Below are 72089 nucleotides of genomic sequence, written 5' to 3' on the forward strand. Positions count from 1 at the left end.
AGCTTATAGAACATAACAGCGCAGTACATGCCCTTCGGTCCTTGATGTTGCGCTGACCTGTGAAACCACTCTAAAGCCCATCTACACTATTCCCTTATCGTCCATATGTTTATCGAATGACCATTTGAATGCCCTTAGTGTTGGTAAGTCCACTACCGTTGCAGGCAGGGCATTCCACACCCTTACTATTGAGTAAAGAACCTACCTCTGACATCTATCCTATATCTATCTCCCCTCAATTTAAAGCTATGTCCCCTCATGCTAGACATCACCATCCGAGGAAAAAGGCTCTCTGACCATCCACTTATGGAAGGGCCTACTCATGTTCCTACAATCATTTCCCAACCAAGCATACAACCTTGGAATTAAGTCCTGGAATTAAGTCCGTCAGGTCTCTCAGCTATTCACTTCCCCCAAAACTTCCAAACATTTATCCATCTTGTATTGGCCTTTGGAGTTTTTCTTCCCGCCAACAATTAAAACTTCAATCACCTCTTAGACTAACTTTGTTCAAATGCAAGCAATTTCCACATTGGGTGCAAATGGTAATCCAGACACAAATTGCATCTTTTGAGAAGTAGTTTTCCGATTCATATTTCTGCTCAAACCCTATGCTAAATACAATCTGCAATGAACTATTAGTCAGTGCATTTTAAAACATTTACGTTTGGGAACATTTTGTATTAAGAATGTAATACAGCTGAACAGATAAACAAATGCCTAGTTCACATACAAGGGCAGCACGGTAGCATTGTGGATAGCACAATCGCTTCACAGCTCCAGGGTCCCAGGTTCGATTCCGGCTGGGGCTACTGTGTGTGGAGTCTGCACATCCTCCCCGTGTGCGCGTGGGTTTCCTCCGGGTGCTCCGGTTTCCTCCCACAGTCCAAAGATGTGCAGGTCAGGTGGATTGGACATGATAAATTGCCCTTAGTGTCCAAAATTGCCCTTAATGTTGGGTGGGGTTACTGGGTTATGGGGATAGGGTGGAGGTGTTAACCTTGGGTATGGTGTTCTTTCCAGGAGCCGGTGCAGACTCGATGGGCCGAATGGCCTCCTTCTGCACTGTAAATTCTATGATATAATTCTAAATAACTAAGGCGCAACAAACAATCCCAGCCTCAAAAGCAGAGCCAGTCATTTGTGCAAAAGGCTTTGCAACCATCATCAGACAGCATTGCAAAAAGAGATGGACGAAGATTCCCACCATAGAAGGGCCAGTACTGTTCTATTACAATCAGCCTTCAGACAATTTGGTTCACTCCAAAGTAGTATAACAGTCTGGATACAGCAAAGGCTTCAACTATACTTCCCGAGTCAAGCTATTCTAGTATAACTGCAACACTGGAATCTACCCAACTGGAAAATTGGCCAGATATGCCCTGCCACAAAAAGGACAAATCTCATCCTTCCCCCAGTCTACTCCAAGTATTACCAGCACCACTAAACAGCAACTCAAAATATTCAGTTTGGGTTCCACAGCTCTAAAGAGACCTTCACCCAAATACAGACAGATGCGAGGCAAGAAACTACCCTGAACATCATTGCAACATTTGACCAAATGCAGCCCTGGCAAAACAGAAGACAATGGGAATCAGGGAAAGGAAAGCTCCCCAATGGGTCGAGTCTGGCACAGCTGCCAGGTGCCAATCATATCCATCCAAGATATTGCTAATGTACTTCAGGGCAGTACCCTAGGCCCAACTAGTGTCAGCTGTTTCTAAATGACTTTCTCTCCAAGGTTAGAAGTGGAGATGTTGCTTGATCAGTGTTCAGTTTCATTTGCAGCTCCATAAAGGGCAGCACGGTAGCATAGTGGTTAGCTCCACAGCACCAGGGTCCCAGGTTCGATTCCCGGCATGAGTCACAGTCTGCATGTTCACCCCATGTCTGTGGGGCTTTCCTCCGGTCCCACAGTCCAAAGATGTGCAGGTTAGGTGGATTGGCCATGCTAAATTGTCCCTTAGTGTCCAAAAAAGGTGAGGTTGAGTTACAGGGATAGGATGGAGGCATGGGCTTAAGTAGGGTGCTCTTTCCAAGAGCCGGTGCAGTCTCGATGGGCCGAATGGCCTCATTCTGCACTGTGAATTCTATGAAGTGATCTATGCCGCCATGCAATAACTGGACAAACGATACAGTTCCAACACTCCTACTATTCAGGACGAAGTGTAATTGGTGTCTCATACACTCCCTACACCAGTGCACCATAGCTGCTATGTGTAGCACCTACAAGATGCGTTGCAGTAATTTGTCACAGTATTATCTACAGCATCTTCCAAATTACCATTGACAATGGCGATAATGCATAGGAACATGACCTATTAGTTCAAGTCATGCACTACCCTCATCTGGAAACCTATTGCTGTTTTGCTGCTCTGTCCCAAGAGTTGTGGGCTTATGCATAATACAGGAACTGAAGGAATTCAAGGCGGTTACTCCCCCAACCCAACCCCCCCCCCCCCCCCAAAACACACAAAAAGGCAATTAGGAATGGGCAATAAATGTTTGCCATACCAACAGTCACATTCATAATAATGCTATAAAGTGATAGACTAAGGCTAAGATCCATTTGTAACACTCTGGCCCATTCAGTAAAAATACAAAAGTTACCTCCAAGTTACGGATAGCTGTAATTTTCTAATGTCTATGAAGTTTTTAAAACTTGCCACGTCGAGATTTTTGACAAGATAGAAACTTAATTTTTCCCCATTCCTACAAGTCAGCACAAAAACCATTAGTTGATGCAGCTCAAACCTTTTATTGATAAAATCATACAAGTAATGCACAGCTGTTGTCTCGTGCAATGTAGAGCATAGCATCTAAACTAGAGAAAGCAAATTCTAGATCTACAGTGACTAAAAGGTATTCAATACACTGAGCAAGACTGGACACATTCATGCACTGCAATAGTTATGTTTTGCAAGTTATAGCATGAAGAGTATTTCTACAATTTATGAATGTTAGGTCTAAAAACTACCACTTGCTTACAAGTGTCAAATTGAATACCCAAGTCACTTAATACACAAATGCAACTAAATGCAACAATAAATTGATAACCACATGTATTAAATTTGCTCTTTGCCAGACATTCACTAACATAAAAAAACAAATTGGAGTACCTCAACATTTTGCCATTTTCTAAACATTTTCCTCTAGAATTTAAGAAACTCTGTCCAAACCTTGGCATATTTTATTTCAGTTTTGATCAAATTACCCACACGAATAAATTTGATAGGACAATGGGAATTAGCGGCAATCAAGGCCGGCAGTGGGTTGTGGTTCAGTTTCTGACTCTGGGTCCAATATGACCTTAACAATAAGAGCTCACGCTACCCCGAAATATATGTATATATATTCACGCATACGTTGACATTCAACATTCAAGTGCCAGTGTTTTTGGACTGTCTTTTGGTCAAGTTACTTTTTCGGGTTTTCTATGAACTTTCAAAGAATCACTTTTAGGCTTACAAAACAAAAACACAAAAATTAAATATTTGTCAAATGAATAAATATTACACAAAACTAGCAGCAAAAATACCTAGATCTGTTGTGTGCAAATAGTTAATTCCCAACTGTTAGACCCCCATGGTCCCAAAATAGTCCTGGTTTGGTATCTAGCCTCTTTCCCACCCCCTCCCCTTCTAACTAAGCTGCGTTTGACAATCACTGCAAAAAAAGACTTGGAGGTTCAAGAAAATGCATGCAAGACAAGACATCTGTATATAAAATATTCTTTCTGAATGTGCATTAAAATAAATTTGTTAAAGGTATTTAGATCTCTTATATAAAACCTGATGGGCACAATGTATAAGGGCCTAAACCTACCTGTATAGCACCATTCATCACAAGAGATTAGCTCAATACTGTCAGTGCATCTACTTTCCATTGATGAGAATTTCAGTACAAGAAGGCACAACACACTTGGATGTATTGCACTTGATAAGTTCTTTTGCTACTTTTCAGTTCGGTCTCCACCACCTAAGATTTCCAGTAGTTTTTATACTGGTAGTCTGGCCACTTAAGCTAAGGAAAAAAAACTACCCTATCTTGGCAGTTTGAAGTTAAACTCACCTGACTGCAGCATTGCGCAGCTTGACATTTAAACAGGTGAGAAAACTAATCTTTGGCCAGATTTAGCGGATTAAACTGACAATTCGTCCACATAATGGACAGTGCAAAAGGAAACCCACACGACAATGCTGTAGTGGATATGCGATAGATTGCCAGCGTTGGCACCTTGTGCAGTAATGTGTACATTTCCATTCTCTGTGATCTCCAAGCATCAAACTTCAGACCCTAGTGGAGCAACTTTACAGAATCTACAGTAAACAGTTAAATGCGGCTTTTCTGAACTTTGTAACGCAGCTTGAATATACACAAATGTAATTTTTTTTTCAGTAAAGAAGCCTGCTGCAGAGATCTTTCTGTTCGTTCCCCTTGACCAAAAAACAACACTAGCATGCGTATCAGACCAAAATCAGCCGAGTCTGCCTGTACAGTCGCTCGGTGCAGTGGTCCATTTAGCCATTCTGAAATTTCAAATTTCCTTTTATATACGGCAGGCATTTTAAGATTTCTAATGGATGGGATTTTCATCCATATCTAAAAACTTCAAGTTTTCAAAATCCCCTAAAAAAATACATTCCTAGCTACTTTCTGCCCACTCCAGGCAAGCCTGAATTAGTTAACTAGCTGCCTTTAAATGTTGTCAAGTTACTAGATGTCAAGTTTTCTGAACTTTGCATTTGCTTCGTTGTATTAATCTGAAACAGCAGTGTTAAAACTTGACACTGTACACATTGTTGGAATGGCTTATAAAACGACCATGTCCCCAACAGGTATCTATCCAGGATAGAGTGAGCAACATCGGTTCCCTACATTAGGGATCAGAATGCTGCAAATGCCCCAAAGTTGTCTTTACAGGTCACGCATGTCAAGGCCGTAATGGAGGTTGCTGCTTATTTTCAGCCTTGTAACAATGTTAAGTGCAACTGGGTAAATGACTGAAAGCCATTTCACCCTGCTTCTGCCAAGGTTTGTTTTGCCCAAGTCTCTCTCAGATTGTGCTAGAGAATGATTGTGAGAACTCAGGCCCAATGAACCAGTAGGACATCAAAAATAAAAGTTCCTCTATAAAGGCACAGTACATTAACATACAAATGATCCTCAGTTACAGAGAAATAAACTTAAACACAGCACACAGTTTAAACATCTATAGCCAATATTCTAGTGCTGTTTATGGCCACATTTTCTCCATGGTCTAGGGTTTGTGTTCCTCTGCTACTGTTTTCTCTTTGCATTTGAGCTCCCTTTAAAAAATCCAGAGAATCACAGCTGGTAATGTACTGTGAGTTCTTGAAGCTACACAAGGTATAGTCTGGCTCAGTTACATGTGGTTTCCATTTAGCTTGTTTGGCAAGGTGGCATCCACTGCAATATATTCTTCAGTTTCCCCACCAATCCACCTGGGAGTTGTAAGCTCCACCATATCCATCAGCATTGTAATAGTTTCCATAGCCACCTGGAAAACAAAAATGCTCAGTTAAAAGATTTAAACTTTCTACTACGTGTATGAAAGTGATCAGTGTCATTTGCTGTTTGGTGAAGTAGCAATTGGCCGTGACACCCAGATTCTTACTCAAGTCAATATTGAAACAGATGAATTCAAGGCATGGGCTGGCCACTATTTTTGTTTTCTTTTTAAAAAAGTTTAGTGTATCCAATTCAGTTTTTCCAATTAAGGGGTAATTTAGCATGGCCAATCCACCTACCCTGCATGTCTTTGGGTTTTGGGGACAAAATCCACGCAAACACGTGCAGAATGTGCAAACTCCACACTGACAGTAACCCAGAGCCGGGATCGAACCTGGGACCTCAGCGCCATGAGGGATGACCACTATTTTAATAGCCTGCTGACACTTACTGGCTCAAAGAAATAACCGCAGTACCACACAAAATGCACTTGTGGAACTGAACAATAATCCATGGTGGCAAATGCCTTTAGGAGAGGGGAGACAATCATGCAAGACAACCTCAAATAGGAGTGCAGCATAAGTTAACTCGTGCAGAATCAAAACAGTTGTCGCCCCATCTACAAATTTAGGGATATCATATGGCGATTTTGAGACAGCTCCAATCTAAGGTAGCCCTTAACCATTTTCAATATTCAACTGGTTAAGTTTTTAAACTTTGCAATTGAGGGTTTTAAATTCTATTCAGCAAATACCTAATGTTAAGTTAACATTAGTACAAGTAATCAGTAATCTCAAACCAAAGCTTTTCCCAGTCAAGACAAAAACTTAATTGCTAATGACTACATTAACTGCATGCACATTAAGAATTTACTGAACACAAGTACTAAACGCAACAGACAACTTGCCTCCTCCAAATCCTCTAGGCCCACCAGTGCTGCGGCTTCCACGGGTATTAAAGCTGCTGCTGCTGCTGCCGCTGCTGCTGGTCCTGTAGTCTCTGGCACCAAATCCTGCTCCAAACCGGCTGAAATACAAAATTCCACACTTTTACCAAGAAATCAACATTGCTTCGCTCAGCTCTACTATTCCAATATTCTTTGTAACTTGCATGGCACAAATGGAGGGTTTCAAACGTCAGCAGCCAAAACTGGAGGCTGGAAGCACGTGGTTAAATAACCATAAATAAATACATCATAAGTAGCTCACATCTGGAGGGAGAAAGAGGCAAACAGAAACTACTTTTGGTATTCAGCCAATGCCAGTTTAAGCCCATCACAAATTCTATAATTAGACCTGGCACTTTATTATAAGAAGTAGAGGGTATCTGAGCTATTACAGTAGTCCCCCGTTATACCGCGCTCCGCGATATACGGCGGGGGGGGGGGGGGGGCTTATGGACCCCAACTGTCAGCTTCCCTCTCCGGATCACAGTGAGCCGGCCGCTGAAATTGACACTGCCGGCTGAAATTGACACTGCCGGCTGCTCCTCTCTCACTGAGATTCAGTGAGTCTACGGGGGTCTGACCTCTCCCCCGCCGACTCACAATGGGAAGCGCATGCATAGATTTTTAAATAAATTTAAAACCCCCATCGTGGATATCCGCGGCTCAGATGCAATGCGGGTGGCTGTCTTGGACCCCAACACCCGCTTAATAAAGGGGGACTACTGTAGAACATAAACTGAAATTAATTATAGACTCTTTTCCCATTGCAGTGTATCAAGAATATTTTGGTATGACAAATTAAAACGTTGATATGTTTACATCAACGCTAATTACATTACAGCAATTCTATCCCAATGTAGTCATTGAATGGGGTCACCAAATTTATTTCACTTTTTAACCCGAAAGCAGAAATCAACATGAAGCGGTCAATTAAAATTCAGAGAATGCAAGTACTGCATCACAACAGATGGTCAATCCATAAAAATATGGAACGGCAGTAATATCCAATTCAGGAGTATAAATGCAATACAAGTCTCTAGATTAAACAAATCTAACAGGAACACATTGAAAGTGCTCAATTTTCAAAAACCTGCCACTATACAGCATGAGATGCTTTGAAATGAACTGGACTCAAGATGGTGAACATGTCCTGGTCAAGTGGTACGACTGCTACAAATTGAATTCCTTACTCAGGAGCAGAGCAAAGTTTCTAGAGTTAGTTGTTATAATCAAGTTAGCAAATTAAATGAAACAGGTAATTACAGGATTTGCATGGAGTGCAAAGACAGAAAGGACCTTGCCTTGCAAGAAACTTGTTCCAATTGTAAATTGTAATAATCCCCATAGCGTTTAATGCAGTTAGTATGGACTTCATCCCGTGTAATAGGGGCTGTATGGTGGCAATGTCACTGGACTAGTGATCCAGAGGCCCAGGCTAACACTCTGGGGATAGGCTCAAATCGCACCAAATTCAATTAATAACTCTGGAATTAAAAGTTACTCTAATGGTGACCGCAAAACCCATCTGGCCTACTAATGTCCTTATGGGAAGGATATCTGCTACCCTCATCTGGTTTGATCTCCATGCAACTCCAGACGCACAGAAATGTGGCTGATGTTTAACCTAGCAACCACTCAGTTTTACCAAAGCACAACAAAGCTTAAAAAGGAACAAAACAAACATTTGTCTGGGCACCGGAAATGACGAAAGTACATCTGACCTGTCAATTTGCAACATCCTCCTTACTAACATCTGGGGTCTATGCCAAAATTGGAAGCACTTTCCCACAAATAAGTCAACCCTGACAAATTCACTGAATCAGACCTAACTGGTGGAATCATGCCATTACTGTGTACGTCCTGTCCCATCAACAGGACAGACCGGAGAGGACCCATAACATCTCATGACATCAGGTAAGGGGAAGGAAACCTTATGCTGGTTACCACCTGATCAATCACTATTTCACGCTGAACACCATTTGGAGCAAGCACTGAGGGTGTCATGGGCAAAGAATGTACTCTGGGTGGAGGACTTCCCCAAGGGTGCCTACTGACTGAACCCACTACTGACCAAGCCCTAAATGATATAGCTGCTGAGGAAATACAAGAGGGGAAAACGTACTTTCCTTCATCTTAATCAATCCACCTGTCACAGGCAGATGTATCCATGACAGTACTGGCAGGAGTAACCAGAGAGTTCTTGTGGAATCCTGAGGCTACCCTCCATCGTGTTGTGCGGCACTTCCAGTTCAAATTTTGAACAGATCCAGCAACTCTAAACTGGGCATCCGAGGGACTGTGGTACATAATCCAAAATCCTGGAACTCCATCCCAACAGCACCGTGGGTGCCCTATGACACATGGACTGCAGGAGCTCAAGACAGCAGTACACCACCACCTTCTCAAGAAAAATTAGGATGGGGTAATAAAGTTGTTCCAGCCAGCAACATCCCATGAACAATACAAATGCAGCAACAGAAAATGGCCGAGCTGGGTTATGTGAAGCAAAGCACTGCTGTGCTTCACAAACCATTTTCTAATATAACTGCTTCTTAACTCACTGCCACCCTCAAGTACAATTTTGAGATAGGCAATTGCTGGCTTTTGAGTGAAGCCCTTTTTCACTCCCATCCCCACTGACCACCCTCAGTCCCCATCCAACTGCACAACACCCCTCCTCCCCTTCTTGCAAAACACCTCTCCCTTCCCCTTCTAAGCATGCAAGTTAAAGGTTTCACTTGAATACTTTTCTGGATTTAAATTACTTTTTTTGTAAATTTAGAGTACCCAATTCATTTTTTCCAATTAAGGGACAATTTAGCATGGCCAATCCACCTACCCCGCACATCTTTGGGTTGTGGGTTGAACGCAAACACAGGGAGAATGTGCAAAGTCCACACGGACAGTGACCCAGAGCTGGGATCGAACCTGGGACCTCGGTGCCATGAGGCAGCAGTGCTACCCACTGTGCCGCCCCTTTAAATTACTATCTTACATTATTGGATCCTTAATTTTGACCACCCCCACAAGTAGAAACAAATTTTTTTGACTTACTCATCAAACTCCCAAAATTTAAAGGCTTGTCAGGTCATGTACTTCGGTACATGCAACAATAAATAAACAAATTTCATACTGTCATTTTGTCCGAAACTTACCTCTTTGATCGCCCACGGCCAGTGCTCCTATGCTGCTGCTCATAAGACAGGTTTTCTAGCCAGGATGGTACTTCTTGCTTAGCCTCCACAAGCAGATCCAGAAGATCTTTTGTAATATTGCTGTTCTTCTCATTAAAGAATGAAGTGGCAAGACCTAAGAAACAAAGTAACAACTTAAATGCATGCAGAAATACTGCACTTTAAAAGACAACAGCATGATTAGTGGTACACTAACAGATTTATTAAAAACGGCATTTAAATACATTCCAATCTGGCACCTAGTTCAATTGATGTAACATACCAAGATTTCCAACACGACCAGTTCGTCCAATACGATGCACGTACTCCTCAATGTCACTAGGTAGGTCAAAATTGATAACATGTTTGACATTAGAAATGTCAAGTCCACGGGCTGCAACCTGTGAATTATAAAATATTTTATCCAAATTAATACCAATTACAATGAATTGAGCTCATTATCTGGCTGACACTAATGAAACTACCTTTAGTTTGGGCATTAAACTGGGAGTATGCTATCAGAAGAATGTATAAAGCAAAAATCTAAACGAGCACAATGGCAACTGGTTACACTAGTTTACTCAATTTGAGAATTGAGACATACCGCAGTGGCAACCAGGATAGGGCACCGCCCGGAGCGGAACTGATGCAGAGCCTCTTCTCTATCCCTCTGAGAACGGTCACCGTGGATACTTGTACAAGCATAACCTTCACGGTAAAGGAAATCCTCCAATGAATCGGCACCCTTCTTAGTTTCCACAAAGACCAGCGTAAGAGAGTCTTTCCCTAAAAGAGAAAGAGTACCAATTGGTTGGACACCTTACAATGAAGGATAGAATCCTAGTCTGAAGGCAAACCAAAAAAAGTTAATGAAAAATAGTTAAACAAAAGCCTGCCTTGAATTGAAACATTATATGTCTGTGTGGTGAGTGGGGGAGGAAAGATTGATACTAATACCCAAAATGTTCATATGTAAAAGAACAAAAATCATGTCACAAAAAGAAGAATAGACCATCCAGTGAGATCATGGCTGATCTTCTACTTCAACGACATTTTCTTGCACTATTCCCATATCCCTCTATGTTTTTACTATGTAGAAGGTTCTTGGTCTTGAACAAACCAACAGCCTCCACAGGCCTCTGGGGCAGAGCATTAATGATTCATATCGACTCTGCCCAATCCTATCATTATGTTTCAAGTATCCAGTTATCACATTCTTTAGGTTCTAGCTTTGTCTCTACTATGGAGGTCAGGCTCTCAGTCTGTTGTTCCCAGTCTCTTTTCTTAAAATAGTAAACATTGGCTACCTTCCAATCTGCAGTAATCAAAAGCATTTTGTTTGGGGGGGGGGGGGGGGGGGGGGAGAAAGAGAGAGAGACAGAGAGAGAGAGAATGGGATGAAGCTGAATAATACTTATGCTATCAGAAATAGTTTTTTTTATATTTACCCGTTGCATTCAAGAGGTCCAACAGGAATGAGCGCTTATCTTGTTCCTCCACCCACACTACTTTTTGTGTTATGTTTTCAGAGGTGGAACCCACACGACCAACTGCCAAGAATATGTATTCATCAAGAAAGTCACGAGCAAGTATCTGAGGGTGAATTTGCACAAGGAAAAGTTAAAAAAAAAAGTCGGATTATAAAAATGGTGCAAAATTACATCTTAATTCTCTACACCACTATTTATTCAAAATTACAAGTCAAAAGTCATTTCTATGGTTTATTAAGTCACCAGCAATTGCTATTTTACCAGGTACAATAATATAGGTAGATCATTACAGTAGCGAGTGAAACTATTGCATGTTACTTCAGTATTTAGTAACCACAATGAATCACAATGCTGCAGCTTTAAATGTCTTGCCAAACTATATTGACTATTAAGTCTGGCCACCTCTACAGAATACAGAATGTAAGCAGCCTGCTTCTTTGGTAAGAGTAATTGCTTGCGCAATCACATTATTTTCCACTGCACTGGGCACGCCATCTGTTTTGTTTAAGGACACAGTCACATCCAAGCACAGCAAAGATGTCAAAGCAGGAAGTCACAACAGGCACTGCAGGAAGGACGTTGAACAAGAGAAAGGGGAAAGCGTGCTTTTTTTCTCAGCACTAGGTTAGGTTTTTTTTAAAAATCAAGTAATTTTCTCAGCATTCGTAGATGGGCAGCATAACAAGATAAAATTAGTAATGTTTGTGGAGGAGGCTAGCTTGAGGGCTGGCTACCAAAATACTTGCTGAGTAGATGTTTCCTCATCCTACCTTTCAAATACCATTGCTGCTCCTGCTAACCCTGGTCACAAGCAAGCTACAACTTACTCAAGGTCTTCTTTGCAGTTAAAGAACAAAGTCATTTTAACCAGTAATGCATTAATCACCTTCAAGGGAGATTCATTTTTCAATACAAGTTAAAACTCAATTGTACCAAGCAATGAGATTTTACTCGCAATGACTACACAATCAGATGAACATAGAACATAGTGCAGAAGGAGGCCATTCAGCCCATCGAGTCTGCACCAACCCACTTAAGCCCTCACTTCCACCCTATCCTCGTAACCCAATAACCCCTCCTAACCTTTTTGGACACTAAGGGCAATTTAGCATGGCCAATCTAACCTGCACATCTTTGGACTGTGGGAGGAAACCCACGCAGACACGGGGTGAACATGCAGACTCCACACAGACAGTGACCCAACAGGGAAACGAACCTGGGACCCTGGCGCTATGAAGTCACAGTGCTATCCATTGTGCTACCATGCTGTTCTGATCTTAAATAATTCATTTAAATGCAGAAAATACATTTACAAGGTCCCACAGTCTAGGTATCTTTCCAAAGACATTTTGGGTGATACCATTCTCAGCACTGTAGACAGATAATCTTCAGTGGGGCAACCGCAAAATTCGAATGCAGATGCACAAAACAGAAACCATATCTTCAGCTCCAGAATGACAAAACCCTCGTGTTCTCCGGATGAAACAGTTCACAGCAGGGCAAAATCATCAAAATCCCAATGCCACTTAAAAAATAAAATGGTCACGCAACCAACACTTCCAACAGTCTCGCTCTAACATTGTCACTAACCTGGATCTCTTTCGGAAATGTTGCACTGAACATTAGAGTTTGCCGCACATCTTTTGGTGGCATTGCATCCTGCTCAACAATGCGGCGAATCTGTGGTTCAAATCCCATGTCAAGCATCCTGTCAGCTTCATCCAGCACCAAATACCTTAAGGAGAAGGACAAATATATTCAATTCTAGAATGAAGCATGGAGAAAATGGTAACCGTTTAAAACTATGAAGCTGTACAAAATCCCTCCCATACCAAACACTGAAGTGGTCTGAATGACAAGTGACTTGCAAGCCTTTAAGCAAGTTTTTTTTTTAAAAAACAAGTTGGACCCCTTAAGAATTTTGTTGCTATTAGACATCAGACAGCACTCATCTCAGTAACATTCACGAATGAATTGCCAAGAATCATTGCTAATTTGTTCCTTGCCTGACTCAGCATGCACCAGCAGTTGGCATTCTTCCATCCAAGAGAGACTGGACACAATCTGGTGGAGAATCTTCATTTAGCGCAATTTTGCTAAAAGGCCCATCCTTGAGGCAGGTTCTGTCACAAGTGCTGCACGTGAAGCTAGCAAGTGATGCTGCCTCTGGCACTTGCTGCCAAGCTGTATCCACATTATTTTCCCTTTTTCCAGTTAGTAACTCCCAGTCAAGTCAGTCAGTGGCTTCTCAAATCACTTGCAAGCATCGTTTAAGCACAGCCATGGGCACGCCACTAGTCACCAGCCACCTCATCATACAGAATGGTCCTTGAACATAGAACATACAGTGCAGGAGGCCATTTGGCCCATCGAGTCTACACCAACCCATTTAAGCCCTCACTTCCACCCTATCCCCTTAACCCCAACTAACCTTTTTGGACACTTAAGGCCAATTTAGCATGGCCAATCCACCTAAACTGCAAGTCTTTGGACTGTGGGAGGAAACCAGAGCACCCAGAGAAAACCCATGTAGACACAAGGAGAATGTGCAGACTCCACACAGACAGTGACCCAGTGGGGAAATCGAACCTGGGACCCTGGCGCTCTGAAGCCACTGTGCTATCAACTTGTTCTACCGTGCTGCCCCATGTGACCACTTTTCAACATATGGATATGCCCAATCCAGAAGTTGCCAGGTACACTAATGTTTGATCAGTGGCACAGTGGGTGTGGGTGTGTTTGGGGGGGGGGGGGGGGGGAGAGAGGAGAGGGAGAGAGAAAGAGGAAGTGATATAGTGGAAGAGGGAGGAGGGGGGGGGGGGGAGAAGAACGAGAGAGAGAGAGAGAGAGAGAGAGAGAGAGAGAGAGAGAGAGAGAGAGAGAGAGAGGAGAGAGAGAGGAGAGAGAGAGAGAGAGAGAGAGGAGGAGAGAGAGAGAGAGAGAGAGAGAGGAGGAGAGAGAGAGAGAGAGAGAGAGAGAGGAGGAGAGAGAGAGGGAGAGAGAGGGAGAGAGAGGGAGAGAGAGAGAGAGGGAAGGAGAGAGAAAGGAGAGAAGGAGAGAGAGAAAGGAGAGAGAGAAAGGAGAGAGAGAGAGAAAGGAGAGAGAGAGAGAAAGGAGAGAGAGAGAGAGAGTGAGCTGTACTGCTGAGATGGTCTTCATCTGAACCATGCCGGGACCAGTGTTGTTGAGTTGTTCAAACTAGCATGGTAAGAGTACTTTAAATTAGTGGCGGGTGGAATTGTGCAAGAGAGTGTAGTAAATCAAAGGGCAACAACACAGTACAGGACCAGGGTAGCAATTTCACTGATGATAACTAGTGCGACATGGGTGTAGCGTATATCTGCACGGTCAGACAGGGTATACAGGAAAAAATAAATAGGCATGTAACAAAGGTACCACAATAACCATGAGTGACTTTATTCACATGTAGATTGGGTAAATCAGATTGACAACGGTAACCTGATGGCAACAGTAATCTGAAAGAGGAGTTTGTAGAGTGCACTCAATAATTTCTTACAGCAGTACATTCTGAAGTCAACCAGTTACTATCAACTTTGGCCTCTTTTCAGCAATCTAGGATACATTTCAACTGGTAACCCATCAGATTTTATTCATGCTGTCATCCTTCAGGCCACCCACTGATATCTAAAAGAGAATACTGACATGACCATGAAATTGAGAGGAAATGGTTTGATTTGATTAAGGGATTACATTTTGTCATGTCAACTATGACTTTGTTGGTAGCACTCCCACCAGAATTAGAAGGTTGAGAGTTCAACTCCAACTCCAGGACTTGCACACTAGTCTGGGCCAACATTCCTGAATAGTACTGATGAAGTGCACTGCTGAAAGGATCTTCTTTCAAATGACATATTAAACTGATGCACCATCTGCTCTCAGGTGGATGCAAAAAGTATGGACTGGCAAACAAAAAGTCATCCAAATTCGAAAGATGACTAGGCTTTGACTTTATTTTTAAAATAGTGAATATGATCCAAACTCATTGGGCACAGTATCAATATACTAACAGAAGTCAGAAGAGGAGAACATCTTGCTGCCCAATGGGAAAACAGGCAAATACATTATTTGTTGATTAAAGTGCATAACTGGAGTATTAAATTTGGTTTTCTACTAAGTTAGACCAAACACAATCCATTTTATATTAAGACTTCAACATACTTGCAATATTCTAATCCAATCTTGCCCCGCTCAATCATATCAACTAAACGTCCAGGAGTGGCGACAAGTAGATGGCATCCACGCTCCAAATCTCTGATTTGTTGCCCAATATCAGCTCCTCCATAAACTACAGAAGGACGAACTTTAGAACGATATGCAAACTGCAAATAAAAATGTGAAATTGTAAATCAGCTTCTGGTGAAATTATAAATAGCAAGGGCTATTTTAAAACCTCACCTTCCTGGATTCATCATATATCTGTACTGCAAGTTCTCTGGTAGGTGCCAAAACCAAAGCAATTGGATATTGCTTACGACGACCATATTTAGAGGAATCCTATTGGAATAGACATGCACTAATAAGGGTACAGAAATATTGAAAATGAATACCATTTCAGAATCTGAAAAATATTAAGATCACTTACTTGAGCTTTTGCATTCTTTAAAGCTTCACCAGGACCTTCTGCATAGATCTGACTAAGAATGGGAAGCAGAAATGCTGCCGTTTTCCCAGAGCCTGGAGAGGTAATAAAAATCTTTGTCTTAAATTTGGAAAAATTACACTAACCCTCTACTTGACCTTCATTGGACTTCTACAGATTCAACTTCAATAGGAAGTCCAAAGTGCATGAATTGGAGGTAATCTATTTGATGGAATTGGTTACAAAGCAATAATGGGCATGTATTCCACTTGGCACGGTGCAACAACGGTGTATCTAGGAACTGTGCTGGGACCTCGAATGGAATGCACAATTGTATACCCAAGTTTTCTAACATTAGGTTAGGTTGTACAGATAAGTGCAGGAGGTTCCAAAGGGTAGAGAGAACGGAGTCAAACTCTGGCAGATGGAATTCAATGAAGATTTTGTACCCTAGACAGCCATTAGTACTTTCTACACCAACAAGCCAGCAATTGTGAAAGCAGAGATTTTAAAAGGGGCCATGTACAGAAGTCAGAAAATGAGGACAGCTGCCAAAAAAAAAGCGACATGAGCTTAAGGTTTTGTTTCAATGGAGTGAAGCCCGAGTACAAGTAATACTGCTGTTATATGAAGCTCAGTGATATTTGCCTTGGAGTGGACCTTGTGCAGAATCACCTTCAGGCTAGGTCAATTGAAAATTTAAAGATTTGTTATGCAATGGTCGCTGGGATATGGAATCAAGGGAGGCAAGATACAGGTCATAATTTAAGGAGACAGATTTTGATGGGGTGAATAACCTTCACCTGTTCTCAATAGCAACTAAACAAGCTGCTTCGACATTCCAAAAGTAAAATTGCAGAATTAATTAAAGCACAAGTCTAGGCAAATCTTCTGACCAAGCATCAATTTTAAAGCAGCTCAGCATGAGTTTACAGATTAATACAAGTGTGGCCACAAAGGGTCATCTATACACATGGGATAGCAAGGAATGAAGAATTAACATGCCAAATTAGTATTGTGGTGGCCACAAATTACACCATGAAATTAAGCACGCTGCATTTGCTACTGCATGTTCTGACAACTTGAGTTATACTTGCCTGTTTGAGCACAAGCCATCAAATCCCGCTTCGATATAATGATGGGAATCGCATGTTTCTGTACAGGGGTTGGACGATCGTAACGACTCAGTTCAATGTTACCCATTATTATTTCTCCCATGTTTACATCCTGGAACTAAAATAACAATTCAAGCTGAAAGCTGGATAAATGTATACATCTCCATCCACTGTTTTGAACCCAATTTTGTTGGGAGCTGAACTTATGGCGAATGAAGGCAATACCTCCAATGCTACTTTGATGCAGCCATTATAGAAAAACCTGGCTAGAATTAATTTCCCCTGTAGTCAACAATTCTTCAACATTCTGGTTCTCCTTGGGTGCTGACATTGCACTATAATCCTGCAACATTTAATCTCAATGGAATTTTTTAGACAACAATTAAGCACCAGCCTGTCCAAGGACTACTTACAGTTTCAATATGAGGAGGCGAGTTTGCACCAGTTGCTTCAACAGGAATGTCATCATATTTCTCAAAGTTGATTCCGGTGTTGCTTGCAGAAAACAACTCCCTAAAAGTAGAAAAAATGCTTCAACAATATTGGCTTTGAAAGCAGACCCAGGCAGGCCAGCAGCACTGTTCAATTCCCGTACCAGCCTTCCTGAACAGGTGCCAGTATGTGGCAACTCGACTTTTCACAGTAACGTCATTCGAAGCCCACTTGTGACAATAAGCGATTTTCATTTTTAAAATGAAATTTTCACGTGGTTCACGCCCCGGGTGCTTTGATTTCGGCCCTTTTTGCCCAGTTATTGGCAGTTTTTTTTTTGGTTGGGGGGGGGGGGGGGGGGGGGTGGAGAGGAGAGAGAGGAGCAGAGAGAGGCGAGGAGAGAAGAGAGAGGAGATAGAGACAGAGGGAAGGAGAGAGAGAGACGGAGAGGGCGAGGCAGAGACAGAGGGAGAGAGAGAGGAGAGGTAGAGAGGAGCGAGAGGAGAGAGAGAGAGAGGGACGAGATAGGAGAGAGAGGAGGAGAGAGAGAGAGAGGAGAGGAGAGGAGAGAGAGGATAGAGAGGCGAGAGGCGACCGGATTGAGGAGCCCCCCCCCCCCCCAGGAGGAGAGAGGAGAAGAGAGGAGAGAGAGGAGAGCGAGGAGAGAGAGAGGAGAGATGAGGAGAGAGGAGCAGAGAGAGGAGAGAGAGGAGAGAGAGGAGGGGGCGAGAGAGGAGGAGAGAGAGAGGAGAGGAGAGCGAGGAGAAGGAGAGAAGAGAGAGAAGAGAGAGAAGAGGAGAGAAGAGAGAGAGAGAGAGAGGAGAGAGAGAGAGAGAGGAGAGAGAGGAGAGAGAGAGGAGAGAGAGGAGAGAGAGAGAGATAATTTGTTCAGTTTGATGGGATTGTGTTCCCTCACAAAAAGTAATGTCCACAGAAACTGTTCTTCTGTGGGTTGTTTGTCAATCGGGCAGGGTAGCTGCTGATTGTTTCTTTGTGCTGGCTCACTGGGAAAATGGCAGCCATCTTGGGTGGACCTGGAGACGGTCGAGACAGTGTTGGATTGCCTCAGGGTGGATACAGCTGATCCTGGGGTTGGGTTGGGGTGGGTGCGTGCATGGGCCACATTTGCACAGCTATCAATTTCCTCAAGAAGGACAACAGTCCCACGGAATGTGGGTCTATCAACAGAGGGCAGTAGAGCGGAGCTGCTGATTGGCTGTTATGGGGGAAATTTGCATACATCCATTGCGGTCAGCGGAACCTGAAGGTGGTTTGTGGAGCTGTTGTCAAGTGACAGTTGAACCCAAAACACTTCTTCAGTGTTTCCCTCCCTACCGAGGGGGTAGGGCTGCAGCTCTAACCAAAAAAAAAAACAACCGCTGTAAGGATCCCAGCCGAATAAAGATCAAGAAGAAGGCACGAGGGCAGGTAGAAGTAGAAAGAAGTTGAACCGTGATGTCACAGCCTGCAGGAGAAGCGGCCTTCAGATTTTCGGCGGGAGCAGTGGCGAGGGGTCATCGGGAAGGTACGTTTACCTCTTTAAAAACCTACCTTGAAGAGTGACATCACAGCAAAGCAGTGACCTGATTGGCCGGTAAGGAAAGTGCTCCAATTAGCAGTAGCTGGGAGAAATTTAACTCTTCGTGTGTGGGTAAGTATTGTGATTGGTAAGTAGAATCCTTATTCCTTTCACTTATTCATTATTTGATATTATATTTGTAATCGGTTACAGTAAATTGTAAAAATGGCAGGAGATCCCAGACCCTTCTTATGCTCCTCGTACTCAATGTGGGAGTTCAGGGACGCGGCCGATGCCCCCGACTCCTTCATGTGCAGGAAGTGTGTCCAGCTGCAGCTCCTGTTAGACCGCATGACGGCTCTGGAGCTGCGGATGGACTCACTTTGGAGCATCCGCAATGCTGAGGTCGTGGATAGCACGTTCAGTGAGCTGGTCACACCGCAGATTAGGATTGGTGAGGGAGACAGGGAATGGGTGACCAAAAGGCAGAGAAAGAGCAGGAAGGCAGTGCAGGTGTCCCCAACGGTCATCTCCCTCCAAAACAGGTATACCGTTTTGGATACTGTTGGGAGAGATGACTCACCAGGGGAAGGCAGTAGTAGCCAGGCTCATGGCACCGTGGCTGGCTCTGCTGCACAGAAGGGTGGGAAAAAGACTGGCAGGGCTATAGTCATAGGGGATTCAATCTTAAGGGGAGTAGACAGGCGTTTCTGTGGTCGAAAACAAGACTCCCTGAATGGTATATTGCCTCCCGGGTGCACGGGTCAGGGATGTCTCAGATCGGCTGCAGGACCTACTGAAGGGGCAGGGTGAACAGCCAGTTGTCATAGTACATATAGGCACCAACGATATAGGTAAAAAACAGGATGAGGTCCTACAATCAGAATTTAGGGAGTTAGGAGACAAGTTAAAAAGTAGGACGTCAAAGGTAGTAATCTCAGGATTGCTACCAGTGCCACGAGTAGAAATTAAAGAATAGTCAGAATGAATACGTGGCTTGAGAGATGGTGCAGGAGGGAGGGGTTCAGATTTTTGGGACTTTGGAACCGGTTCTGGGGGGCGGTGGGACCATTACAAATCGGATGGTCTACACCTGGGCAGGGCTGGAACCAATGTCCTAGGGGGTGCTTTTGCTAACACTGTTGAGGAGGTTTTAAACTAATGTGGCTGGGGGATGGGAACCAGATTAGGAAGTTAGAGGTCAGTAAAGAGGCAGCAACTAAAGCCAGGAAGGTACTAGATAATAAACTCAATGTGACTAAGGGGAAGAGTAGACAGGGAAGAGATGATGAACGCAAAGGGACAGGTGGCTTGAAGTGAATTTGTTTTAATGCAAGAAGTGTAACAGGTAAGGCAGATAAATTTAGGGCTTGGATTAGTACCTGGGAATATGATGTTATTGGTATTACTGAGACTTGGTTGAGGGAAGGGCAAGACTGGCAACTAAATATCCCAGGGTATAGATGCTTCAGGAGAGATAGAGGGAGGTAAAAGGGGTGGAGGAGTTGCATTACTAGTCACATGATATCACAGCTGTGATTAAGGAGGGCACGATGGAGGATTTCAGCACTGAGGCAATATGGATAGAGCTAAGAAATAGGAAGGGTGCAGTAACATTGTTGGGACTTTACTACAGGCCTCCCAAAAGCGAGCGTGAAGTAGAGGTACAAATATGTAGACATATTATAGAACAATGTAGGAGCAATAGGGTGGTTGTGATGGGAGATTTTAACTTCCCAACATTGAATGGGACTCGTGTAGTGCTGGAGGTGTAGATGGAGCAGAATTTGTAAGGAGCATCCAGGAGAGTTTTTTTAGAGCAGTATGTCCAACTCGGGAAGGGGCCATACTGGACCTGGTATTGGGGAATGATTCCGGCCAGGAGTTTGAAGTTTCAGTCGGTGATTACTTTGGGAATAGCGATCACAATTCCCCAAGTTATAGAATACACATGGACAAAGATGAGAGTGGTCCTAAAGGAAGAGTGCTAAATTGGGGAAAGGCCGAATATAACAAAATTCGGCAGGAGCTAGGGAATGTGGATTGGGAGCAGCTGTTTAAGGGTAAATCCACATTTGAAATGTGGGAGTCTTTTATGGAAAGGTTGACTAGAGTGCAGGACAGATATGTCCCTGTGAAAATGAGAGTTAGAAATGGCAGGATTAGGGAACCATGGATGACTGGTGGAATTGAGAGACTAGCTAAGATGAAAAAGGAAGCATACATAAGATCGAGGCGACTCAAAACTGAAGCTTTGGAGGAATATCGGGAAAGTAGGATAAATCTCCAACGTGCAATAAAGAGGGCAAAAAGGGGTCATGAAATATCTTTGGCTAACAGGATTAAGGAAAATCCCAAAGCCTTTTATTCGTATACAAGGAGCAAGAGGGTAACTAGAGAAAGGATTGGCCCACTCGAAGACAAAAGAGGGAATTTATGCGTGGTGTCAGAGGAAATGAGTGAGATTCTTAATGAGTACTTTGCATCGGTATTCACCAAGGAGAGGGACATGACGGATGTTGAGGCTGGGGATGGATGTTTAAATACTCTAGGTCAAGTCGGCATAAGGGGGAAGTTTTGGGTATGCTAAAAGGCATTAAGGTGGACAAGTCCCCAGGTCCGGGTGGGATCTATCCCAGGTTACTGAGGGAAACGAGGGACGAAATAGCAGGGGCCTGAACAGATATCTTTGCAGCATCCTTGAGCACGGGTGAGGTCCTGGAGGACTGGAGAATTGCTAATGTTGTCCCTTTGTTTAAGGGGGGGGGGGGGTAGCTGGGATAATCCAGGGAATTATAGACCTGTGAACTTGACGTCAGTGGTAGGCAAACGTGGAGAAGATACTAAGGGATAGGATCTCTTCACATTTGGAAGAAAATAGACTTATCAGTGATAGGCAGCATGTGCAGGGAAGGTCATGTCTTACAAACCTAATAGAATTCTTTGAGGAAGTAACAAAGTTAATTGATGAGGGAAGGGCTGTAGATCTCATATACATGGACTTCAGTAAGGCGTTTGATAAAGTTTCCCATAGCAGGTTGATGGAAAAAGTGAAGTCGTATGGAGTTCAGGGTGTACTAGCTAGATGGACAAAGAACTGACTGGGCAACAGGAGACAGAGTAGTGGTGGAAGGGAGTGTCTCAAAATGGAGAACGGTGACTAGTGGTGTTCCACAGGGATCCGTGCTCGGACCACTGTTGTTTGTGATATACATAAATGATCTGGACGAAGGTATAGGTGGTCTGATGAGCAAGTTTGCAGATGATACGAAGATTGGTGGAGTTGCAGATAGTGAGGAGGACTGTCAGAGAATACAGCAAAATATAGATAGATTGGAGAGTTGGGCAGATAGAGTTCAATCCAGGCAAATGCAAAGTGAAGCATTTTGGAAGATCTAATTCAAGAGCGGACTATATGGTCAATGGAAGAGTCCTGGGGAAAATTGATGTATAGAGAGATCTGGGAGTTCAGGTCCACTGTACCCTGAAGGTGGCAACGCAGGTCGATAGAGTGGTCAAGAAGGCATACAGCATGCTTGCCTTCATCGGACAGGGTATTGAGTACAAGAGTCGGCAGGTCATGTTACAGTTGTATAGGACTTTGGTTAGGCCACATTTGGAATACTGCGTGCAGTTCTGGTCACCACATTACCAGAAGGATGTGGATGCTTTAGAGAGGGTGCAGAGGAGGTTCACCAGGATGTTACCTGGTATGGAGGGTGCTAGCTATGAAGAAAGGTTGAGTAGATTAGGATCGTTTTCGTTGAAAAGACAGGAGGTTGAGGGGGGACCTGATCGAGGTCTACAAAATTATGAGGGGTATGGACAGGGTGGATAGCAACAAGCTTTTTCCAAGAGTGGGGGTGTCAATTACAAGGGGTCACGATTTCAAGGTGAGAGGGGGAAAGTTTAAGGGAGATGTGCGTGGAAAGTTTTTTATGCAGAGGGTGGTGGGTGCCTGGAATGCTTTGCCAGCAGAGGTGGGCACGATAGCATAATTCAAGATGCATCTGGACAGATATATGAACGGGCAGGGAACAGAGGGAAGTGGATCCTTGGAAAATAGGCAACAGGTTTAGATAAAGGATTTGGATCGGCGCAGGCTGGGAGGGCCGAAGGGCCTGTTCCTGTGCTGTAATTTTCTTTGATCTATTTTATTGTAAAACGCTGATGCTAAGTTGCTGGTTACCGTGCCGATAACACGCTGGACGACCCGCTTCCAGAGGGGCAGACCGATTTTGTTAAGGGCCAGCAATTTTTGGCTGATCTGGCGAGGTTGCTGTTTCATCTGGCCCGCACTAGCTTCCGTTATCTGGGAATCCAGGTGGCCCACAATTGGGCATTGCTCCATAAACATAACCTGGTGGATGGGGTGAGGGCCAACTTGAAACAGTGAGATGCACTCGCTCAGCCCTGCTAAATTCACTTTGAGCCCTGGGGTGATGGCTACTTTGAGGATCAGTTTAGGCAGCATTTTAAATTGGGCTCCATGTCACTGTTGCCTCCGATTCGCAGGAACCATAGGCTTGTGCTGTTTGGCTTGAATTTATCATTTAGAACATTGCGGGGGGCCTGTTTTTGGACGGTAGATTCACCGGTTTGGATGAGCTTTTAGAGATGCCCCAACTCCCGACAGTGAACATATTCAGCAGTTGCAGGTTCGCAAAGAGCTTCCTTCATTTCCCTAGGCACTATCGCCCTCACTCATGGAAGTGTCCTGCCCATGGCAGTTTGGGGAGGCTACTATTTTGGATATTTATGGGTAGGGTGTTGTTGACAAGAGCAGGCTTCAAACAAAGGGGAAATGGGAGGATGAACTGAGTTTGGGTTTGGGGGGGGTGGGTGGTTGGAATGAGGTTCTTCACGGAGTCAACTTCACTTCCCCATGTGGGAGGTTAAGGTGATGCGCAGGGCACACCGGACCAGGGCATGTATCAGTGGGTTCTTCTCAGGGGTGGAGGATAGGCGTTAACAGTACTCTCGGGGGCCAGAGAATCTTAATTTGGTCTTGCCCCAAGCTTGTAAGTGCCTGGGTCTCATTTTTTGATACCAAGGACCAAGTCAGGGTTTTTGGGTATCAGCTGAAACACAGTGTCCACTGGTTGCCATTTTTCGAGCATCAGCCTTGCTGGTTCTGCAGGCAGGGACAAAGGCAGATGCCCTAGCCTTTGCCTCGTTAATAACTGGGAGAAGAGTTCTGCTTGGGTTGGGGTCCCCAGTGCCACCGAGGGCCTCAGCTGGGGGACTAGAGGTAATTTATGTATCTTGAGAACATAAAGTACATGGTGAACATTGTTCAATCATCCGCAATCATTCCCACTTCTGACCTTCCTGATGATGGAAGGGAGGTCGTTGATGAAGCAGCTGAAGACCGGATGGGCCTAGGACACTACCCTGAGGAACTCCACAAGTGATGTCCTGGAGTTGAGAGAATTGACCTCCAACCACCACAACCATCTTCCTTTGTCCCAGGTATGATTCCAAGCAGCACATTTATCTAGATATTGCACAAAAGGCAAGAGCTCATGGTGTTGGCAATAGTATATTAGCACAGATGGAGGATTGAACTGGTAGAAGAGAGTTGGGAGAAGAGGCATTTTCAGGATGGCAACCTGGAACTAGTGGACTACTACAGGGATCAGTGCTGGGGCCACAAGTATTTACAATATATATTAGTGACTTGGGTAAGGGAAATGAACGTACTATTGGCAAGTTTGCTATTGTCACAAAAATAATAGGTGAAGAGGATGACAGTCTACAGAGGGATATAGACAGGTTAAGCACGTGGGCAAAAACTTGGCAGATGGAATATAATGTAGGAAAACATGAAGTTAGGTAGGAAGAATAAAAGGAGCTGAATATTATTTAAATAGAGAAAGACTGCAGAATACTGCAGAGAGGAATTTGGGGATCCTAGTGCATAAATCATGAAAAGCTAGCGTGCAAATTCAGCAGGTAATTGGGTAGGCATGGAATATTGGTCCTTATTTCAAAGGGAAGGTAGTATAAAAATAGGAATGCCTCGCTAAAACTATACAAGACAGCCATAATACCATGAACAGTTTTGGTCTCTTTTTCAAAGGAAAGATAGGTTGGCATTGGAAGCAGTCGAGAGACATTTACTAGGTTCATTCCCAGGTATGGAGGGATTTTCTTATGAGTAGAAAGGTTGTGTAGGTTGGGCCTGTACTCATTGCAGTAAAGAATTAGGGGGCAACCTTAGAGACATCTCGGATTCTCAGGGTAGATGCCAAGTGGTTGTTTCCCCTTATGGGAGTCTGGGGCATAATAGAGTATAGGGTCACCTGTGGGCTGGTTTAGCTCAGTGGGCTAGGCAGCTGGTTTTTAATGCAGAACAAGGCCAGCAGCTCGGGTTCAATTCCCGAACCAGCTTATCCGAACAGGCACCGGAATGTGGGGCTTTTCACAGTAACTTCATATTTGTGACTATCATTATGAGGGGGAAATTTCTTCTGAGGATAGTGAATCTGTTACATTCTTCATCACAGAGGGTTGCAAGGCTTGCTCGAGGTTGAGATAGACAGATTTTTAATCAGTAAGGGAATCAAGGGCTTTGGGCTAAGGCAGAAAGATAGAGTTCAAGATTATACCAGATCAGTCATGATCTCATTGAATGGCAGCGCAGACTCAAATGAGGCAAATGGCCCACTTCTTTGCCTCTGTTGGCCCATCCATTGCTTGTGCTATCTAACTGCCAGCCAGACACTAGTCCTGGACGGTCACAATTGTGTCTATTTAAGAGATTAGAAAAACTGAAGACATTTCCCCCCCCCCATGACTACTGCTACCTCTACCCTATGCTCACCAAATACTGATCACTCATGATCTCAATCATTCATCTCCATCAATTCTCAATTCACAACATCTCCAATATAAAATTTATATTGCTTAAATCCCCTTACCGCTTCACCTAGCCCAGTAGTGTACCTACTCCAGTTCTTCAAAGTGCCCCAAAATTGGGAGGGCACAGTAGTTAGCAATCCTGCCTCACAGAACGCAGGTTCAATTCCAGCCTTGGGTGGCTGTGTGGAGCTTGTACATTCTCCCAGTGACTGTTTCCTCCAGGTGCTCCGGTTTCCTCCCAGTCCAAAAACATATAGGTTCGGTGGATTGGTCATGCTAATTGTCAAGTGTCTAAAGGGTTAGGTGGGGTTATGGGGATAGGGTGAGTGTGTGCTCTTTGAGGATCAGTGCAGGCTCAATGGGCTAAGTAGCCTCCTTCTGCACTGTTCATAAATTCTGCATGATTCTCTCAAACATTTGCCCTTTTTGAGTAGGCAAGAACTCAACACCTACTGTTCCATACGTTCATTTGCTGGTAGCTGTTTTGACCAATCATCATCATCCCGTTTGTCTTCCACCCAACGGCTATTTCCACCACCTTCACGAGATCCAAATCCACCACGATCCATCCGGCCATATCCTCCACGGTCACTGCGGCTTCCAAAGTGATCATAAGCACTATCACTAGCATTTCCTCTGCCGCGATCCTCATACCTGATGGAAAGAAGAATCTAGCAAACAATGTTGCATAACAGCAAAGATACAAAGAAAACGATCAAGCATAACCTATGCAGCACCGTTACAAGTCTACATTTAGAAAAGCCATTCTACTCAACCTTGGGGGAATAACAAGTCAAATAACGACAATTAAAATTATGCTTGAAATTGGTGAATTTGGATAGCGCCAACGGTCACTTGAATCAAATTCAGCTTACCTTCCTCTGCCTCGATCATTGAAGAAGCTTGACTTTCCCCGATCAGCACGTGATCCAAAACTGCTGTATGGATCCCTGACATCCTTGTTATTCCATCCTCCATCTTTCTCATAGCCAAAGCCTGTCATTTTAGAGAAGTTCACAATTATATCACTGCTGAGTTGATTTTTAAAGCAAGTTCCAAATTTTGTAACCAAAAGCAGGGGGCAATAAAGTAAAGGAAGGTCCAAAAAAAAGACAGGCCACCAAACTCTGATGAGCCAGTGATTTAGGTGCCCAAACTCAAAACCTTATGAAAATGTTACAAATTGCCACAAGTAACAAAATGTCATACTTTCATTGTTCTATTGAGTTTCAGGTGTCTTGCTATTGTACCAGTGTAACAAGATACATTCCACCAGTGCCTTCAAATCTATTCCAGAACACAAACTCTGTCTACTCGGTATTCAGTTCACAAAGACAAGTACAATTTTCACAATCAGAACTGCACAGGTTCTCCAACTGAGAACCAACAGCCAATATCCCAAATACAGACGTTCCATTTGTACCTCCAAAAGCAAGACGGTTCCAATTTATGGCCAGTTGTGTATCAGGAAATATGCATCAAGAAATGTATAAAACCTCTCAACACTCCTAAAAATGTGACGTTGAAGGCAGGCACGCCCATGTACAAGATTGTCAGAAGTACAAAGATTACTGGAAAAATCAGTTCAAAGTTTAGATCATGGTCAGTTTGCAAGGGGATAACTTTCTGAAGTAGATTAGAATTATGCCCATGTCTCAAGCTCTAGATCTGGGCGTGCAGGTCCATAGTTCCCCAAAAGAGGCAACACCGGTGGCCAAGGTGATTAAGGAAGCATCTGGCATGCTTGCCTTCATCAGCTGGGACACAGAGTACAGAAGTTGGGAAATCACATTGCAGCTATATAAAACCTTAGTTAAGGCCGCATTTGGAGTATTGCGGGCAGTTCTGATCACCATATTATCATTCATGTCCTTCTGATAAGAGTGCAAAGGTGGTTCACTAGGACATTTCCTGGTCGAGGGTGTTGGCTATGAGGAGAGGTTGAATAAACTAGGATTGCTTTCACTGGAAATACAGAGGCTGAGAGGAGACCTGATGGAGGTCTACAAAATTGAGAGGCATGACAGGGTGGATAGTCAGAGGCTTTTTCCAAAAGTGGAAGTGTCAATTACAACGGAGCACAGATTCAAGGCGAGAAGTGTTTAATGGAGATGTGTGGGTAAGTTTTTCCACACAGAGTGGTGGGTGTCTGGAACGCGCTGCGCTGCCCGAGGATGTGGTGGAAGCAGGCAACATTTAAGAGGCATCTGGATGGGTACATCTTCAGTTCAGTGGGTTGCACCTTTACTTATCCAATCTTTACCAGCAATCCTTTTGCTGCTCCTGCAGTTATATGCCACCTCTTCAACCACCTTTTCTTCGCACTTTCATTCTCTCTCTCTCTCTATACATTGTCCATTACAGAGTCAGTTAACAGCATACCTGTGTAAACAATCCAACTCAATCAACCCCTGCACTTCCCATCTGGTGGACAGTCCTGCAGACAATTTGAGTAACAGCACCATTAAAAGAGATGGTTACAAGTTGTTAATGTAAAGCTAAAATTAAATTGTAGGTGGACAGCAGCCAATATGCTCAGTGCAGAAGTCGCATGGGCTTTATAACACCACCCAACATGTCCTGGAACTTTACCTGGTCAACTAAAAATTAGTCCAGGATTAAGCTGATCAATTCTGACAGTCCTTCTAGTGAAAATGCTCTTAGACCGTGCCTCGTTTTACTTGCACTTTTGAGACCAAATCGTGCAAATTTTGAAACAGTACCAGTGGTACCCTACAAGACCCAGTGTTTTAAAATCAAAAAGTTCTGAAATACTGCACAAAGTCCTGCTTACCCAAATGCTTGCTGGTCTCATCGGCTCCTAATTTAGCAATGCCTTGATGTTGATTAGTCAATCATTCCTACATCTCCACCCATTATTTCAACACTTCAATTTTGGGATCTCTTGTACATCAGATCCCATTCAGCTGCCCATGTCTCAAGCTCTAGTATTCTCGCCAAATCTCTCACTAAGCTTCAATCACCTGCCCTAATCTCATGGGCTGGTGCCAAATAATTGCATGACTGTGCTGTGAAATACCCTGCGATCTTGTGACTCAATGCAAATCATTACTGCAACAAATTACATGATACCCAAAATCCAGGCTACAGCTGTACACAAAAGCCATCAGTAAGGAGACCACAACAGGTGGGGAAAACTAGGTTGGCGTGACAGTAGCACAGTTGCTTCACAGCTCCAGGGTCCCAGGTTTGATTCCCAGCGTGCGTCACTGTCTGCACGTTCTCCCCGTGTCTGCGTGGGTTTCTTCCAGGCCGTCTGATTTTCTCCTACAGTCCGAAGATGTGCAGGTTGGGTGGATTGGCCATGCCAAATTGCCCTTAGTATCCATAAAGTTTAGAGGAGGTTACTTGGTTACGGGGATAGGGGTGCAGGTGAGGTGTGGGCTTAGATAGGGTGATCTTTCCACAGGCCAGTGTAGACTTGATGGGCTGAATGGCCTCCTTCTGCACTGTAAATTCTATGATCTAAGTCTTCAGCATGATGACTTTTGAAACTTCAGAATCCCATTTCGCCTCATTAAGAATTCCATAGTCAATCTGATCTAGCATAGTAAGAAGTCTTACAACACCAGGTTAAAGTCCAACAGGTTTGTTTCAAACACGAGCTTTCGGAGCACGGCTCCTTCTTCAGGTGAATGAGGAAGAAATTCACCTGAAGAAGGAGCCGTGCTCCGAAAGCTCGTGTTTGAAACAAACCTGTTGGACTTTAACCTGGTGTTGTAAGACTTCTTACTGTGCTCACCCCAGTCCAACGCCGGCATCTCCACATCATGATCTAGCATAGGTATAGGTTTGCACACCTTAACTGGCATTTTGCAGGGCACTGGGTTAGATTGCGACAACAGAAACACAAGTGGCTCCCCCACAACCCAAAAGGATGTGCAGTGCGGGTGAATTGGCCACCTAAATTTCCCCTTAAATGGAAAAAAGAATTAAGTAGCCATGGCGGTTAAGCACACAATCATGGTCATAACCATTTACATGACTGTCTCTTCTATTGTGGCACTCATTCATTGAGCAATTCTGTGTTCAGAATCCAGTCTGGTAAATCTTGGTTTGCACGAGGAGAGAGTTAGCTTTCAATATTTAACTGTCATCAATTGAGATTGCATCTTATCTTGACAAACTGCAATGTTGCACATTTGATAGTGTACAACCAAGATGCTAATTTTGCTTCAATTTCCCATGAAGTTGAAACAAAATAGCTGACAACTTCTGTAACCAAGATGGCTGCCATTAGCAAAAATAGAAATAATTGTCAGATAACAGCAAATTATATGTGTTGCACCCACTTTGCTGGTAGCAATTTAATCAAATCTGGACTCAAAACGTTAGCTCTTTTCTCTCCCTACAGATGCTGCCAGACTTGCTGAGATTTTCTGGCATTTTCTTTTGGTTTTAGATTCCAGCATCTGCAGTTAATTTGTTTTTATCCTTAGCTATCTGTACCAGTTGATTTGGATCTCAATACTTGCCAAAAGCGGCACTGAAAACAATTTTAAAAGCACTCAATCTGGCCAAATGTAAACTGCCACAACCTATTACTACATTGAAGTTTGCATTTTCAAAATAACACATTTCACCAAGTAGGTCGTAGTAATAAATCTACCCCAAGCAGAGAGCAATATAGATGCAGCTTACACGCAGTCATATTCATAGAATCCCTACATTCATAGGATCCCTGAAGTGCAGCAGGAGGCTCGCCAATCCAGTCGGAACCAACCTTCTAGACCCACTCCTCCACCCCATCCCTGTAACCCCACCTAACCGGCACTGGACGGTGGGAGGAAACCAGGACACCTGGGAGGAAACCCACGTAGACACAGGGAAAACGTGCAAACTCCAGTCACCCAAGCCCGGTTTGAATGTGGGTCCCAGGTCCTATGAGGCAGCAATTCCACTGTGTCAAAAGCAGTTTTCAGACAACTTGCAAACATCCAAATATCACTAGCTAGCTGCCATCCAGCAGAACATACATTAAATTTTATTGTACTTGAAAACGCCCAAGTAATGCTGCTCATGGTAAAGGAAAAACATAAAAGCAGACAAATTAACTATGATGTGAGCACTCAGTATAGAAGAAACATCATACCAAACAGTTTATTGTTTAGTTCCAACTCAATCATGCACATCTGCAAAGGGAGATCACCATATGGTAAATGGGACCTTCAAGTGGGCAAATCTCAGCTGATACAAGCAACCTAGCAAGTACATTTACAGTTGGGTCCTAATTCAGCTCTAAAACAAAGGTTTTTCAAAAAGCACATGACATGCCAGTGAATCTACACCTTGGCCTGAAACAATAACATGCGAAAATGGATTCCTCATTTGTTTTGAGTTAACTGATCTCAATCAGGCAGTGAATGGGTTACAATGACTCAGGGTCCTTAGACATAATCTAAAATTAATACTCAAAATGAAAAGTATTTAAGGAATTGAGGCTGATCAGAACAAGAGGAATACAAATTTACATTTGTGGTTGACAAAATGCATGGGCTGGAGGGTCAATACAGAAGACAATACATTAGACAAACTGGCAAAATGGACAAAAAACAGTAAAAAATATATACATGGCCAAACGGTACAAACACTAATTTTGTGTTGATGAAACAGGGTACCCTCCCCTCAGGGGATACTCTGATTATTAAAACAGTTCACAACACAATTCTACAAAAACCAAATGATACAAGCACTAAACTTTGCGCTGGAGAGACCAGATACCCTTGTCACTGTACCAACAGAAGGGAGTCGGGGTGTTGGTGGAGGGGGGCCCAATAGGGCACTGCCTGAACTCTACAGTGGCAGAAAAATAAAAAGAACCTTCAATTATGTGCCAGATTCCAGGAGCCCCTCAGAGGGGGCGACAGTGTCAGGCATGAGTGAACCCCACACCCTGCTACAGAGCGCCTCATGTGCACCCTCTGCTCACTACACTGGGCGGCTGACAGCCTTCGGACAGTCGCCCTCCGGGCCTGAATCCTCCACCACACCAGAGTGCAGCGGGCGACACGGGCCCACCAACCAACTCTTGAATCTGCCACCAGGATCAATCGACAGGCGGGATCTCCTCGGGCTCCTCCCGGAGTCCCGTGCCAGCAGGAGGTGGTGGTGCAGGTGCCATAAAAAAATTAATTGCCCCTTAATTGGGTACTTTAAATAGAAGGACATAACTTATTTGGACGTATCTATAATGAAATCAGGGTGCAAAGGAATCTGGCAGTACAAATTATATGGCCAAAGGTTAACAAGGCTACTAAAAGACCAATTGCTAGCTCAGCTCTAGAGGGAGAACGAAACTTGCATCAAACCTGGTTTACAATTCCTGTCACCATATCATAAGGATGTAGTGTGCAATAAAAATATAAAGGATAACACCAGAGAGTCACAAGGTTATAAGAGGCTGAGCCGGTTCCCTTGAAAAAGGGTGGGGTGACCCAAGAGACCTTTAAAATTTAGATAGATTTAATGATCAAAAGCTAGCTTAACTGCATTCAGATAGATTAAATTTACATGCCAATGGGTAACATTAAATCTAGCTGCAGATGAGTTTCAAAATAAATTGTGCCCAGCATACTTGTGTAATCAAGGAACCTAGATGTTAATTAACAGAAGGTGTTCCAAAATCACTGTTATGGCCTTCAAAGTCCATATGGGTACATGGAAAAATAGAGATAAACCAACTGCAGCAAGTGGTGTACAAAACTAGTTCATGAAAGCTAAAATGTTAGTTGAAGGCTCATGATACAAGTAAGAAGAAGCCTGGAATACAAAGTAGATGACAGATTCTACAGCAAGCAGGTAGGTTGGAGGCAAAGAAAATTCCAGCTGTTGTGTTGTGCCAGTATAACTTGGAATCGAATATGAATTTCAAGGTAGTTATTGTTGAGCAAGAACTCAAACATGCACACAAGAAAAGCTTTAAAAACACCAATTAAGCAGTTTCCATCCAGGTTCCAGAAGTTTGGAGGTATGGCAGTAAAATATCTGCAATTTTAAGAACCGCCAAATTTGATGTATTTTTGCCAAAGGAACTTGCTATGTATCCCACTTGATTGGCTCAAAGCCCCAAGTTACGGCATTAACCTTTTGTCACCAAGTATATTGCTGCCCCACACTACTTCTTGAATCACTGATTTATTTGTAAGCTCCAATGAAGTTATGCAGGGAAGTGTGCAGTTACTAACCACAAACACCAAAGTTATTAAATTGAATATACATCTATCAAAGACTGCAGAATGCAGTGGTGCATGCAATTGTTAGTACAAAACTGCATTTGATCATGCACCAATACACCAAATGTCGTACCAGATCGGTCCAGCCAGACATCATTGCAGCTTTGATGTACGTCCAACTCTTGCCAGGGACATCTTGGGAAAGCTGGGCAACGGTATAAGCCATTATTCAGAAACTATTCACAGCAAAAATGAGGGATTGTGTGCCTTCAAACGTTACTGGCTCTATAGCGCTCTTCCAACAACTGGCTGTGGGTTTCCTAAAAGTTGTTAGGTGACAGCGCAATTTGCAGAAAGCTTGAAATGTGTGACATAAGGATCATCTTTTTATTGGGCAGTGTCAAGTTACTAAGCAGCTGGTTACTGCCGTTAATGTTGTCATTTGTGTCGAAGGAAATCCCAAGATTCTGCTTGCAGATCAACCGTACAAACCATATTCATTAGAACAGTGTCATCATTTAAGCAAAGTTCAATTTTCACATGATGGGCGTGAGTTAGCAGCTTTTAAGTGGAATGTAGGGATATTTTGTTCCAAACTGGCAGCTGATGTTACTTAATACAGAACCAAAAATGTCAGGCCAGCTCGGTGAAAAATCCTATAATATTCAAAGCCAAACTTCATGCCTTTTCACACATACTTAAGTGCAAAAAAGTGCAGACTTACAAATCCTCAACATTGGAAAATTAATAGAGCGATTTGTTCCAAGTGGATTAGAAGCTGTAAGAGAAATGGGAACTGTCAATTCACCAGATGCAGCCATACTATATTTTAGCCAATTGCGAAAGTTAAAAATTGCATTGCAAATTGGGTGATCAACTTTGTACCACTTTTGCTAAGAATTTATTTTTGTTAACGGACAGCTTTTAAAATCAGCTCACTAATCGAAGAGCACAGACCAAGGGAAGCATACTTTGTCCTCATCATGGAGAATTCCAAAGTGCAAGGAGCGTGCTTGGAGAGAATGAAAATATTCTACCCATGCTTAAGCTTTTGTACATGTATGACCAAGTACATTTCTACAACCTATCCATGGAACTGAAGTGCTTAACTGAACTACTCTTTAAATTACACAATCGGATTTAAAGTCAAGTGACTATTTATAGAAGAGCAAGTTCTGTATTATGGAATATACCCCAACAGCCCGGCAGCATCTGGGGTGTGAACATTTAATATTGTTATGACAAAGGGGCATAGAGTTCGTTCTAAGGTCAATGACAGGAAACAATTAACTTTCTCTTCAGATTCTACAGACTGGAGTATTGCCAGCATTATTTTTCAGAGCACCACTAGACATCGCCTTCTAAACCTCCCTCAGTTCAAGTCTGTCTTGGTATTAATCTCTCTGCCAAAGAAAATTTTACACCAATTAAATCCACCCCTAGTCTCCACTGTTCCACAGAAAATAATTTCAGCTATGGATCTCCAGTCCTGACAGCATCCTTGCAAATCTTCCCTGTATTTGTTTCAATATGAGCGCATCCTTGTTGTAACACAGTGAACAGTACTTTGGTAATGGTTTCAGAACTAGTTTTTCAAAAACATACAAGTGCCACATTAGGCTGCTTAACACAACGAAGCCTTGCAGAAGAGGGGCAGCATCAACTTGGATTAGTCATAGCAAATGCTCATTTTTCGACTGAAAGATGATAGATAGCAGTGTTTCCAAGCGCAAGTGACAGGACTACTGCTTTTTTGATAATATTGTACAATTGACTTGGATATCAGAACACAGCAAGCTTTCAATAGCAAACCTGGGAGGTTTGATAAATACAAGGATGATACCAATTAACTACAACAAGACAGATGGGCTAGCAGCAGATGCAATGTCATACAGAGGTGGTGTTGCATTGAGTAGGAGATAGGGAGAGGCAGGATAAACTCAATGGAACAGTTCTGAAGCACGCAAGGACAAGAGACCTGGAGGTTCATGAGCACAGAACGCATGTTTGAAAGACAAGAGTAGCCAAGCACATGGGATCATGGGCTTCATAAGTAGACACCAAATGCTCACAGGTATCCCTTCCACTGGTTTATTTCCTAAAATGAAGTCCAGAATGGCTCCTTTTCTTGATGGCATGAGCCAAGTGCCTGGAGTGGAGATGCAAAAGGTGGCAATTTTAAATTGTCGCCTGGGGCAAGGAGCCATGTATATCACAAGACAGATTAGAGGAGCAATACAGCATTGCAATAACCAAGTGACTTCAAGATAAGTGGGTAAACAAAACAGAGACCACGCCCCTTCAAAAAGGTACCATTACAAATTAGTGGGACCCACAAGCACCACTGGAATACTCAACTGATGCAATCCCTTCAAAGAACTTTAGAATTATGTTTTCGGCAGTCTTCAAGTCCCAATTAAGAAGGATGAGGAGCAGATGAAAGCAACTGATTACTTTGATCATAAAACTGTAGATATGCATTTAGTCCTAGCACAGGAGGAAAAGTGAGAATGGTAACTTGAAAAAGTTAGCATCTAGAGATTTAGAATAGTCAAATGGGTAATCAACTATTCCAAGACTAACTGTACTACTAAACACAATCAACAGTGATGGGCAATCTAGGCTAGTGAGTGAGCCTCCTCAGTGGGCCGCAAGATTGAGATCGGGCATGTGCGCTATGACCCTTGAATCCCAGGTTCGACCCCGGCTCAGGGTCACTGTCCGTGTGGAGTTAGCACATTCTCCCCGTGTCTGCATGGGTTTCGCCCCCACAACCCAAAAGAAAATGTGCACAGTAGGTGGATTGGCCACACTAATTGCCCCTTAATTGGAAAAAATGGGGTAATCTAAATTTATTTTAAAAAGCTTCAAGTGGTTAAAAACAAAATAAATATTTTTGATTGGATGCAGAGCCCAGTGCTCCGTTAACGGTGTGCAATTAGCACCTCACTTTAGTCATACCAGTTAGGGAAAAAAATTACATGGATGAAAGCTGAACATGGCAACTCTGCAATGGGCAACTGTCAACATCATGTCTCATGGGCCAAACAATCTTGATGGGCTGCCTGCGGCCCACCACTAATCTCCATGAGAAATTTCACACTTAAGACTTCTGTCAAGCTATGAACTGGCATGGAACATTGCTCAAGCACCTTGACCTGAACCATGGTCAAATAATACCAAGTATCATCCATCAGGAACCAGTTTATTAGTCTTGAACACCTGCCAATCTCATTGCTAACAGCAGCACCCTTTCAGTATCACGTCTCTTCTCCTGATCACATTGAAACTAGAGAACCTTAAGCTACAACCATCTCTATTGCAACATTAATTTTCAGGGTTCACCAAATAAACCGATTCCACTCTCCCAAACATCTCTGGGCTGCACTACCCCTCACCCTCAAGCAGAGTAGACATCCAGCCAAGTAAGCCCAACTGCTGTTTTATGGCTGCATTTCTTCTACTCTGGCTCAAGCAAACATGAACTTGTATTCTGGCAATCTGCCTGCCATTTTAGGTACCTTCCTCGCAACAAAAACTTCCCAGAACTAAACGTCATCTCTAAAATATTAACAGGTAAACTGCCGGATGTTTTAGATGATTCTTTGCACACCTCTCCGAACAAGGATCAAAGCAGCTCAGTTTTATATTACTCTTGATCCTTATACAAGAACCAGCTGAAATGCAATTTTAGAAGTTTCCCCTTCCACATCACATGTATCTAACATATCAACGTCAATTTAAATTCAGAGAAAAGATTTAAATTTATTCACGTTATTCAAATGTACAACCTTCACTTCAAAAGGATGTCAATCCTGTCAAGTTTACAGCACAACAATAAATAGTCATGTGTGCATATTCGTCAAGAGAGAGAGAGATAAAGACTGCCTCCTGGAACAAATGCCCAATGAATCTTCCCCCTCCCTACATTGTAATGGCCAAAGTTCAGACTCCACCTTCAACTCCATGAGACTAATGTTCCTTGTGCCACAAGTGTCTGAAGCTCATGTGGCTGCTGTGGACACCAGCTCCCTGGTTACAGGGATGGCACCAGAGAATTGGAAGGATAAATGCAGCCATGGTTCAAATTAGCAAATAACTATGTCTTGTTACTTGCTACTGCTACAGTCTTTATTCAGTTATCAACTTTTTCTACTGAACTGCCCCCGATCTTCATTATCAAATTGATTAAATTTAAGCATAGCAGAGAGGCCTGGGTCACTGTTCAAAGATGAGCAGGTTAGGTGGACTTCTCATGTTAAATGGCCATTAGTGTCAAAAAAAAAGTTAGGTGGGGTTACTGGGATGGGTGAAAGTGTGGGGTGTTCTTTCAAAGGGCCAGTGCAGGCTCGATGGGCCACATGGCCCCCTTCTGCACTGTAAATTCTGATTTTATGATGATTTTACACCATACAATCAGTGTCAAGAGACTTGGGTGGCGAATACCAAGTATATGAATTCCGGAAAGTTTAAATGCCTATTCATGAACATTAGGTGCAAACGGAATAGATTTTAGACTGAGCCGAAAAAGCATATCACGTACAGTGCCTTGTTATACTTAAAGGCATCTTTGTAAAGATGTACTATGTTTAAGCTCTCAGAATGTTGTTGGTTTTATTTGAAAATACTCACCCTCAAATTGCTGTCCTTTCCACAAAAGGTGAACGAACCAACTACTGTAAATATGTAGCTTTCATATTCAAAATACATCGCTTTCATGCTACATACCTGAAATCATTGACCCGAAGATCAATTTGCCATTTACTTGTTGCTAAATCAGACAAAATGCAATTTCAAACTATATTAACAGCATGGTTACAAAGGTCCAGTATTTTAGTTACACCAGCTGCCATGGTTTGAATAACATTTGCACTGGGAATAGTCTTGAAACAGTTTGGTGTGCGCTATAAATCTATAGTAATACAAATAACTTCACATGAAGTACGAGTATTGGTCATCATCATTGCTCTGAACCAGCAGCACCACCTGAAAAGGTGCAAGTACAAACACTTCATCCTTCCTCTATCCTCTTATGGATCAATAACATTCAAATTACATACAACTCCATGGGGTCGTTAGTTTTAAACTTGCAACACCTAAACAGATAACCAACATGTCTGATGACTTTTGCATACCAATTACGATGCATATTGTTCTGCAACTTGGGGGAGGCAGCTACTAATAAACTGCAACCAGACCTCGTGGAAGGCAGCTAGCTGTAACCAGGCAGCAGCTTAAATGCAAAAGTTGCCATCTACAAATAAAATACATGTAGTAATTGGGGAAGAAAACATCATGACAGTAAAACAGTACCATAACCTAAATTGAGAATGTTTAATTTCAAACATCTGGATCTCTCCCAACTGAGAAAGCATTTTAACAGACATGACATGTTGCAAGTCTTTTCTGCAGTTCAAGTACACATAACCCTGTAGGGAACCTGGAGAAGAATCAGGATTGCTCATTTGTCTCAACAGGGCTTTTCAAAAACTCAAAATAACACCCCCCCCCCCAAAAAAACCACTAACAGCTGTTAAAAATGAACCATATGAATTTGTGTTAGAATTCACACCAAGGGCAGCAACTTTGCCATTTAGCCATGTTTTCCAGATCAACATACTGACACAGGCTTGATCAACATATGCCCAAATATCACAATCTGTTTGGCATAAAACCTGCTGCAATACAGTTCTGCAAGTTTACTTTGTAAATTCTAACTTACCATACCTAGTGGATGAGGATAACATCCATCCCATTTAAACACTACCTTGAACCAACTACCTGGAAACAAATTCAGCCATCAGAAATGGTTGTGGAAATCTTGCTTATTATAGGAAAACATGGACTGTGCTAGTCAGGATTGATGAACGTATCACAATTCTCCACCCATCTACAAAAGATTTTGAATCTAGTTTGACCTGCAAGTTTGCCAACACTGCAACTTATGTCCCCAATTCGAAGAAATGCTTCACCAGACTCACCCACCGACAGATTTATGGGGTGGGGTGGGGAATGCCTCCTTCTGCTCAATTCCATCTGTCAGACAGGCCTTGTATGAGAACCCATAATGGAAAATAACTAATGTGCATCATTGCTAAATTGACCAAAAAAAAATATTTCCAGTATTAACTAGCAGCTGCAAGACATCAGTGGAACTTCTGTTGAATGGTTAATGATAAATAAGCTCCAGACTATATTAAATACAAGAAACTGAAGCTTCCACTAAAAGCGAAAAGGCTAACCCAATAAAATTAAGATGAGGGGCATCTCATTCCAGAGGAAGAAAAGGACCCTTGCAGTCAAAGACAAAATATGATTTAGCAGAGGGAAAATCCAAGCTGCAGGATTTACAATTATCAGCTGTATGCCCCCTACTTACCTGATCATTTACTCAATTAAATTTCAAGCAGGGTACCTAAAATGTTAACTCAATGTATTTCAACCGTCAGTTCTCATTCCAGATCCTAAGGAAGTCATATCAACTTACCATTCTTGGATGCCTCTTTATTTCTTAGGTGAGGAGGGATATAACGCCCTTCTATTAAAAAAAGAAAATTCAAACTTTTAGTGAACCTTTTTAATGACTAAAATGTCCATTTACAAATTCACGCCATTTGGGGGGGGGGGGGGGGGGGGGGCAAAGGCTACTGGCCATGTGCCTTTGATTTTGTACTTAGAGGCACCCAATGAGAATTAGCCTGGGCACCATTATGTTTTCCACACAGACCAAATTGACATTGTGGATGGGACAGTAAAACTATGCAACTCCTTCAATAAAGAGTAGCAATGACCCACTACAGCACTGTCAGTAACATGAAGATTTAGAATTACAATGAGGATTTTAAAATTCAATGAGGGATATATTACCCATAAACATCACATCAGCAGGGGTGTTTTTAGAGATTGCATTACTCCCAATGGCTTAAACGAATCTTTGAGGGAAATCAAATGACCTTCAAATGCTCATTTCCAGCTGCAGGGCAAGAACAATGGAATTTTATTCCTTTCAAAAAACATGGAACAATCAAAATAATTTGCGTCATTTGACAAATAATGCCCACATTAGAATTGTCAATGGGAACAGGCAGCACTTTGGCGGGCACTGCTGCCCGTGGCACTAAGGAACCCAGGTTTGTTCCCTGCCCCGTATCAGTATTTGTGGAGTTACCCCCCCTGTGTCTGCGTGGGTTTCACTCCCACAACCCAAAGATGTGCAGGTAAGTGGATTGGCCACACTAAATTGCCCCTTAATTACTCTTACATTTTTTAAAAAAGAAATGACAATGGGAATAAACTTAGCAAAAGAAAAATTGATCTTAATTTTAGTAGCAATTAAATTTTCAAAAGCAGAAAGTCCCATTCCCACAAAAAAGTGGTCAGCACACACACAATCACCAGATTTTCAGAAAATATAATCCAATTACATCCATAGAGAACATCATGAACGAGGGCATTAAATGAAAACAGGTAGAACATCTATGCACTGCCTCCAGAAGATTATAAAAGGAGTGCTAACTAGTATTCTTTCACTGAAAATGCCAAATTATACTAATTTAGCATACAGCCTCTAGTACAGCTAGTAAGGCAACAAATCCTCTAGTACTTTGTCTAGATATGCTCTTACATGTTCATAAAATTGAAGCAAGGCCTACTACTGGACTGTTTAGTGCAGTGCATGTGCCCACATTACCATTGTGGAGCTAATTTAGACTGAGCATACACAATTTAATCCCTTAAACCTAAATATCTTTAATGCAATTCTGTTCTCCGTACCCAATGGCAGTGGCGTATTTTCCAAGATGGTGCCCAAAACGGAACGCACTAATATTGGTATCTGAACACAGCTCATCTGAACAATTCTTCCTCATTTCTAAAACCCTGTCCCCTAGAGATAACACTCCTTTCTGGTTACTTTGTGTGCCTGTACCCGAGTTCAATAATATGTGCACATGGGACCCTTTTCTTCTCCACAGCTTCTGTTAGTCTAAAGATCAGAAGTCAGATTTATCCCTCTGATTCAAACATGGATGATATTACCCCACATCAGGTAACTGGAAGTTCATTCCTTGCTTACTGACAGCAACACGACATATTAACATCTGTCAATCTGCAAAATTTGATGTACAATTCTATTCCTCCAAAGCATTAACTAGTTGAACTGAGACCCAATTACACAACCAAAGATCTTGCCTTTCATCATTCTAATTTTACTTTTACTCACTAAATCTGATATGGTTGGTTTTCTTCACTACTACCCACCCACCCCCCCGCCAAATTATTACTTCTGCCCCAGTCAGTACAAGAAAGGAACATTTAAAATGCAGGCTTATATTCAAGACACTTTGCATGCCATTACATCATTCTACCACATTATAGTTTAGTTACAGCATGGCTGTAGCTCATGCAATGGCAGTATCTGCAACAAAAAAATCTACTTACTGCCTGCCCCACCAGCACTCTGGGCATCACCTGCTGACGATGTCAAGTCTAGGCCAGCAAGCTGAAATAGAACAAACGCAAGTCAGTGGACACAATGTTCAATTAAGCAGTTACTAGATCATTCTCTTTAGTAATTAAAATTTCATTGTTAATTATTCTAGGTATCAATTTATGGCAAGATTAAGATCAATACATAAGACTGCAGTTATGTCATACCAGATTTGTTCCCTAGTACTTTTAACATGCTGCACCAATATTAAAGTGGATAATATGGCACTGTTTCATTGGTGGAGATGTGATTACTGATCACAAACTTGCAAGTCAAAGTCATCTGGACTTGTTTCCAAGTTCTTATTCAGACACCATTGGAGCTCAACATCCCAGGCCAGTCATTACACTTGTCCATGGCCAACAGGACTTGGCACTACAGTATACTCGCATATCCAGACATAGGACCAGCTTCTTCCCCACAGCTACAAGACTCCTCAACTACTCCCCCTCAAACTGATCTGTTCCCTGTAACACTATTCACGATGCCCTATGCTGTTCTTGCTCATATTTGCTTTACTTGGCCCCTTGTTCCGCACTGTAACCAATCGCTGTTTGTCGGTGTGCCATTTGTCAATGTTCTCGGTTGATTATTCTTTTTGTCTACTATGTGCATACTGTGTATGTTCCCTCAGCCACAGAAAAATACTTTTCACTGTACTTCAGTATGCGACTATAAATCAAATACTGCAATTAATGAAATTCTGTTGCACATTACAGATTCATTCATGATATTACTCAACAAGTTAAAATTGTCAGGAGGGTGGGCAGCAGTCATATGTACTCTGCCTGAAGGCAGGTTCTTGGTTCAGTCTTCTCCAAATATCAGTCTTGTGGCAGTCGTTTCATTTCCCTCTAGGAGTTAAAATACATTGGGGCAGAAGGCAAATCTGCTCTCCAAATGACACACCTATGGATATATATTTCGACGTTACTTCGAGGGCTACAGAGATAGGGCTGGGGAATGGAACTAGCTAGGTAGCTCATTGGGCCAAATGGCCTCTATGCTATAAAATTCCATGATCCGAAGTAGCAAGCAGAAATAAAAATGTGGGGAAAACATTTTTAAAGGTTGGCCCCACACAATATCATGTTATAGCTCCATGGTCCCAACATCCACCTGAGCCTGGTTTTGAAGTTTACAATCTACAGCTGGAACAGCAATCAAAGAAAAGTAAATCTTTTCTAATGGCTTGTTCTATTATTTCACCGGGCGTGGACACCACTGGCAAGGCCAGCATGTATATTCAGTCTCCAACTGCCATTCAGAGGGTAGTGAGTCGCGTTCTAGAACCACTGCAGTTTGTTGGTGTAGGTACACCCTCAAGTGCTGTTCAGGAGGGAGTTCCAGGATTTTGGTCGAGCAGCAAAGGATTAGCAATGTAGTTCCAAGCCAGGATGATGTGGGCTTGGAGGGAATTTGCAGGTTATGTGATTCCCATGCATCTGCTGTCCTTGTCTTTCGAGATGGGATAGATCACAGGTTTGAAATCGCTGCAGTGCATTTAGAAACTGGTACAAACTACTGTCACTCTGCATCAGTGATGCAGGAAGTGAATATTTAGGTAGTGGATGAGATGCCAACCAGGTGGGTTACTTTGTCCTGAGTGGTGAATGGTACTGAACCGCATGCAGTGAAACACCCCTACTTCTAATCTTACGATTGAAGGTCATAAAGCAGCTGCAGTTGGTTGGGCCTAGATTACCACGAGGAACTTCTGCAATGATGTCTGGGGATGGAGATAATTGACCAATCATGACCATCTTCCTTTGTGCCAGGTATGATGCCAACCATTGGGAGTGAACAGGTTATTGCTGAGGGAGCTGCTTGACAGCACTAAAAATCCCTTCTATCAACTTGCTAAAGAGAGTAGACTGATGGGCACTCCAAGTAGTCAGTTTGGATTGGTCCTGCTTTGTGTACAGGGCCCATCGGGGCAATTTTCCACATTGCCAGGTAGATGCTACTTGCCTGACATGGACTGGCCAGAGAATAAATATGGGGGAAACCAGTGGGAAGCAATAAAAAGCAACTTTCTAAGATCTAAGGGATCAGACATGACCCCTTCAAAAATGTGTAGTACTGTCAAATCTAGTCTCTCCAGTTGTCTTGAGGAATGCAATGGAAGAAGAAAAAGTAAACATACGATCGACAAAGAATTAAGCACTGTAGATACAGGCGCTTTGGAAAGTGGTTTAAATGAATATTTTGTTCCCATGTTCACAAAGGAAATGGATGATGCAGATATAGTAGTATAATATTGGATGGGAGAGGAAGTACTCAAAGGTTTGGAATCCTTGAAAGTTGGTAGGTTACCAGGGCCAGATGGATCATTTCTGAGGCTACTGGAGGTGGTCAGAGAGGAGACAGCAGATACTCGAAAGATGATTTTCCAGTCCTGACTAGACACGGGGGATACCAGAGGTCTGGAGAAATGCAAACGTGTCCCACTGTTTAAAAAGGACCGCCGGAAACACCAAACTATAGGGTAGTTCGTCTTGCGTTGATGGTGGACAAATTAGTAGAATCAATCCTGAGATAGGATTAACTGTGAAAGGCACGGACCATGTCAGGGATAGTCAGCAAGAATTTGTAAAAGGACGGTCTTGTCTCTCAAATTCGATCGATTCTTTGAGGAAGTAACAAGGGTAGATGAAGGAGTTTGACAAGGTCCCATATGGCAGATTGATCAAAAAAGAAAAATCCGTGGGAAACGTGGCAAACTGGATAAAAGTTGGCTCAGCAACATGCAACACAGAGTAATAACGATCGTTGGTTACACTTGCAAATGGAGTTACTTTTTTAAAAATATATAAAGGTAGAGTACCCGATTAATTTATTTTCCCCAATTGAGGGGCAATTTAGCATGGCTGATCCATCTGCCCTGCACATATTCGGGCTGTGGGGGTGAGACCCACGCAACACGGAGAATGTGCAAACCCCACAGTGACCCAGGATCGAACCAGTGTCCTCAGCACAGCAATGCTAACCACTGCGCCACCATGGAACATTGTTTTTAATTTAGAGTACCCAATTCGTTGTTTCAATTAAGGGGCACTTTAGCGTGGTCAATCCACTTAGCACAACCGCAGGGCAAGAGTTATAGCTGGGGGAAAGGCAATTATGATGCAATTAGGCAAGACATAGGATGAGGAAGGAAACTGCAGGGGATGGGCACAATTGAAATGTGGAGCTCTTTCAAGGAACAGCAACTGCATGTCCTTGATAAGTATGTACCTCTCAGGCAGGGAGGAAGTGATCGAGCGAGAGAACCATGGTTTACTAAAGTAGTTGAATCACTTGTCAAGAGGAAGGAGGCGGCTTATGTAAAGATGAGACGTGATGGTTCAGTTAGGGTGCTCTAGAGTTACAAGTTAGCTAGGAAGGACCTAAAGAGAGAGAGCTAAGAAGAGCCAGGCGGGGACATGAGAAATCTTTGGCAGGTAGGATCAAGGATAACCCTAAAGCTTTCTATAGATATGTCAGGAATAAAAGAATGACTAGGGTAAGAGTAGGGCCAGCCAAGGACAGTAGTGGGAAGTTGTGCGTGGAGTCCGAGGAGATAGGAGGTGCTAAATATTTTTTGTCAGTATTCACGCAAGAAAAAGACAATGTTGTCGAGGAGAATACTGAGGTACAGGCTACTAAACTGGTAGGGCTTGAGGTTCATAAGGAGGAGGTCTTAGCAATTCTGGAAAGTGTGTAAGCCCTGGGCCGGATGAGATTTATTCTAGGATTCTCTGGAAATCTAGGGAGGAGTTTGCTGAGCCTTTGGCTTTAATCTTTGTCGTCATTGTCTACAGGAATAGTGCCAGAAGACTGGAGGATAGCAAATGTTGTCCCGATGTTCAAGAAGGGGAGTAGAGACAATCCCGGTAACTATAGACCAGTGAGCCTTACTTCTGTTGTGGGCAAAGTCTTGGAAAGGTTTATAAGAGATAGGATTTATAATGATCTAGAAAGGAATAATTTGATTAGGGATAGTCAACACTGATTTGTGAAGGGTAGGTTGTGCCTCACAAACCTTATTGGGTTCTTTGAGAAGGTGACCAAACAGGTGGACGAGGGTAAAGCAGTTGATGTGGTGTATATGGATTTCAGTAAAGCATTTGATAAGCTTCCCCACGGTAGGCTATTGCAGAAAATACGGAGGCATGGGATTCAGGGCGATTTAGCAGTTTGGATCAGAAATTGGCTTGCTGTAAGAAGACAGAGGGTGGTGGTTGATGGGAAATGTTCAGCCTGGAATTCAGTAACTAGCGGTGTACCACAAGGATCTGTTTTGGGGCCACTGACCTGGCCACAATAACCTGGAGGAGGGCGTAGATTAGAAGGATGGGCGAGTAAAATTGCAGATGACACTAAAGTCGGTGGAGTTGTGGACAGTCCAGAAGGATGTTGCAGGTTACAGAGAGACATAGATAAGCTGCAGAGCTGGGCCGAGAGGTGGCAAATGGAGTTTAATGCAGAAAAGTGTGAGGTGATTCATTTTGGAAGGAGTAACAGGAAGACAGTACTGGGCTAATGGTAGGATTCTTGGTAGTGTGGATGAGCAGAGATCTCGGTGTCCACGTACAAAGATCCCTGAAAGTTGCCACCCAGGTTGATAAGGTTGTTAAGGCGTACGGATTAGATAGGGTGGACAGTGAGAGAGAGCCTTTTTCCTCGGATGGTGATGGCTAGCACGAGGGGGCATAGCTTTAAATTGAGGGGATATAGATATAGGACAGAAGTCAGAGGTAGGTTCTTTACTCAAGAGTAGTAAGGGCATGGAATAACCTGCCTGCAACAGTAGTGGACTCGCCAACATTGTTCTATGAGACAGAGACCCTACACTCTTTTACAAAGTACCTGGATCTGCAGCGCAAGAACTGTAAGCTACTAGGTTATGGACTGGATGCAGGAAGGTGCAATTAAAAAGGACATCTTGGGCTGGCATGCCTTGGCTTAACATTATGGTTTTATTACATCCTTCTACCTAATGATGGTGTTAACACCCTAGTTTCACATGAGTCCCTCAGCTTGTCTATGCTGCAGATAAATCAATGAACTTCAGGCTTCCAGATTGCACACATTTATAACAGAAGTCATGAAAATTGAGATGCGTGCATCCTTCCAACTGTTCCAAACCAGCACTGCTCCTCCATCCTCAATGAACATTAATTGATAACTGAGGAAACAAGACAAGACATTTACTAGGAAGCACTCTTCCCAAAGGTATCACTATGATGTTGTTCCTAATACTTTTCTAACTCCTTGAACCACAGGCTCAGCTGCAAACAACCAAATCGAACGGACAAGAAACCAGACCCACCCAATATGCCTTAGGTGAGAAACTTACATGGCTGTTACCATATGAGGTGATGAAGAATGTTTATTGGATTCTTCATTTTATTATTTGCGGCAGTGAAAAAAAGAGAAGGAAGACTATGCTGGAGCTGGTTAGGCCCCAGCTCGAGTACTGCGTGCAGTTCCGGTCACCGTGGGTGTCTACATCAGGAAAGGGCCAGGCTGGGTCGAAATTCTCTTTTTTGTAAGCTAGAGTATCCAATTATTTTTTTTCCAATTAAGGGGTAAAGTAGTGCGGCCAATCAACCTCAGCCATACATCTTTGGGATGTGGGGATGAAACCCACACAGACATGGACAGGACATGCAAACTCCAGACAGTGACCCAAGGCCGAACCCAGGTCCTCACGCCGCAGTGCGAACCACTAGGCCATCATGCCGCCCGCTGGTCTAAACTCTCAAAGAATTAAGAAACTACTTATCCAAAGCGTTAATAATATGGAACGCACTGCTACAGGGAGTGCTTAACACCAACAATCTGGATGCATTTGGGAGGAAACTAGACAAGCAGAGGGAGATGGGATTAGATGGTCGGGGAGAAACAGTGCATAGGCTAGTCGGGCCAAATAGTCTGTTTTGTATATCCCAAGTCTGCTTACAAGTTATAAAGAGTTTTACAGCACAGCCATCAACACCTCTAATCAGATTTTCCAGCACTTGGTCCATAGCCTTGTATGCAATGGCATTTCAAATGCTGATCTAAATACCTAAAGCTATGAGGGTTCCCATCTTTAACACCCGACAGAGTTCCAGCATCTGGGTGAAAAGGTTTTGCCTCACGACTCCTCTGAACCTTCTGTCCATTACCATAAATCCATGTCTCCTGCTCTTGACCACTCTGCTAAGGGGGAAAAACTACCTTCCTGTCCACCCTATGGCCTTCTCTGCTCCAGGGAAAACAACCCCAGCCTATCCAGTCTCTCTTGATAGCAGAAATGATCCAGTCCAGACAACATCCTGGTGAATTTCCTCTGCACCCTCTCCGGTACAATCACTTCCTTTCGATAGTATGGTGACTGGAACCTTGAGGGTAGTGTGGTGGATGCCTTTTATTTGGACTGATGTTCTACAAAAATCCCTCCCTATCCATGGAATTAAAGGCACGAATACAAAATTGGCTTCTCTTTTCAATGCCGCAGATAATAAAATGAAGAATCCCATGAGTCTTAGTCCTTCCAAAATACTGTAACCCACACTTTATGGTTTAATGCCATGTCGCCGCTCTTCTACCCAGCTAGCTCCTCACTATTTACCATACCACCAATTTGTGTCATCTGCGAACTTAAATCACAAACTGATCATTAGCGTATACCAAACAAGGAACCCAGCAACGATCCCAGCGGAACTCCACTGGACAGGTTTTTAGTCACACAAAACCTTCAAACATCATCCTCTGCCTCCTACCACTCAGCCAGTTCAGGATCCAGTTTGCCAAATTTCCCTGGATCTCATGGGTACTAGCCCTCTTCAGACTCCCAACTAAAGTGCACGTCACGTACAAACTTTGATATTATTTGTAGAATGCTTAGGTTCAGATCATCGGCACAGTGGCACGAATACTACAGAAGCAACATTCCTGAATACTTTGCTCTAGTGCAAAAAGTTCTGCTTTACCTTCAGCCAATTTTGTATTCATGCCTTTAATTCCATGGATAGGGAGGGATTTTTGTAGAACATCAGTCCAAATAAAAGGCATCCACCACACTATCCTCAAACCCAGTCAATTCCAACACCTGATGGAAGGTCAGACCCGAAACACTTCTCTCACCAAAGATGCAGCCCAACTGGTTTGAAAATGTAGATCGTTGCGAATTATGCTAAAATACTCATTTAGTACACAAGTCATGCCCTCTGCCCTTGAACAGTTCCTTTTTCTAATGGGCAATTTAGCACTGTCAATCTACCTAACCTGCACATCTTTGGGCTGTGGGGGCAAGATCCACGCAGACATGGGGAGAACACACAAACTCCACATGGACAGCGGTGCAAACCATTGCACCACCAGACCGCCCTTACTTTTCGATCCCTAATCAATTAGCAGTATGCGTCTACTGACTGTTTCAGGGGCTTTTTTCTCATTGTGGTCTCAATTCCAATTTCACCGCCGTCCAGGGAAGAGAATTCCACTGATTAACAATCTTCAGGTAGGGGGAAAAATATTTTAAATCTGTATCCTTGTGCTAGTCTTCCCCACAAGACTGCATTCTGAACCATACAATTTATGGACAGCCCAGTGGCTAGCACAGCTGCTTCACAGCTCCAGGGTCCTAGGTTCGATTCCCAGATTGGGCCACTGTCTGTGCGGAGTCTGCACCTTCTCCCAGTGTCTTTGTGGGTTTCCTCCAGGTGCTCTGGTTTCCTCCCACAGTTCAAAGACGTGCAAGTTAGCTGGACTGGCCATGCTAAATTGCCGTGAGTCTCCAAAAAAGCTGGGTGGGGTTACTGAGAGAGAGTAATGGGCCTGGGTAGTGTGCTCTTTCCAAAGGCCAGTGCAGACTTGATGTGCCGAATGGCCTCCTTCTGCACTGTAAATTCCATGATTATGCACTGTAAATCATGACAATCGTCAAATTTGATCTTTAGCCATTCAAAGTTACTTTGTGTCCGAACCAACTATTTGAAATAACTTCCTATCCAGACCACCCTCAACTTTGTACATGTCCATATTTGCCTAAGCAACCAACTATGCTTTTGACCCCAAAAGGAAAGTATATACCCTATTATGAGCAAGGCTACTTTACTACTCAGAAAAGGCTGGGGCATGTTCATTTCAGTAGGAGGGAAGTGTTAATTACTGCAATATTGTATGCATGGGTCTCATTCCTTCAGATATTGTAGACAGCACTTTTTAAATGAATAATCCCATTCAACAATGCCATCTTCCTCCGCCTCGTGTAGAATTAAACAAAATGACTTCCTGGTTCACACTCACTCATCAACCTGGTTAGGCAGATAGGAGATCATGTTACCGGTGTTTTTCAATTCTATGTCTTAATGAGTGAATTGAAATAAAACAAAATCTGACCCATTATTAATTTAGCACGTCCTGGTGAACCAATGGAGGGAAAAGCAATTAGTAGAACACAGTATAGAAAAATGCTTCTGCCTTTGTGCAGAGATTAAACCATCCTCGCACAAAATTACCTGAACTAGTCAAGTTACATTTTGTTTAAGATGTTTACATCGGTTCTTCCCGCGAATCGGGACATTTAAGCCAAAAATACTGTTGGTTACTTGAGATCACGCGGTACTGGAAGCCAGCCTGACCTACTTCTGCAATTCAAAGCCTAACGCCGGAAATTAAGACCAGCAATTCACAAAAATTTGTATAATAAGACGGTCCTTTTCTTTAAAAATCGAGACATGGTGGCGTATGACTGCGACAATATCCGCGCTGTGAAATGATCTCGTTTAGCAAACTGGTCACACGTTGCTGAGCCAGCGCTTTCTGCATCACATCTTAGTATTGGTAAAAAGAAATACCGCACGACAGGAGAAAATGGCACCGCACGTTCGTTACGTTTACAGGAAACTTAAACCTTTGTGACGAACCTTCTCCACCCTTGCCACAATCGCCCGTCAGTCTCCAACATGTACACGCCCAGTCTTCGTCAGAGAAATTAATCACTGACAGCTCCATTTTAATTTTATTTAGCCACCTCCACCCATCGTACATTCCCTATCCGTCTGGCATTTATTTAAAGCAGCTCTGCAATCCTTCATGGGCGAACTACTTTAACTTTCAACAAAAGTGTAAGGACCTTCCCCGAAACGGTTTCCTAATCTGCCCGCAGGAAGACGTCTCCTGCTCCAGCTAATAAGGTGCTGCGCCAGACACAATGATGGCGCAGTTTCCTAGTACACTGATACCGACAGAGTAAACAAGGCAGGCCAACAGCAATCGGCACTGGAGCCGAATTTCCGGCTCCAACCTGCACTCGAGCAACTGAAACACCCGGCAATGGAGCCAATTCTTGGCAAGCATGCACAGTCTCACCAAAAATCCCGAAAACATCTAAAAGTACCAGTTCAGTGTTAGTCTAGCCGTCTGGGATCAACTCGGGCTCACAAAACTTGCACAAATATCGTAAATCGGGTTGGGGGCGGTAAATACGAGGAAGTTACATAATTCCCTCAACTGTCGGCATTTCGATGGACAAACAATGAAGACCAAAGGAGACACTGGTACGAAAACGTACAAAACCGAAAAAACGCGACAATTAATCTGTTAATGACTCAACGCGGAATTTTGCTCCGCTGTCGTGACGGATCATTTAAAATTATAAATTGAGTTGCAAAAGGGACGAACTGAGTTGATGGAATTTTGATACAAAAAAAAAACAGGCCATCGCTTAAACTCCTGGTATTTCCCCCTCCTAATAACACTAATAAGGGGTGAGGAAGGCGAGAAGAATGTAGTCCTGTGAATGACGCCGAGATTGGAGCATCAAATGACAGCCGATGGCCTCCGAACCGACAGGAAATGCTTTGGGGGTGGGTGGGGGGGTAAGAGAGGTGGGGAGAAAGGCCTCCCAGTTCACCACAAAAGGCCGCCATTACACATTTCGTTGATTTTTCCTGCGCGCATTAAAAAGGAAACCCAACCCTAGGATAAATCCGTCGAAAAAGCAGAGTTACACAGTCGAAAACAAAAATCAAGGGATCCCGGAGGCAGTGGGGGGTTTCCCCTCCGCCAGGAGCAGAGGTCGATGTAGACAAAGACCGCCGCTCGGGTTATTTCCAGCCACATTTTCTACGCCACCACCAGGGCCCAGGGCCGTCGAAAGAAACCAGAGTTGATCAAACTCTGGCCGGGGGGTGGTGGGGTTATTTAAAGGGGCATCGGATAGCTCGGGATCGCCCTCTCCCCACCCACTGCTGGCAGCCGGCAATCCCCTCTTCGAATTGGGGAAAAAAGGGGAAACTACAGAAAACCGACTCCTCCCCGCCAGCTGCAGCTCCGGCGAATTCGAAAGGGGACAAAAGCCGCCATTGTGGACGAGCTTCCCCCCCCCCCCCCCCCCCCGCGCAGCCCGGGGCAGGCAGGCAGGCCTCCCCCTCCCCTCCAACCACCTTTAAAAATCAGCATTGAAATATAAAACGCGGAGCTCAGAGCCACTCACCTGCTGATCGAGATCCAGTACATTTCCGATGGCCACATGACTCATAACTAAAAAATTAGTGAGTAAAAAATTTCCGACCAAGAAAAAAACCCAAAGAAAGTTGTTTTTTTGAGGGGGGGGGGGGGAAAGAGGGTGGAAGGGGGGGGGAAAAAAAGAGGGTTGGGAATTTCCTCGATGAAACCTTGCTTTTTCAATGTGTTCTGCCGGTCAACAGAGCAGCAAAAGTGTCGAGGAGCCGGGTGTGCTGCCGATCCAGCGTTCGGTGCCGCTGTTGCCGATCCTCCGTCCGCTGCCGCACTCTCTCGCTCGTTCCTTCGTCTCTCGTTATCGTCAATCCGCGCTACGGCCGCCGGGAAACGGGGTCCAACACGTGGTTCGACCCCTGACCAATCAGCGAGCGGGACGCTCCAGTGCGCTCGGGGCCTGGTTAAAGAACGGCTGCGGTCTCGCGAGAACCGGCTCGGTCAGCGTCTCCCTCTCCCCCTCCCCCTCCCCTCCTCCGGCAAATATCCGGCAAATATCGCGAGGCTTCCCCTCCTTTTCCCCCAGCCCAACGGCCGCTGCGGCTCTCTGAAGTTTCACTTGGTCAGGATAGGTCAGCTGCTGTGGCAGCCTGTTAACTCTCAATGTAGTGATCTATGTAGATGACTATGTACAGCAGGGGCTGATGGAAAATGGAAAGACCACTAGGGGACAGCACTGGCGGGTATAAAGGGGGGAGCAAGCAGCCCTCAATATCTCTTTGGCTGAGAAGACTGTGAGGAGAACAAAGACAGAGATTTAGCTCAGGGCTGCTAGTGTGGTCGGGCCTAGTTGTAGTGTATAGGAAAGTTGTAACCTTTCTACTAGTACAGTTCTTAAAGTAAGATATTTAAGTTGTGTTACTCAATAAACTTTATGTAAAACTTCTGGATGACTTCGAGCCTTCTTCCGAAAGCCTTTCCTGTAACTGAATTCAGTAGCACATGTTGCCTGCCATACAGTTAACAAAACATGGTATCAGGTTGGCTTTAATTGAACTATACTAGATAGATTAGGTTAGAGACCAGAAAGAACCAAAATAAGCAGAAAAAGTAACGGGCCGGCCACTTGACTGTGGAAGACTTTGCAGCATTTGGATTCCAGACAACCAACCGAAGCGATGGACCACACCACTTCCAGAGCTGCTAAAAAACTACTGGTAATTTAAATAGTAATTGGAAAATGTATCAACAGTAGCTTCAAATATACATGGCAGCTACTGCCTTAAATTCAGCCGCCGACGAGAGAAAAATTGGGATATCAACGGTAGGCCAGCAAGCAGTAGACATTTATAACTCTTTTACGTATGGTGACGATGAAGATAAAAACAGCTTTCAAGTGACAATTGCAAAATTTGATGATCACTGTAATCACAGTCAAATGGAACGCTTAACCTTGCTAACAGGTTCCAACGAAATGGGGAGACTAAGTCAAATGAAATCATGGAATGCGCTAACCTGCGTAACAAATTCCAACAAAATGGGGAGACTATCTCTAATTTTGTCACAGATCTCTGATTGCTAGCACAAGGTTGTAACTATGCTGATGTAACAGACTCCATCATCAGGGATCAATTAATCTATGGTCTCAGAAAATTTAAGGGAATCATTAATGCAGCAAAATGATTTAACTTTTAAAAACTACCGTAGCAAAATGCTTACAACAAGATCAGTAAAAACAGCTGTACCTAGAGTTTCTAAAAAAAATGTGGAGAAAATCCTCCACGAGGTGGAAGACGTTAAAATGGTGGCCTCTATTCAAAGGCATTCTTTTTCGACTGCCGGCACCCATTCCAGCATATATGCAAAGTTCTGAACCCAGCCAGAAGAGTGAGTCGTGCATACGCGATCACTGCCGACGTGTGATGTCACAAACGTCATGACGTGTTACTGTTGTGTCAAAGCCCACTTAAAAGGGAAATGTCCTGCACTAGGGAAAAGATGTCTAAAGGGCTCCAAATGAATCATTTTGCCTCCCAGTGTCAGTCCACAGCAAAATATTACTCTCCAACGCAAAGACATGGAAACTTCAAGGTTCGCACAGTAGATGCAATGGACACTTAGATACTCAAAGAAAATTTTTCCGACCACAAAGATTTCCAGTCCTGGGAGAACACATACGGCGTTGGAATCATAAATGCCACAGAGGAACCGCACGAACTGACCACACAGCCTCAATACGTGCATACTATTGACTCCACAAGCGAATGGAGTGCCATGGTGCAGGTGAACAACTCCCCAATTACGTTCAAGCTTGACACGGGAGCATCTGTGAACTTGATGACAAGCAAAGCTGTCGCATCTGTCCCAGGGACACACAAGATAATACCTGCTGCGTGCACGTTAACAGACTACAATGGCAACCTCGAGGGGATCATGCCACCTACAAGTAGTCAGTACGAAAGTCACAAAAGGACTACGTTTTGATCTGGTCGGCAGCCGCAAGAGGCCGAATTGTATGCCTACTTTTATACTCGAGCCCCCTTTCAGTAAAGACCAACATTCCATTTGCTTTCCGAATTATTTGCTGTGCTAACTTTTTGTAAAACATGTACAAGAATACTCAGCTCCCTCCCGACCACAGGATTCTGCAGTCTCGCCACTTAAAAAACATTCGGATTGTCTATTCTTCCTGCCAAAATCAACAACCTCACATTTTACCACATTAATACATTTTTTTTGTCTACTTACTTATCTGTATGTATACCATTGCAGACTTTTTGCATCCTCTCCACAACTTGTTTCCTACCTTTTTTTTTAATCAAAGCAAATTTGGCTGCAGTACAGTTGGTCCCATCATTAAAGTCATTGATACAGATCGTAAATAGTTGAGACCCATGCACTGATTCCTTTGGCTCTAATATTTATAGTTTCCATCCTGGCTTTTGTTCCTGATAGTTCACCAGTTCTCTATCCGTGTTAATTGTCCCCCACGAGGACAATCATTGACCTCCCCGTGGGACTCGTGCAGTGCATGCTCCCCAGGTAGGGGGTGGAGGCCAACCACCTGGAACTCATTATGAGCAAGATCTAAAAGCAGGCCCAACTCAGCACCTCGTGTAATAAACCCTCCCAGCTAGCATTGAACTGGGAGTGAGATGCTGCTTTATGCAGACTATTGCAGTGTTCTTCAAACTTATTTTTCGGGGACCCATTTTCACCAACTGGCCAACCTTCACGACCCTTGCTGGCCGACCTGCGTGACCCACCATTTTCTCTTACCTATTTGCTGCTGACAAAAATGGAGGAAATGGTTTTGGGTCCCTTTGGCCCTCGTACACACTCCTCCAATGGAACCTGTTGGATGAAGGTGAAGCCTTCCTGTGTCGGAAAGTGTGGAGTCTCCATCTGTCCAAAGTTCTGGATTTTTTCCCGGTAAAAGTTTATCAAATTAAACCCCCCGAACTTGTAAAAAAAACTAAAAGGAATGAAAAAAATAAAAATTAAATGAATTAAATAAATGAATTAAACCTCCCCGAACTTGTAAAACAAAAAGCTGCAACCATTTTTTTTTAAAGCAGCCGCACTGCACATGTGTGCCTGATCATCGCGATGATCTGGCACGCATACGCAGTGCGGCTGCATTTTTATTTACATGTTTGCAGCCGTTTTGAAGGTCGCTTGCAGCCGGCATTATTTACAGCCGGCTGTTGCGTGCAGATTTGCGCGATCGGGAGCGCTGCGATGGACGGATCCGCGGCCCTCCCGACACCCACCTGCGCCCCTGAGTTTGACAATGCCTGGACTATTGTAAATATGTAAATAAATCCTTCTTTGTTTACAACAGTTTTCCTCTGAGTTATTATACTGGCAACAAGACTTGACAGCAGCTCCAGACAGTTTGAAAAGAGCGAGGCGAGTGGCAGAGGCTTCATTTTAAAAATAGTGAGAAGAGAGGCTGAGGCCTCATTTTAAATAGAGCGAGGAGAGAGGCAGAGGCTTCATTTTAAAAAGAGCAGGGAGAGTGAGAGACTTCATTTTAAAGAGTGAGGAGAGTGACAGAGGCCTCATTTTAAAGAGCAGGGAGAGTGTGGTAAACCACTGTTACACCTGTATTAGGTGATGTAAGGTAGGACCTGTACTACAGGTTCGCCGGTAGCCCCTGCCTGCTGGCTCCGCCCAGTAGGAGGAGTATAAATGCGTGTCCTCTATTCAGCAGCCATTTTGCCAGCTGCTGTGGGAGGCCACACATGACAATAAAGCCACAGTTGTATCCAACCTTAGTCTTTGTACAATTGATCGTGCATCAGAGAGTGAGAGAGGCTTCATTTTAAAAAGAGTGAGAGGAGTGGCATATGTGTCATTTTAAAAAGAGCAGGGAGAGTGATAGAGGCTTAATTTTAAATAGAGTTGGTAGAGTGGCAGAGGCCTCATTTTAAAGAGCGGGTAAAGTGACAGGGGTTTCATTTTAAAAAGAGCAGTGAGAGTGATAGAGGCTTCATTTTAAAAAGTGAGAGGAGTGGTAGAAGCCTCATTTTAGAAAGAGTGAGGAGAGTGGCTGTGGTGAATGTATTCACCTCAGTATGAACTGTATCGTGCTGTGACCTATGACCTTGTACTGGAACCCCAGTGGGCTCCACCTCTGGCTCCGCCCTCCCCGGGGTGATATATAGACTGGCCACCTGTGGGTGGGACTCATTTGTACAGCAGACACTGGCAGGCGGGTTCCTGGATAATAAAGCCTTATATTCACTCGTTCTCACAGTGAATTGACGGTATAACAATTTATTATCCAGCGACAGCACCATGGAAGCCACTCTAAAGCCAGATAAACTCGAGCTTGACGCGCGAGCGACAGAGGCCAAGGAGACCTTTCCACATTGGCTTCGGTGTTTCGAGGCCTACCTCGACTCCTCCACAACACCTCCCGCTGAAACCCTCAAGCTGCGAATCCTCCACGCTCGGGTGAGCCATCGAATCTCTGCGATGACAGAGAAAGCTGCCACGTACGAGGCGGCGGTCGCGACCCTCAAGGCGGGGAATCGCTGGACGAGTACCTGGAAAGCCTGACCCTACTCGCAAGGAACTGCAACTATCGGGACGTGACGGTGGAGGAGCAAATGAAGCTACAGATCCGGGACACCTACGTGGCTGGGGTCCGATCGAACTACATTAGGCAGCGCTTGCTGGAAAACGGGACCACTGACCTGTGGGACACGGTAAAGCTAGCTACCTCATTAGAGGTGGCCTACAAGAGCCTCAATACATTCTGCGCGGACCCGGCGAACCCCCCGTGGACACCATTGTCGTGGCCCCATCGGACCCGACTATGTCACAGGCATGTGCCACGCGGCTGCCCGTCCAGACCGGGGAACCGCAGTGCTACTTCTGCAGCCAGGGTCAACACCCCCGGCAGTGTTGCCCAGCCCGCACAGCGACGTGCAGCGACTGTGGCAAAAAGGGACACTTCACCAGAGTCTGTCTGGGCCGACCTAAAGCCCAAAAGTCGAAAACTCACCAGGCCCGACCCATGGACTCACAGGCCCGCAGACCCTGCAATGTGGCTGCGTGCCTGCCCGGAATGCCTCCTTCAGACGCGTGCGAGTCGTGGGGGCCACCATCTTGGCCGCCGGCTCCAACACCAACCGACACGTGCGACTTGTGGGAGCCGCCACCTTGGCCACCGGCTCCAACACCGACAGACACGTGCAACCGATGGGGGTGGCCATCTTGGTCGTCATCTTCGACCCACCCCGACACGTGCGACTCATGGGCGCCGCCATTTTGTGACCTCGATACCGCCGACCACACAGGCTACCCTCAGCTTGGCACAGTCACCCTCAACCAGTCGCAGCCAAAGCACCTGAAAAATTCCATGATGGTCGTCTGGGTCAACGGGCACGAGACCCCCTGTCTTTTCAACTCCAGGAGCACGGAGAGCTTTGTTTGCTCTGACATGGTAAGGCGCTCCTCCCTTTACATCTGCCCCGCATCCCAAACAATCTCCCCTGCCTCCGGTTCCCATTCGGTCCAGATCCGGGGATACTGTATCCCTAACCTGGCGATGCAGGGCGCCGAGTACGCTCGTTTTAAGCTGTACGTCCTCCCTCACCTCTGCGCCCCCCCCTACTGCTTGGATTAGACTTCCAATGCAGTCACCGAAGCCTGACCCTACAGTTCGGCGGACCCTTAACCCCCCCCCCTCACGGTGTGCAGCCTCATGACCCTCAATGTCCCCCCCTTCGCTCTTTGCGAACCTCACTCCCGGCTGTAAGCCGGTCGCCACCAGAACCAGGCGGTACAGTTCCCAAGACATGATTTTTATCAAGTTGGAGTTCCAGCGATTGTTGAGGGACTGTTGATCATCGAGGCCAGCAACAGCCCCTGGAGAGCACAAGTACTGGTCGTTCGGACCGGGGAAAAGAATCGGATGGTTGTGGACTACAGCCAGACCATTAACCGGTTCACGCAACTGGATGCATACCCCTCCCCCGCATAGCAGAGATGGCCAACCAGATCGCACAGTACCGGGTGTGTTCTCAACAGTCGATCTGAAGTCAGCCTACCACCAGCTCCCAATCCACCCGGAACAGCGCCACTACACTGCCTTCAAAGCAGCCGGCCGACTCTTCCACTTCCTCAGGGTCCCTTTCGGCGTCACTAACGGGGTCTTGGTTTTTCAGAGAATGATGGACCGAATGGTGGACCAGTACGGGTTGAGGGCTACATACCCGTACTTGGACAATGTTACCATCTGCGGCCATGATCATCAGGACCATGATGCCAACCTTCAGCGGTTCCTCCAGGCCGCCCAATCCCTCAACCTCACATATAACAAAGAGAAGTGCGTTTTCCGCACTACCCGACTAGCCGTCCTCGGTTACGTCATGGAGAACGGAGTCGTAGGGCCTGACCACGACCATATGTGCCCTCTCACGGAACTTCCCCCTCCCCACAGCCTCAAGGCCCTCAAACGATGCCTGGGGCTGTTCTCCTACTGTGCCCAGTGGGTCCCCAACTATGCGGACAAAGCCCGCCCACTTCTTAAAACCACCGCATTTCCCCTGATGGCTGAGGCCCGCTCGGCCTTCAGCCGCATCAAGGCCGACATTACTAAGGCCGCAATGCACATGGTGGACGAGTCCGTCCCCTTCCAGGTAGAGAGCCATGCATCAGACGTCGCCCTGGCCGCCACCCTCAACCAGGCGGGCAGGCCAGTAGCGTTATTCTCGAGAACCCTCCACGCTTCCGAGATCCGAAACTCCTCGGTCGAGAAGGAAGGACAAGCCATAGTGGAAGCCGGGCGGCATTGGAGGCACTACCTAGCCGGTAGGAGGTTCACCCTCATCACCGACCAGCGGTCGGTTGCCATTATGTTTGACAACGCAAAATGGGGCAAAATTAAGAATGACAAAATCTTGAGATGGAGGATCGAACTCTCCACCTACAATTACGATATCAATTATCATCCTGGGAAGCTCAATGAGCCCCCAGATGCCATGTCCCACAGAACATGCACCAGCGCGCAAGATAGCCGACATTAGGCGATCCACGATGACCTCTGTCATCCGGGGGTCACCCAGCTTACCCACTTTATTAAGGCCCGCAATCTGCCCTACTCCACCGAGGAGGTCAAGGCAATGACCAGGGACTGCCAAGTCTGCGCGGCGTGCAAACAACACTTCTACCGGCCAGTCAAGGCCCACCTGGTAAAGACCTCCCTGCCCTTTGAACACCTCAGTATTGACTTCAAAGGGCCCCTCCCCTCCATCAACCGTAATGTATACTTCCTAACCATCGTTGATGAGTACTCCCACTTCCCCTTTGCTGTCCTCTGCCCCGACATGACCTCAGTCATGGTTATAAAGGCACTGCACAGCATCTTCACACTGTTTGGTTTGCCTGCGTACGTCCACAGCGACCGGGGCACATCGTTCATGAGCCATGAGCTGCGTCAGTACCTGCTCAGTAAGGGCATCACCCCGAGCAGGACTACGAGCTATAACCTGCAGGGAAACGGACAGGTGGAGAGGGAGAATGCGACGGTATGGAAGGCCGTCCTTCTGGCCCTCCGGTCTAGAAGTCTCCCGATCCCCCGCTGGCAGAAGGTCCTCAGCGACGCCCTCCACTCCATTAGATCACTCCTCTGCACAGCCACGAACAAGACCCCTCACGACCGTTTGTTTGTCTTCCCCAAGAAGTCCATCTCCGGGGTCCCGTTTCCATCCTGGCTGACAACTACGGGACCTGTCCTTCTCCGGAAGCATACGAGGAGCCATAAGACTGACCCCCTGGTCGAGATGGTCCAGCTGCTGCACACCAACCCCCAGTACGCCTACGTCGCGCACCAGGACGGACGGCAAGATATGGTCTCTCTACGGGACCTGGCGCCAGCTGATTCCCCTGCCAACGCGCCCCACCCTCTCCACTGTCTACCGCCACCCCCAGCGCCCCTTATGCCCCCCTGGGTCTCCTGTATTGTCCCGTGCCTGCACCGCCGCCACCCGGCTCGGAAAAATCGCCGCTCACCGTTTTTCACAGCGATTTCACCTGGTCGCTGCATTCGTGAAATGGGCGCCAGATGCATCTAGGGGCCCGATTTGGACGGGAGCACCTCGACTGTGCTCGCGCCCAAAACAGACGCACTCTTTCCCCTCCGCCGCCTAGCAAGATCAAGCCGCCACGTCTTGCCGGGGGGTGGAGGAGAAAGACGGCACCGCGCATGCGCGGGTTCGTGCCGTCTGTGCGCTGATGTCATCCGCGCATGCGCAGGTTGGAACCGGCAACCCGCGCATGCGCGGATGACATCATAAAAGTGCCGTTCCCGCGTCATTTTCGGCACGGCGAGGTCGCGGCCGGGAATGACGGGGCCCCGCTCCTAGCCCCCCGGATGGGGGTCAATTAGGTGCGGGGAGCAGGCCCCGAGGCCGTCGTGAAGCTTGGCCGATTTCACGACGGCCATCCCGATTTTTATCGGGAGCGGAGAATACCGCCCTACGCCCCCGGAGTCACCACCTCCAACAACCGTGCCCGCCGCATCGCCAGAGCTGAGGAGGTCTAAAAGGACGATCCGGCCTTCGGACAGACTGAATATTTGATGACCCCATGTCACCCCTGCTGGACTTGATTTTTTTTAACAGGGGATGAATGTGGTGAATGTATTCACCTAAGTATGAACTGTCTGTATAGTGCTGTGACCTATGACCTTGTACTGGAATCCCGGTGGGCTCCACCTCTGGCTCTGCCCTCCCCGGGGCGATATATAGACCGGCCACCTGTGGGTGGTACTCATTTGTACAGCAGACACTGGCAGGCGGGTACCTGGTTAATAAAGCCTTATATTCACTTGTTCTCACAGTGAATTGACGGTATAACATTGGCCGAGGCCTCATTTTAAAAAGAGTGAAAAGACTGGCAGAGGCTTCATTTTAAAGAGCGGAGAAAGTGACAGAGGCATATTTTTAAAAAGAGCGGGGGGGTGATATAGGCTTCATCTTAAATAGAGTGGGGAGAGTGATAGAGGCCTCATTTTAAAAAGAGTGCGGAGATTGACCGAGGCTTCATTTTAAAGAGTGTGAATACAGTGGCAGAGGCCTCATTTTAAAAAGAGGGAATTGAGTGACGGAGGCTTCATTTTAAAAAGAGTGAGGAAAGGGCAGCACGGTGGCGCAGTGGTTAGCATTGCTGCCTCACGGTGCTGAGGTCCCAGGTTCGCTCCTAGCTGTGGGTTACTGTCCATGTGGAGTTTGCATATTCTCCCCGTGTTTGCGTGGTTTTCGCCCCCACAACCCAAAGATGTGCAGGGTAGGTAGATTGGTCATGCTAAATTGCCACTTAATTGGAAAAACTGAATTGGGTACTCTAAATTTATTTTTTTTAATTAAATTTTAAATAAAAAGAGTGAGGAGAGCGGTCGAGGCCTCGTTTTAAAAAGACCGAGGTGAGTTGCCACGGCTTCATTTATTTTCAGTATATTTTTTGAGATTTTACATTTTATAACTTAATAACGCAACGAAGTTACAAAACAATGAAGTACCCAAAGCAAGGAAGGGGAAAAGAACAGAAACGGCTTGACCCACATGAGCACAGTATGGAACAGCCCTGGCACCACCCAGAACCGTTTCATGCCCTAGCCCACCCATGCCCAGCATTTTAAAAAACATGTATTTTATTACAAACATTTAATAAAACATGTTACAGCAAATAAACACCCCGGAAACATATTTCCCAGCAATCAACTATACAGTCTGCACAAATTGTTTCCCTTTTTCACCCCCCCCCCCCCCCCCCCCCCCCCCCCACCCCCCCAAATCCCTCCCCTCCGCTGCAACAAACAGTTTCTCAAACATGGTCACAAACATTGCGCACCTTTTACCAAACCCCCTGCAGAGCCCCTTAACTCATACTTTATCCTCTTTAACCCCAGGAAGTCGTACAGGTCACCCAACCAAGTCGCTGCCCCCGATGTCGATGCCGACCACCACTCCAGTAAAATTTGCCACCGTGCAATCAGAGAGGCGAAGGCCACAACATCAGCCTTCCTCCTCTCCATGAGCTCCGACTTCTCTAAGCCCCAAATATCGTCCACTCCCCCCTCCACCATCCTGGCTAAAACCGAGAACACACCCGCCCAGAATCTTCCCAATTTTTCGCTACCCCAACACATGTGCGTATGATTCACTGGCCCCTGCTCACACCTCTCACACGCAGCACCTTCTTCACCCAAAGAGTTTTACCCGCCCACAAAAATTCTGAAATCACTGCGTCCACCTTCCTAAAAAAAGCCATGGGAATAAAAATCGGGTGGCTCTGAAACACGAACAAAAACCTCGGGAGGACCGTCATCTTTACCGTTTGAACCCTCCCCGCCAATGACAACGGGAGCGCATCCCACCTCCTAAAGTCCCCCTTCACCTGCTCTACCAACCGAGCCAAATTTAACTTATGTAGCTGTGCCCACCCCCAGGCCACCTGAATGCCCAAGTACCGAAAGCTCACCCCCCCCCCCCCCACCACCACCTTGAACGCATCTCCCCCAATCTCTTCTCCTTCCCCTTCGACTGGACCTCACACTTCAATTTATACCCCGAATAATTTATACTTCTAAAATTATAACCACCCAAATTCCTCTAAGATCCCCATTGTCCCCCCCAATACCTCCCAATGGGTCCGAACATACAGCAACAAATCATCCACATAAAGCGAAACCCTGTGCTCCACCTCTCCCGTACCATCCCTTGTGTTATAACCTGCCAGTTTATTATTGGCTGGGAACTAATGGCAATCTCACAATCCTTAGTGAATATGAGCTCCCCCAATGAGGAGGGTGGAGAAATTATTAGCAGTCACCTGCATGAATAGAGTTAGCCAGTGTGGAACCAGCTAGAGGAGAGAATAGTGGTGAAGTACTGCTGTTGTATATATGTAATTCTAAATAAAGTTACTTCTTTTTGATTCTACAAACTTGTGCTGAATTCTTCGTGGCCCTCACAAAACCCTGCCAGTCCCTCACGCATTCAACGCCATCGCCAATGGCTCTATAGCCAAGGCAAAGAGTAATGGGGAGAGTGGGCAGCCCTGCCACATCCCCCGATGCAGCCTGAAATAATCCGAGCTCACCCAGTTCATCCGCACATTCTCCACCGCCACTTGATACAACAGCCGGACCCAATCCACATATCCCTGCCCAAACCCAAACCGCCCCAGCACCTCCCACAAATATTTCCATTCTAGCCGATCATAGGCCTTCTCCGCGTCTATGGCGACCACCACCTCTACATCCCGTCCCTCGGGGGACATCATTATCACATTTAATAATCTCCTAATCTTGGCTGACAGATGCCCTCACAAACCCTATCACCCCGGCACACAGTCCTCAATTCTTGAGGCCAAGATCTTGGCTATTAACTTGGCGTCCATGTTCAACAACGAAATCGGCCTATAGGACCCATACTGCTCCGAATCTTTATCCCGTTTTAGAATGAAGGAGAACGGGGCCTGCGAGAACGTCGGGCGAGGGGGGCTCTCCCTCATCTCGTTAAATGCACTCACCAACAAGATTCCCAGGACCCTCAAAACGTTTTTATAAAACTCCACTGGGTATCCGTCCAGGCCCGGGGCCTAGCCCAACTGCATCGCCTCAAGCTCCTCCACCACCTCGAACAGCCCAATGGGGGCTCCCAGCCCCTCCACCAGGTCCACCTCCACCTTCGGGAACTCCAACTCCTCCAAAAAATGCCTCATCCCCTCCACCCCGACTGGGTGTTCCAACTCATACAGCCTACTGTAAAAATCCCTAAATACCCCATTCACCCCCACCGGGTCTAAGACCGTGTTCCCCCTGCCCTTCACTTTTCCAATCTCCCTTGCTGCCTTCTGTTTCCTCAATTGATGTGCCAACATCCTGCTCACCTTCTCCCCATATTCGTAAAAAACTCCCCTTGCCCTCCTCAATAACCCTGCCACATAAAAGGGTTGGATAAAAACCCAAACTCCATCTGCAATTTCTGCCGTTCCCTCAACAGCCCCACCTCCGGGCCTCCGAGTACCTCCTGTCCACCTGCACGATCTCCACTAACCTCCTCATCTCCATCTGCTCTGCCTTCTCCCTGTGTGCCCGTATTGAGATAAACTCCCCCCTCACTACTGCTTCCAATGCTTCCCACAACGTGGCTGCCAAAACCTCCCCCAGGTTGTTCAGCTCTTCATATCCCCAAATGGCCGCCTCGTCCGACAAAAGCCCACATCCAGCCTCCGCTGCGGGCACTGACCCCCACCCTTGTTTCCCCGCAAGTCCACCCAATGAGGCGCATGGTCCGACACAGGAATTGCTGAATTCTCCATATCACCCCCCCCCCCCCCCCCCCCCCCCCCCCAGGGACAGGAATGGTTGTTGCAGGTTCCGGGGTTTAGGTGTTTTAGTAAGCTCAGAGAAGGGGGCAAAAGAGGGGGAGGTGTGGCGCTGCTAGTCAAGGACAGTATTACGGTGGCGGAAAGGATGCGAGATGGGGACTATTCTTCCGAGGTAGTATGGGCTGAGGTTAGAAACAGGAAAGGAGAGGTCACCCTGTTGGGAGTTTTCTATAGGCCACCTAATAGTTCTAGGGATGTAGAGGAAAGGATGGCGAAGATGATTCTGGAAAAGAGCGAAAGTAACAGGGTAGTTGTTATGGGAGACTTTAACTTTCCAAATATTGACTGGAAAAGATATAGTTCGAGTACATTAGATGGGTCGTTCTTTGTACAATGTGTGCAGGAAGGTTTCCTGACACAATATGTTGACAGGCCAACAAGAGGCGAGGCCACATTGGATTTGGTTTTGGGTAATGAACCAGGCCAGGTGTTAGATCTGGAGGTAGGTGAGCACTTTGGAAACAGTGACCACAATTTGGTGACCTTTACGTTAGTGATGGAAAGGGATAAGTATACCCCGCAGGGCAAGAGTTATAGCTGGGGGAAGGGCAATTATGATGCCATTAGACATGACTTAGGATGTGTAGGTTGGAGAAGTAGGCTGCAAGGGTTGGGCACACTGGATATGTGGAGCTTGTTCAAGGAACAGTTATTGCGTGTTCTTGATAAGTACGTACCAGTCAGGCAGGGAGGAAGGGGTCGAGCGAGGGATCCGTGGTTTACCAAAGAAGTGGAATCTCTTGTTAAGAGGAAGAAGGAGGCCTATGTGAAGATGAGGCGTGAAGTTTCAGTTGGGACGCTTGATAGTTACAAGGAAGCGAGGAAGGATCTAAAGAGAGAGCTAAGACGAGCAAGGAGGGGACATGAGAAGTCTTTGGCAGGTAGGATCAAGGAAAACCCAAAAGCTTTCTATAGGTATGTCAGGAATAAAAGAATGACTAGGATAAGAGTAGGGCCAGTCAAGGACAGTGGTGGGAAGTTGTGTGTGGAGGCTGAGGAGATAAGCGAGATACTAAATGAATACTTTTCGTCAGTATTCACTCAGGAAAAAGATAATGTTGTGGAGGAGAATGCTGAGACCGAGGCTATTAGAATAGATGGCATTGAGGTGCGTAGGGAAGAAGTGTTGGCAATTCTGGACAAGGTGAAAATAGATAAGTCCCCGGGGCCTGATGGGATTTATCCTAGGATTCTCTGGGAAGCCAGGGAAGAGATTGCTGAGCCTTTGGCTTTGATTTTTATGTCATCATTGGCTACAGGAATAGTGCCAGAGGACTGGAGGATAGCAAATGTGGTCCCTTTGTTCAAGAAGGGGAGTAGAGATAACCCCGGTAACTATAGGCCGGTGAGCCTCACGTCTGTTGTGGGTAAAGTCTTGGAGAGGATTATAGGAGATACGATTTATAATCATCTAGATAGGAATAATATGATTAGGGATAGTCAGCATGGTTTTGTGAAGGGTAGGTCATGCCTCACAAACCTTATCGAGTTCTTTGAGAAGGTGACTGAACAGGTAGACGAGGGTAGAGCAGTTGATGTGGTGTATATGGATTTCAGTAAAGCGTTTGATAAGGTTCCCCACGGTCGTCTATTGCAGAAAATACGGAGGCTGGGGATTGAGGGTGATTTAGAGATGTGGATCAGAAATTGGCTAGTTGAAAGAAGACAGAGGGTGGTGGTTGATGGCAAATGTTCAGAATGGAGTTCAGTTACGAGTGGCGTACCACAAGGATCTGTTCTGGGGCCGTTGCTGTTTGTCATTTTTATAAATGACCTAGAGGAGGGCACAGAAGGTTGGGTGAGTAAATTTGCAGACGACATTAAAGTCGGTGGAGTTGTAGACAGTGTGGAAGGATGTTGCAGGTTACAGAGGAACATAGATAAGCTACAGAGCTGGGCTGAGAGGTGGCAAATGGAGTTTAATGTAGAGAAGTGTGAGGTGATTCACTTTGGAAAGAATAACAGGAATGCGGAATATTTGGCTAATGGTAAAATTCTTAGCAGTGTGGATGAGCAGAGGGATCTCGGTGTCCATGTACATAGATCCCTGAAAGTTGCCACCCAGGTTGATAGGGTTGTGAAGAAGGCCTATGGTGTGTTGGCCTTTATTGGTAGAGGGATTGAGTTCCGGAGCCATGAGGTCATGTTGCAGCTGTACAAAACTCTGGTACGGCCGCATTTGGAGTATTGCGTACAGTTCTGGTCGCCTCATTATAGGAAGGACGTGGAAGCTTTGGAACAGGTGCAGAGGAGATTTACCAGGATGTTGCCTGGTATGGAGGGAAAATCTTATGAGGAAAGGCTGATGGACTTGAGGTTGTTTTCGTTAGAGAGAAGAAGGTTAAGAGGTGACTTAATAGAGGCATACAAAATGATCAGAGGGTTAGATAGAGTGGACAGTGAGAGCCTTCTCCCGCGGATGGAGGTGGCTAGCACGAGGGGACATAGACTTAAATTGAGGGGTAATAGATATAGGACAGACGTCAGAGGTAGGTTTTTTACGCAAAGAGTGGTGAGGCCGTGGAATGCCCTACCTGCAACAGTAGTGAACTCGCCAACATTGAGGGCATTTAAAAGTTTATTGGATAAGCATATGGATGATAATGGCATAGTGTAGGTTAGATGGCCTTTAGTTTTTGACTTCCCATGTCGGTGCAACATCGTGGGCCGAAGGGCCTGTACTGCGCTGTATCGTTCTATGTTCTATGTTCTATGTTCTCCTGCAGCTGCTTCTGATTATCCTGCATCACACCCAACTCGGCCTCCATCGAGGCAAGCTGCTCCTCATGCTCCCCCACCGTCTCCTCCACCTTCTGGATCGCCTGGCTCTGGGCCTCCAACCTCGTTCTCAGGCGGTCGATCCCCGCCTTTATCGGATCCACCACCCTCTAGATTTTCCTTCCTCTGCAGGGTGAATTTCCCATTCAAGAAGCCTGCCAGCTGCTCCATCGACCATTGAGAGGGTAGGGCCAGTCCCTGACCCTCCGTCACCTTCTGTGTCGCAGGTACAGCAGCAGCTCGCTCCAGCTGCTCCTTTCTTTTTAGACGACTCCTGGTCACGAATCCATCCACTGGTGGGACACTCTCTCCTTCCACCCTTTCTGCATCTTTTTTGGTCAACACATCCACCCGTTAGCTGGGGAAAAGGTCCAAAAATACCACCACGAGCGGGAGCCAACAACTTGTGCGACCATTCACACATTGGCCTCCACTGGAAGTCGCAGGTTAAGTATTTTTAAAGAAATTTAAAGTACCCAATCATTTTCTTTTCCAATTTTTAAAACATATTTAGAGTACCCAATAATTTTTCTTCCAATTAAGGGGCAATTTAGCATGGCCAATCCACCTACCCTGCACATCTTTGGGTTGTGGGAGTGAGACCCACACAGACACGGAGAGAATATGCAAACACCACACAGTGTCCCAGGGCCGTAATCGAGCCCAGGTCCTCGGTGCCCTGAGGCAGCAGTTCTCACCACTGCGCCAACCTGCTGTCCCTAAGCAGGTTAAGTGAGTGGGGAACAAAATGAAAGATTGAGTATAATGTCGGGGAAATGTGAGGTTATTCATTTTGGTAGTAAGAATAAAAAAGCTAATTTTTTTTTAAAAGGCGAGAGACTTGTAATTTTTGATGTTCAGAGGAGCTTGGGTGTACTCGTACAAGGAACACAGAAAGTTAACATGCAAGTACATCAGACAATTAGGAAGGCAAATAGCATGTTGGCCTTTTCTGCAAAATGTTTGGAGCACAAGAATGAGGAAGTCTTTCTACGATTGCAGGTGGGTTTGGTGAAGCCTCACCTAGATTACCGTGTGTAATTTTGGTCTCCATATATAACAAAGGATATACTTGCATTGGAGATAGTGCAGTGAAGATCCGTTTGATTGGTCCTTGGGATTGGATGATCATTCTATGAAAACATGATGTATAAATTGGGCAAATACTCTCTGAAAAATGAGAGGTGAGCGCTTTGAAATATACGCTATTCAGAAAGGGTTTGATAGGGTAGTGATAGAAGTTGTTCTCTCTGCTTGGGAAACCAAGAACACAGGGACACAGTCTCACAATTAGGGCCTGATCATTTAGTACTGAGAGAAGGAGACATTTCTTCACTCAGAGGGTTGTTAATCTTGGGAATTCTCTACTCCAGAATGTTGTGGATGCCCCATAGGTGAATATATTTAAGGCTGAAATTGAGAGATTTGTAGTCTCTCAGGGAATCAAGGTCTACGGGCAACAGGTGAAAACTGGAGTTAAATCTGATGATCAGCCATGATTGTATTGAATGATAGAGCAGGCTCAAGAGGATGTAGTCTATTTGATGGCTTATTTATTTCAGTTAAGCATTCCAAGGCATTTCCCAGGAATATTATCAAACAACATTTAATGAAATGAAAAATGAAAATCATTTATTGTCACGAGTAGGCTTCAGTGAAGTTACTGTGAAAAGCCCCTAGTCGCCAGGCAAGTGCAGTTCCATACAGCGGGTCAACAGTGGAGAGATGTTGGAGGAGAATATGCGGTGTCTAGATGTGCAGGCAGGTTGAGAAGGCCAAAGAAGGATAGCTTATCTTTGTCACAGTCACATATGGAGCCATTTTATGACCGTGGCAGGGGCAGAAACCTGATTGGAGGGACTCAAATATGGAATTCTGGGATTAGAATTGTGTGCGGGTGCCATGGAGAGAGGCAGAAGTGGGGTAACATCCACTCCTGACTTCAGTCTTGTGCTATCCAGCCAATTAACACCAGAACCGAAAATGGCTCGAATCAGAGCTGCTCCATTCAGACTTTGGACTCATTAACATACATTTGTCTGATCAGGGTAAAAGGATGTACAGCCCCTTTGACAAGTGGTGGGGGCCCAATCTCACAATGCTGGCCCAATTGGAAGAGGACATACTTGAGCTGACCAGCCAGCAAGGGCTAGATTGATTGGCATAGGATATGCAGGTGTTTTTCATGAGAAGATGAGAGAGAATATTTCTGAAATGGCAGTGTAGGAATTTGGTGGGCACAGTGAAAAGGATGGCTGATCATGGTGCACGGTCTTGGCATTTCCAAATTCTCAGGACTTGTGATGTGCGCCGAGTTTGTACGTGAGATGATACAACTAGCAAAACCGTCTCCCTCCTCAATGTTTACCAATCTTTTATCCATCAGGTCACTCCATAACCCGACTATTCAATGATCCTGCAAGACCACCATTGATCTATGAGGAGGTCCAGTAAACCTCAAGAGGATGCACCACCCTACACCTTATACTTGCACTGGAGACACTGACACCTCAGCAGGGTTGGATGCATCTATTGAGTAGGTGGCACCACTTGGGCAAAGCATTGCACAATTGCAGGGTATCTGTTGGAGACTTTGATTTCCCAGGACTCCTTTCACTGGGAGGAGCATGGAAGATTAAGAAAATGCTGAGTTCCGGGCAGATTATGCTTCACTGAAATCTGTCAGACAGTAATGCTGGATTCCCAGAGGTAACACATGGGTATAAGCACTGTACAACAGTTAGTGGAGGAGTCTATCCAGGTCATGAGACTATGTTGACTCTCTTGGCTGAACATGTGACATTCTCCATTGAGAGATGTGCAGCTCTCATGGAGAGCCACGCCCAGCAGTTCAATCAAACATCTCTAGGTATGTGTTCAGACCACCGTCAATTACCTCAGCAAAATATTTCCAGTATGAGTGATGGGCAGGACACCTAGGGCGCAATTCTCCGCACTCACGACGGTGCGGAGAATAGCGGGCGGCGTAAATTTTTACGGCCACGCTGGTCTGACGCCCTTCCGCTATTCTCCCCCCCCCCCCACGCCCGCTTCCCGACACGAATCGCTGCCCGCCGTTTTTTTACGGCGAGCAGCGATTCTCAGCTGGCCAATGGGCCGAATTCCAAGGCCTTAACGACTGTTTTTAGAAACGTCAAACACACCTGGTCTGACCATTCATAAAAACGGCCATAAAGTCCCGATCTGGGGAACCATGGCACCGATTGGCACGGCAGTACCACGGCCGTGCCAAGGGTGCCATGGGCCCGCGATCGGTGCCCACCGATCGCGGGCAGCGGGTACTTACCCCGCGCACTCTTTATCCTTCCGCCGCCCCGCTGTATCCATTCGCGGGGCGGCTGAGGGGCATACCGGCCCGCGCATGCGCGGGTTTCACGTAAATGCGTGATGACGTCATCCGCGCATACGCGGGTTGGAGTCGTCCAATCTGCGCATGCGCGGCTGACGTCATCTGCCACGTCAGCCGTCACAAACTCTGGCAAGTGGGCTTAACGAAATTCGTTAAGCCCGCGATGCCGGAGTTCACGGCCGCGGGATGCTAGCCCCGACCGGGGACCAGAATCGGTTCCCGGTCGGGGGGGGGGGCGGAGGCTGGCGTCAAACCTGCCCGTTTTTGACGCCAGCCTCACGATTTCTCCCGGGTGCGGAGAATCACGCCCCTAGAGTCCCAACCAGGTTCCAGCTGGTCTACAGTGAGCAGGGAAGTGAACCTCATTTTTGTTAAGTAATGGGTTAAGAGACATTGCAATTGGTTGTCTCATTTATGTTAAGTGTTCAATGATTGTCTCATTTATGTTAAGTGTTCAATGATTGACACTGATATGTAAAGGGACTTCAGGTGGCCTCTGGATCTGGTGATGTGATGATAGAGTTTAGTGCAGAGTCTGTTAAAGTGAAATAAAGGTGTTTGTGAAAAGGGGCTGGACTTTTGTCTCTTCATACCACAGCATCGATTACGTCTAACAATTGGTAGCAGAGGACGGTTGCTGTGTAAATGTGAAGGGTTGAAAGATACAATTTTTCCAGATCAAACCAAGGAGTGAAAAAAAAGGGATATATGGCTGAACCCAGGACAAAGATGGCTGGATATGATTATCCTCCCTTATTTTCTGAAAGGGAATCATACAACCAATGGAGAAGTGCGGTAGTTATGTGGACTAAGGTGATTGCTTTAGGAAAGAAAAAGCAAGGTATGGCATTGGCTCTTTCTTTACCGTATGGCAGTAAAATCCGAAACAAAGTGCTTTCTGAGCTGGAATTGGAAGAGTTAGACTCAGAAGAAGGTCTGGCGACTTTATTACTTTATATGGATAAGATTTATAAGAAAGAGGACTTGTTAAGTGCGTATGAAGCATGGTCGGATTTTGATAAGTTCCGGAAAATGGAGGATTTATCTATGGAAGACTATGGGTGAAATTCTCCGACCCCCAGCAGGGTCGGTGAATCGCCTGGGGGCGCCTAAAATCCCGCCCCCGTCGTGGCAGAGATTCTCCGCCACCCGGGAAGTAGCGGCGGCGGAATCTTGCCACTCCGATCGGAGAGGCCCCTGCGGTGATTCTCCGGCCCGGATGAGCCGAAGTCCCGCCGCTGGGAGGCCTCTCCCGCCGCTGAGGTTTAAACCACCTCTGGAACGGCGGGATCAGCGGCGCGAGCAA

General features: G+C 45.2%; 1 protein-coding gene across 1 annotated transcript; it reads right to left on the bottom strand.

Annotated features, from left to right (window-relative positions):
- Positions 1-2738: 2738 nt before the first annotated feature.
- Positions 2739-52129, bottom strand: LOC119969003 (ATP-dependent RNA helicase DDX3X-like). Its single transcript, XM_038802108.1, has 17 exons — positions 51764-52129; positions 41244-41304; positions 39292-39342; positions 26487-26607; positions 26065-26265; positions 17210-17309; positions 16779-16914; positions 15685-15776; positions 15498-15596; positions 15261-15421; positions 12672-12816; positions 11040-11184; positions 10196-10377; positions 9875-9992; positions 9574-9727; positions 6380-6498; positions 2739-5521 (listed from the first exon to the last, which is right to left on the bottom strand). Exons 1-17 carry the CDS (start codon positions 51806-51808, stop codon positions 5445-5447), a joined length of 2007 nt encoding a protein of 668 aa, XP_038658036.1. The 5' UTR covers positions 51809-52129; the 3' UTR covers positions 2739-5444.
- Positions 52130-72089: the final 19960 nt, after the last annotated feature.

The sequence above is a fragment of the Scyliorhinus canicula genome, chromosome 7 (genome assembly GCF_902713615.1).
Source record: "Scyliorhinus canicula chromosome 7, sScyCan1.1, whole genome shotgun sequence".
In the NCBI taxonomy this organism is placed as follows: domain Eukaryota; kingdom Metazoa; phylum Chordata; class Chondrichthyes; order Carcharhiniformes; family Scyliorhinidae; genus Scyliorhinus; species Scyliorhinus canicula.

What these genes read in the sequence shown, in the direction of transcription:
- LOC119969003 (XM_038802108.1), bottom strand. Translation starts at nt 51,808, where the DNA reads ATGAGTCATGTGGCCATCGGAAATGTACTGGATCTCGATCAGCAG. An exon ending in AATGATCGAGGCAGAGGAAG is followed by an intron (nt 26,266 to 26,486) that starts GTAAGCTGAATT and finishes TCTTTCCATCAG; the next exon opens with GTATGAGGATCGCGGCAGAG. An exon ending in CATTTCCGAAAGAGATCCAG is followed by an intron (nt 11,185 to 12,671) that starts GTTAGTGACAAT and finishes ATTCACCCTCAG; the next exon opens with ATACTTGCTCGTGACTTTCT.